At 42.4% G+C, this 72,089-nt stretch overlaps 1 protein-coding gene across 1 annotated transcript; it reads left to right on the top strand.

Annotated features, from left to right (window-relative positions):
- Positions 1-1,251: 1,251 nt before the first annotated feature.
- LOC133418890 (mucin-2-like) lies at positions 1,252-55,849 on the top strand. The gene is made up of 52 exons (XM_061707775.1): positions 1,252-1,336; positions 2,068-2,109; positions 2,195-2,453; positions 4,705-4,819; positions 5,305-5,389; positions 5,696-5,805; positions 8,320-8,530; positions 8,644-8,769; positions 9,766-9,883; positions 11,570-11,713; positions 12,857-12,962; positions 13,752-13,821; positions 14,927-15,064; positions 15,179-15,343; positions 17,708-17,802; positions 17,889-18,015; positions 18,197-18,452; positions 19,447-19,496; positions 19,675-19,784; positions 19,877-20,028; positions 21,012-21,150; positions 22,187-22,297; positions 24,242-24,418; positions 25,174-25,413; positions 26,574-26,730; positions 27,394-27,522; positions 28,688-28,835; positions 28,941-28,984; positions 29,109-29,294; positions 29,692-29,721; positions 30,340-31,035; positions 31,216-31,616; positions 32,049-38,793; positions 39,013-40,662; positions 41,332-41,612; positions 42,434-42,605; positions 44,012-44,256; positions 44,429-44,612; positions 45,983-46,199; positions 47,270-47,442; positions 47,527-47,596; positions 47,795-47,916; positions 49,170-49,201; positions 49,290-49,458; positions 49,843-49,938; positions 50,150-50,190; positions 51,142-51,363; positions 51,854-51,952; positions 52,971-53,099; positions 53,192-53,231; positions 53,302-53,422; positions 55,499-55,849. The coding sequence occupies exons 1-52, from the start codon at positions 1,261-1,263 to the stop codon at positions 55,695-55,697; spliced, it is 16,020 nt and encodes a 5,339-aa protein (XP_061563759.1). The 5' UTR covers positions 1,252-1,260; the 3' UTR covers positions 55,698-55,849.
- Positions 55,850-72,089: the final 16,240 nt, after the last annotated feature.

Below are 72,089 nucleotides of genomic sequence, written 5' to 3' on the forward strand. Positions count from 1 at the left end.
CCCACTTGGCTGCACGTATGTGCGTGCGTGCGCATGTTTTATGTGCATCAGATTTCTATTTTATTTATCAGGATGTTTAATTGTGCAGACATGCCTAAGGAAAGGAGGTGGAGAGAGAGGGAAGAGGAGTGGAGTGATGGTGCTAAAGGCCGTATCACCAGCTGGATAGAGAGCACAGCAGGAAGCACATGGACCAGTTATTTATGTTGATTCAGATCTGTAATGTTTATCTGTCATTACTTTAGTTTTGATTGGTGGGTATCCAGCGTTATTATAGTTTTGTATTTCTCCATTATTTTCAGAATTAGTTTTAGTTTGTTATTATAATAGGGGGTATTTGTCGTGGGTAAGGTTTAAGAAGTTCAGAGCAGGTATTGCAATACAAAACACAACAGTGTTTTGTATTGCAATGTAACAAAGTTATTGTCGGAAAGTGTTAAAGTCGCGTTCAATGTGTCCCTTTTTTAAGTTTTAGCATCTGCCCCTCATAAGGTCTCTGCACGTTCCTGCCGTCTACATTAAATGTATTGTATAAATTCTGGAATGATGGCAACATACATTTAAAAACATGTCATTCTCTTTGGGTTTTTAAGAAAATGGTTTGTAAAGCTATTTTAAGTGCGATTGACTATCTGTTAATGTTTCTTTGCTTTTCTGTTGTTTCTTTGCTTTTCTATTCTCTTTTTGGTTTTCTGGAGGTCGGTAGCCACAAAAAGAAAGTTGATAATGTAGGAAAGGCTTTTATAAGCCTTATCAGTCATTGTTCAACACATGATTATTGGTTTTGTGTGAAATGTTAATGCTGTGCACAATGTTTTTCGGTGTTGTGTTGTTTTTGTGTTGTCATGACTGAATAAACTTTATTCATTCATTCATTTTGGTTCATATGCACACCCACTGTATGTTAGCAGTGTGGTATTCCTTTATTTTACTGGGTTGTTAAAAGTGTTAAGTCATGTTTGAAATTCTGTTCAGTTTTCTTATTGTCAATTGCAGCTGTTTTCAGTAATACAATATGAAATTAATATCTAATTTCTATTATTCCATCTTAAAGTAGCATAAAATCGGTCCCATGACATTGCTTTTTTCTTCACTTGTAAGAGATCAAAGCGATGAAGAGAAAGTTGCTCAGGGCAGTTTCGGAGCTCACAAAGTATTTGCTGAGTAAGCAAACTGTAATCCTGTGTTTGGTGGAACCTTATAAAAGGACCGGTCCCTCAGGTGAGTCCTCTCATAGTGAGTCAAGTCCACTGGGCCAACATGGGTGTCCAAGCACTCCAACCAACGCTGGGGCTCGTGTACCTGTCACTGCTGGCCGGCTCGCTCGCTCAGACAGGTAATCCTCCACCTGGAAACTCTTCACAGCTCCACACTCACTCAGCCAGCGCTAGAAAACCCGAGAATCATACAGAGACCTTGTACAGGATTGTCTCAGAAAATTAGAATATTGTGATTTTCTCTAATGCAATTACAAAAACAAAAATGTCATACATTCTGGATTCATTACAAATCAACTGAAATATTGCAAGCCTTTTATTATTTTAATATTGCTGATCATGGCTTACAGTTTAAGAAAACTCAAATATCCTATCTCAAAAAATTAGAACATTCTGGGAATCTTAATCTTAAACTGTAAACCATAATCAGCAATATTAAAATAATAAAAGGCTTGCAATATTTCAGTTGATTTGTAATGAATCCAGAATGTATGACATTTTTGTTTTTGTAATTGCATTACAGAAAATAAAGAACTTTATCACAATATTCAAATTTTCTGAGACAGTCCTGTAGGTAGAGTTGTTTTTGTGATAAACGATTTGAGCTTAGTTATGATGTTTGAGTGCTTGTATAGACTTGTTTTATTTAGATTTAAATCAGCATTTCAATAAAGCTAATTGTTGGGGCTGCAGTTTGTACAAAACCATGTTGAAAATCATCAAAAGTCTTTTTTTAAGAATCCCATGGGAAAGTGTCCAAACTTTTGACTGGTAGCGTACATAAAGTACAGTAGGCCTACATAAAGTTGAGTTGAAATGAATACCTGAATATTTTCCCTCTTTGATGCAGTAAACATTATCCCTCCTCTGCACACATTAAACCTGGATTCAGGTGAGTAGGAAAATGCATAATTTCTTTTCTTTTTTTTGTCAGTTCAAAACAGTGTTTTAGGATTATTTTCTAACATTCTCTGCAGCTAATACGTCTCACATTGGGCGAGTGTGCACGACATGGGGCCACTATCACTTCAAGACCTTCGACGGAGACTTCTTCCAGCTGCCCTCCACCTGCAACCACGTCCTGGTCTCGCAGTGTAAGGGCGGCTACGAAAACTTCATAGTCCAGATGAGACGCAGCGTGACGGACAACATCCCGAGCATCAGCAGCATCGTCATGAAGCTGGACGGGTCTGTGGTGGAGCTCTCCAAAGACTCAGTGGCTGTCGACGGAGAAACGTGAGTTCAGTACAGACCACGGGCCGGATTCACCAATATGTTCTTAAGAACAATCTTAAGAAATGTCTCTCACCTGAAATGAGCTGGGATAGGCTCCAGCAGACCCCCGTGACCCTAAAAGCGGGGTATAGATAATGGATGGATGGATGGTCCCAGCTTTGTAGAAATACATCTATGAATTAATTAAGAACAGGAATGCCAACTATGCCCAGCTATACAGTGTAAAGGAAAGAGAAGGGTTTAAGGGCTTTTAATGCTCTGATAGCTGCACAAAGAGGATTTTTTTGTGTGAACTAGGTGCACAGTATACCCAACAGGTTTATTATTCATTGAATTCAATTAAATTCTATTTATATAGCATCTATTTCAACAGAAGTTGTCTCTAGTCATTTCCAGAGACCCAGAACATGGTTTGGACCATTGGTTTGTTTACCATTGAAACGTTGAGACACACAGGTAAACCCTGTAAACTCTTTTTAAAAGTGTTCAATGCCATTGGCCCCTGGGTTAATAAGCCGGTAAATATCTCACTGTCTTTTGGTGTTTTTCCCGGCTCCTTTAAACATGCCTTTGTGGAACCACTTCTCAAAAAACCCAGTCTGGATCCCACCGATCCAAGTAGTTTTAGGCCCATATCAAAGCTCCCATTCCTGTCTAAAGTCTTAGAGAAAGTGGTTTCTCAACAATTGACTTCCTTTTTGGAGAAGTGCAATATCTTTGACCCTTTTCATTGTGGTTTCCGTAAGCATCACTCTACAGAAACGGCCCTGCTCAAGGTATCTAGTGACATTATGAAGTCTGCAGACTCTGGGAAGTGCACTGGTCTGATCCTGTTGGATCTTTCCTCGGCATTTGACACGTTGATCATGAAATCTTGTTAACAAGACTGAGGGATTTGGTTAGAATGTCTGGACCGGTTCTATCCTGGTTCACTTCCTATTGGCAGGTAGGAGCCTTAGTGTTTCAGCAAACCAGTTATTGTCTGACTCTGGTAATTTGCTGTGCGGAGTACCTCAGGGTTCTGTTTTGGGTCCACTTTTGTTTATATTATATGTTACCCCCGTTGGGTAAGAAAATCCAGGAGTTTACTGATGTTTCATACCCTTTATTTGCAGACGATATCCAGCTGTACTGCTCTTTTAAGGCCTCTGAGATTCAGCAATTGAATTCCTTGCAGTGCCTTGTACAAATAAAACAGTGTCTCGAAGCAAATTCTCTGCAGTTGAACTCAGATAAAACTGAGGTGCTGGTGATCGGCTCTGATGGTGTCATTCCAGCTATGAACCAGTTTTTAGGTGATTTGATTGTCTCATTTAAGTCAAGCCTAAGAAATCGTGGTGTTGTCTTTGACAAAGAGGGAGAGGGTTGTTTTATGACCACCATGTTGATTTTATGTACTTTTATTCTAGAAGCTTTTATCGGTATTGTCTTGTTTTTATCGTATTTCTTCTTTTATTGTAGTGTTTTATTCGTGTTATTATTATTTTATTTTTTGTGAAGCACTTTGAGTTGAGTTGTTGAGTTATACTTTAATGTCCACTAGGGAAATTTGTTTTTGGCATCAAATACATGCATAGCGTATAAAACCACATACAATCAACACATACAGACAGCAACAGATATCAGACTCAATATCACAATAAAATTAGTAAGAAACCAAGCAGCAGTGAACGACATTGCACATTCCCTAGGCAAGAATTGCATCTATCCCGGAACCTCATTTCATTACATTTCATTATTGGAACAGTATGAAAAAAAGCAAGAGCAAAGAATAAAAACAAGCTTTTTCCTCATTTCCTCATTAGCAGCATGGTAGTAAAGATATAAAAACAAGGACTGACTACTTTGTGACATTCTGTTGTCTGTGAAAGGTGCTATAGAAATAAACTTTACTTACTTACACAGGACAGTCATCAAATGACAGGGACAACTGTATTTGCTCAGGCAGTGATGGAGATCTGATCTCATGGTGTCCACTTCAGTTACTGAAAGCATCAATCAGTAGTTATAGCTCAGTTGTATACTACAAGGAATGAAGATGATAATAAAACAGTAGCAGAAAAAGTCAACCAGAAACGGGGTCTATTTTTAGAAATGTTTTTTCACGACACCAGGACGATTCTGACTCTTCAGGTGAAACTAAATCCATAATAACTGAGCCTGTGCTGGAGTGTCCCCCTCGGTGGTTTTTCCTCTTCTGTGTCAGCTTCTACTTCCTGCCTCCTTTTCATTGTGACCGTCTCTGATTCAGGGTGTCTCTTCCACTCGTCTCCTTCGGAATGTCCATCAAAGGGACCCAATCAAGTGTTGTTGTTGAAGCGAAGCTTGGACTCAAGATGATCTGGAACCTGGACGACTCCTTGGACGTATGAAGCGCACGCGCACACACACACACACACACACACACACACACACACACACACACACACACACACACACACACACACGTGCACACACACACACACACACACGCGCACACACACACACACACACACACACACACACACACACACACACACACACACACACACACACACACACACACACACACACACACACACACACAAGTGCACACACACCCACTTATCTGTCCTCACTTATGTTTTCACATGTGTTTCTCAGGGTTTTTGACATACTGACAAAGTTGGAAATGATGAAGCTGCTTAGAAATCTGAAGTAATGCTTCGTAAAAATGTTCTTTTGGATGCTTACATTGAAAAAAATAAATTCACTGAGACTTGTGTTGGTATATGTAATGTGAATCTGAGAGTGTTTTCTGACTAGTTGTAGTGAACGTATGACGTCTCATGCTGGCTAAACACTAACGTGGCATGTTTGTGCTTTATTTCAGATTGAAATAGATAATAAATATTTAAACCAAACATGTGGACTGTGTGGAAACTTTGATGGAGAATCCAATGATTTCATGAAAGATGGTAAGGTTCTTTTCAATATTGAAGAGACTGAGAGAACAATATAGATGGAATGTTATCCAACCCTTATTCATGTGTTCACTGAACATCAGGAAGCTCGTCCTGATGGTAAATGTGTCCATGAGCTGCTTATTAAGTATGGTGTTACACTTGTCTCAATGTGACACAAATGACTTCTATCATTCTTGTGGACAATCGTATCACCTGCGGTTGCCACGGTGACCAACAGAACCCGTTAAGCACAAGAACCATCCAGAGAAGATGTAGCCGTCTAAAGAAAGCCTAACAACCGCTGTGCTTGTGCTGCAGGGGCCCTGCTGTCGGTGGTGGACTACGCCGACTCCTACAAGGTGACCGGGCCCACGGAGAGCTGTGACGAGCCTGAACCCACGCCCGTCCAGAGCTGTGGCCATGATGAGGTAACTCCTCAGCTCTTAAGCTTGAGTTATGGTTCTGCGTCAAAACGACGCCGTGCCTACGGCGTGTGCTGCGCGTCGACGCAGACCACACGCCATCACTGACGTCACCTCCCGAAAAAATTGGGTAACCCTTTCTTTTACAGTACAGTAATAACCAGGTAATACCATGGTAATTACACTGTAATTACCTAGTAGTACCTTGTATTTACAAGGTAATTACATGGTAACTACCGGGTAATTTACCCAGTAAGTACTAGGTAATTATTACGTATTTTCTTGTACCATGTAATTATGTGTATTTACCATGTAATAACATGGTAAATACCTGGTTGTTTAAACTAAACATTACTAGGTAATTACAAAGACATTAGATGGGAACTATGAGGGAAATGACAGGTATTTACTCGGTTAATATCGGTAACTACCAGTCAATTTACCATGTAATTACTCTGAAATTACATTAATTATTTCTAAGTAAGTACCAGGTAATTACTAAGTATTTTTCTGCAAACTACCAGTAAATTATAACCTATATTTGAGGTAGTTACCAGCTAATTACACTTCAATGACCATGTAGTTACTTTGTATTTACTAAACATTTCATGGATAACTACCGGGTATTTACCCATTCATTATTGATTTATGTATTATCAATGGATTGGTGCATGTACCCCCGAGAGGTGTAAATGACTCTATTGACCTTGTAATTAACCTGATAGTTACCATGTTTTACCTGGTAATTGGCAGGTACTTAATTCAATTCAATTCAATTTTATTTATATAGCGTCTAATACAACAGAGTTGTCTCTAGACGCTTTCCAGAGACCCATACCCAGAACATGACCCCCGAGCAGTTATTACATAAACAATGGCAGGTAAAAACTCCCCTAGTGGGAGAAAAACCTTAAGCCAAACAGTGGCAAGGAAAAACTCCCCTTTAGGAGGGAAGAAACCTTGAGCAGGACCAGGCTCATAAGGGGGGACCCTCCTGCCGAGGGCCAGACTGGTGGGTCAGGGACGGCAACAGCACAGCAGGCACGTGGAAGCAGCAACGGGATGACCAGGGGTGGGGACCGCAGGCCGGCACGCAGCTCCCGAAGCTCCGGCCCAATCAGCAAGTCCCAGGTTGGGGTGCAGGGTCGGGGAAAGACTTGTGCTCCGTAATGCAAGCTACAAGCCACCCACGACCACCTGCAGGACAAAAGAGAGAAAAGGGAGGAGAAGGGGGGGCCAGCAACGAGATGACCAGGGGTGGGGAACGCAGGCCAGCACGCAGCTCCCGAAGCTCCGGCCCAATCGGGGCCACTACTACTACTTACTACTACCCACTACTTACCTTGTAGTTACTTGCCCAGTAATTCTATTTCCTAAGTATTTACCCAATAAGTACAGACATTTCTACCTGGCTTTTATTCAGTAACTAAAGTGAAACTGGACTGTAAAAGAAAGCGTGTGTTGTTTCCATAATATTACCTGGTAATTGTAGATTATAATTATAAAGATTTGAACAATTGGCAAAACGTCTGATAATTACCTCCCCTTTACCCCGCAATTAGAAAGTTGGACCACACCCCCTCACACACCACCACCACCTTGTAACAAATACGCCAAAACAGGTGATCTGTCAAAGACCTTTTTTCTTCAAAAGGATAAAGAAAAAAATACAAAGTTCTGTATAAAAACATATTGTACAGTGTAAAACGTATTGCATAGTGTAAAACATAAAACTAGGCACAGTGTTGAAAATATAGGCACATTCAGTCAATCAATGCAACAAATAAAAAATACAGTGCATTCAATAACGATATAACAACATATTTAGATCTCAAACTGGCATCAAGGACCCCAGTATTATCTGCATTTGGCCATCACCCTTAATCAAAATGTTTTTTCCCAGAGACCCTCACAGAAGCAAAGATTTGAGACATGTAAACAACAAAAACACGAGGCGAACCACAATAAAATAACTTTTCATAAGTTTCAGCACAAAATATGACAAGTTAATCATTGGCTTGCATATTTTACCAACTCTGGAGCAGCGTTAGCATGCTGCTACGCTCGGGCGGGAACAGGAAGTTAAGCTTCGTCAATAACTGAAGTAACAGAGGAAGAACGGTGCTCTTCAAAATAAAACCATAAAAATAAAACGTAAAATGACAGAAGTGCTTAATTCACTCTGCACGTAATCTGCTGCCATTTACACGCACCACCAGCTGAAAAATAGCAGATCTACAAACTTATAGCGCAGCACTCTGCCCTGAGTGAAGCGATATGAGCTTGTAGATCTGCTATTTTTTAACAGCTACTTTACAATATTTAAAGTAGGCGTTAAAAAATAGCAGATCTACGAGCACCGTTCTACCCATCATACAAACATGTCATATCAGGTAAAGATTTTGAACGAGTTCTTATCATTATTCCTATTAATGGCAAGGTGTTCCATGTTGTGTTGTTTGTCTGAGTGAACATTTATATGAAGGAATGACGGCCCTCTCCTCTCCTCTCCTCTCCCAGGTCGTCTGTGACCAGACCTTCTCCAGCGATGCATTCAGCAGTTGCCAGGACCTTCTGGATATGGGATCCTTTAGTAAAGCCTGCACGGCAGATATTTGCAACTCGAAGAACAACCAGGACTTTGCCCTCTGCAGAACCATCTCCGAGTTCTCCAGACAGTGTGTCCATGCGGGGGGCCGGCCCCAACAGTGGAGGAATGAAACCTTCTGCTGTAAGACCACCACCCGGAAATAAATAGCTCTCAATCACTTGCTGTGTCAACCACTGCCTTCTTCTGGAAACAGTTTGTCAAAATGACACCATGAATGTAATGTTATTTCACAGACAAGGAATGTCCGTACAACATGGAGTTTCTTGAGTGCGGCAGCTCGTGTCCCGACAGCTGCTCCAACCCTCAGGCCAGCCAGACGTGTGACGGCCACTGCCAGGACGGCTGCAGCTGCCCCGCCGGTAGCCACACATTCGTTGTTTTTTAGGCGTGCACAAATTTACTACTGTGCTGGCTTTCCAAGGTGATATGGGTTGGGGGCGTCTTTAATCAAGCAGAAGGGGGAAATGCTTAGACTCTGGAATCGTATGTCTTCTATGCCAGAGGCTAGAATAGCCAAAACAGTTTTTAATTGGGATAAAACACATAACTATCCTTGGTGTCAGGGAATAAATGCTATTTTTAATGAAATCGATCTACAACATATTTTTATAAATGGTCAGTGGTGTAATATTCAGTATGTGAAGCATATGTTATTCTTTGATTATAAAAAAAAATGGACCAATGACATCTGGCATAAACCCAAACTTAGAACTTACCGGTGGATGAAGAATATTTATTGTCATGAACCTTATGCGACTTTACCCCTGGATAAATCAGAAAGATCATTATGTATCAATTGTGAACTGGGATTCTCCCTCTGGCCGTAGAAATAGGTATAACTCTGTTCCTGAAGAGGAAAGATCATGTAGTGTTTGTGACCTAAATGTTGTTGAGGATGAACTTCATTTTTTGTTTTATTGTCCATTACATGATGAAGCCAGAAAGCTTTTATTTCGGAAAATGTAAGATTGTAAACCTGAGTTGTTTTGCACTGAGGATGATGCTAGGTTGGAATGGTTTTTCAGAGAGGAGGTTTTCTCTATAGCTACCTTTATAAAGAGCCTGGAAACAGAGAAAGGACAAATGATATGGAAACTGAGAAAGGATCTGTAATTTGATCTGTAATGTATAAGTGGAATTTATAATGTTGTGTTTTTGTTTGTAGCAGCTGATGTTTGTTTGCTGGCGTACTGTATCTGTGTCTTGTAAGCCCTTATAGGCTGGAACCTTAGAGGTGTATGACACATTAATAAATAACAATTCATTCATTCATTCATAGCTCTGTGAAGGCATATACAATGGTATTCATGTCCCAGACATCAGAAATGTGATTGGTATTCTCTCATCCTCTTCAGGAACGGTCTTCGACGACATCGGGAACTCAGGCTGCGTGGACGTCGCTCAGTGTCCGTGTCAACACAACAACCACATCTACGTGTCAGGACAGTCTTACACTCACAACTGCAGATCCTGGTGAGACGGGAGCTATGGCAACTTTACACAAGTGTCAATAAGAGTATGGTAAATGTGGTAACCATATACCATATGTTTATGGTTGGTGTTAGTTGTTCTAACATCAACCTCCTCTGTAGCCTGTTAGTCCGCATTCAAACTGTGCTGTTTTTTGCCACCTTATAAGATCATTACATCTCAAACTGTACAACCTGAATCCGCTTAATCTTGGTAAGACGTGGCCGTGAGCGTGCTCAGACCGTACGACCATGACCCATGATCAGCATGCATCATCTGTAGGAACTTTTATACGTGCTGAAAAAGCTGGAAAGGCAAAGGAGAATGGGTTTGTGGTCCTGATTCAGAAACCGAAACCAGCTTTGGGTGTCAGTTTGGCAAAGGCTGCGCTGGTAGGCTGATACCAGGATGTGAGCCAGCGTGCAGAAACAGATCTTACGGGTGATAACCTGTAATGACGTGATAGTGTCGACTTCTGTTCCCACAACTCCACCAAATCTGATTCTTTCCCAGGGTATTATAATGATTGATTTCTTTTTAACTTCTTTTTCACTTATTTTTTCCTTTTGAAGGGGTTGGTGCTGGGTTACATTTAAACTGGTGAGTGATAAGAGTATACTGGTATCTGTTGCAGGACAGCTCTACAGGACTGTCTCAGAAAATTAGAATATTGTGATGAAGTTCTTTATTTTCTTTAATGCAATTAAAAAAACAAAAATGTCATACATTCTGGATTCATTACAAATCAACTGAAATATTGCAGGCCTTTTATTATTTTAATATTGCTGATTATGGGTTACAGTTTAAGATTAAGATTCCCAGAATATTCTAATTTTTTGAGATAGGATATTTGAGTTTTCTTAAACTGTAAGCCATGATCAGCAATATTAAAATAATAAAAGGTTTGCAATATTTCAGTTGATTTGTAATGAATCCAGAATTTTAGTTTTTTTAAATTGCATTACAGAAAATAAAGAACTTTATCACAATATTCTAATTTTCTGAGACAGTCCTGTATAGTGTGAATGCATCTTTGACTTAGCAGCCTTAGTCTAACTGCGTCTGAAAGTTTCTGCGCCTTTTACACCACAGACGGACAGCTACTTTCTCCATTGGGACAGGTGGAACTATTTTTACTTGGACGTAGTATTCTCAGATTATTTGGGTGCTTCTTCAAGAGCAGAAATTATAACCCAAGAGAGTGTTTCAGTTTTGGACCTTTTTGCTTCTTGCCAAGAGCAGAAATTCACCGAACCAACACTGTTGACATGCTATTTCTGTTAGGTCTAAATCAACATTACATAAGTTGGTAACGAGGAAAGACACAGAGACTGGCCTGGAATGGTCTTTTTACACACTTCTGCAGAAGGGGGAGAGCAACAGCAACAGGGACAGAGCCCCTGACAGCAAATGCTTCCCCTCTGCATGATGCTTTTATTGAGAAACTTGACAGGAACTGACCAAATATGGACAGTGAACAGTGAACAGTGGACAATGGGTGGAAGTGATAACGTGTGATTGAATACTGACACTACAGTAGACAGATGTCACCAGAACAGTCCAAGACCCTGAGTAGATCAGGAACTGGCTGGTGTAACATCTGTTAACAAAGCATGTGACAGTTTTGTAAGGACAAAACAAGTTTAAAGGTTAATTAACCTCACATTTTCCTGCACGTGTTCATGCTAGTGTCTGTGAGAGCGGTCACTGGACGTGTACGGAGGACGACTGCCCCGGGACCTGCTCCGTGGAGGGAGGAGCTCACGTCAACACCTTCGATGGAAAGGTCTACACCTTTCACGGCGATTGCTCTTACGTTCTGGCAAAGGTAGAGTAGAAACTATTGATTACTTAATGAATCAATTATGAACGTAGATATTTGGGTGTGCAAAACTCAAATCATATTTCCTCATAATCTTTTTTTTTTTTCTTTTCATTTTTTGTATATTGTTGAGACTGATGTATTAATTTATAAATGGGTATATTTATATCAGTGTATATAGGTGTCAGGATGTGTTATTATTGATATTCATATAACATTTGTGTATGTGTATATGTGTATGTGTATGTATGTGTCTGTGTACAGGACTGTCTCAGAAAATTAGAATATTGTGATAAAGTGCTTTATTTTTTCTGTAATACAATTGAAAAAACAAAAATGTCATATATTCTGGATTCATTACAAATCAACTGAAATATTGCAAGCCTTTTATTATTTTAATATTGCTGATTATGGTTTACAGTTTAAGATTAAGATGCCCAGAATATTCTAATTTTTTGAGATAGGATATTTGAGTTTTCTTAAGCTGTAAACCATGATCAGCAATATTAAAATAATAAAAGGCTTGCAATATTTCAGTTGATTTGTAATGAATCCAGAATGTATGACATTTTTGTTTTTGTAATTGTATTACAGAAAATCACAATATTCTAATTTTCTGAGACAGTCCTGTATGTATGTGTTTGTGTATATGTATATATATATATATATATATATATATATATATATATATATATATATATATATATATATATATATATATATATATATATATATATATATCGAAAAAGTGCATATGTATGTGTGTGTATGTGTGTATATATATATATATATATATATATATATATATATATATATGTGTGTGTGTGTGTGTTATACGTATATATAGATATCTCTTTTTTTTGTATAGAAATTAAATTAATTTTGATTATAATGAAATATAGTATAGGGGGTAGGATTTAATACGTTTTTACTTCATCCTTTTCCAGCATGTTCATTATGGTGGATGCATGTTTTTATTTATATTTTTGTTCTGTTTCCTTATTTACATTTATTTATGATTGATTATTATTGTTTTGTTTTGTATTCACTACTGTTTCATGTTTGAAATAAATTTCAATTCAATTCAATCCTAATCCATATAGTATTCTATGTGTATTTTCAGAGGTGTTTTCTTCCCCTTGTGTTGAACAGAGTAACAGCTCTACGTACACCGTGCTGGTGGAGCTGGTCCGGTGCGGTCTGGGAGACAGTCGGACCTGCGTCAGGGCCGTCACTCTGGCCTTGTACGGCGACTCTGTGGTAAGATTCACACATGGCTGGTGCTGCAGCAGCGCTCAGGCTGCACGTCCTCAAATACATGTCAATTAAAGCTGCAAGCAGCGATGATCGGGCCCTCCGCCCTCCTGGCCACCGCCCTCCCTCCAGGTCCCCACGAAAAGAGAATATTCAAAATACGATAAATGTAACAAAAAAACTTAAATAACTGGCTGCAAAGTTGGCTTAACATTGTTTGGTAGAACATTGTTAACCAAAATTGAATCATTATCCAGGTTAATCTATCCAGCGTACTTTCTTGCAATCCCATCAAGGATTATAAAAGAAATTAATAGAATAAATTGTAATTTCATATGGAAAAATAAACATCACTATTAGGGATGCACCGATCCGATATTTGGTATCTGTATCGGCATCGATATTGAAAAGAACTTTAGATCGGGTATCTGTAACAATGGGCCGATCCATAGGAACAAATCCCTTACGACAATAACATGTATGGATTTCATTGTGAGTGGATGAACGAAACAGTAATTACAGCACATTATTTGATGAAGAATGTATACCTGACCAAAAGGTGGCGCTATGGAGTTCATCCAAGATTGTCATATCCACTTGTTCAGAATGGAAGCATGATTAAATGCACAGATTTTGGGTCAAATTGGACAAAGTATGAGCAAGCGTGTAAATAAGCCATTGCTTACTCTTAAAGAAGCAGAACATTTTCCAATCAAATTCAAAGAGTTTTTCTTTTATCTTTGAAAGAAAAAATGTTTCATTCATGATTGATATATAAAATGCACGTTTCCACAGGTCCTTAAAGTTCAAGCATCTGGGCAGGTCCACATCAACCAGATTCCTTCTCAGCTTCCCTTGTTCACACGTGAGTCCGTCTGGTCATCTTCCACTTTAGGCTACATCAACATTCATGCACCTATCAGCTACCATCTGTATCTTTATCTCTTTATATTTATGAAGAGAGTCGTTCATAGTACACAGTACTCGAGTTGTAAAAGAAAATCAGGGGTGATGGTGGATTTTATCATATGGGGACAGATAATTTGTGCTGATTACAAATAATATAATATATTACAAATAATAGCAGTGACCAAAACAGCTGCAGAAATACTGCAGGAATGACATAGCAGCAGTTAAATGCAGCCTTCTGTAAGCTTTAAATATCCACTGGACTTACATCAAATACATCAAAACACAACAATAAAAAACACTTTTCTGAACTTATCAATATGACTCTGTCCTTCACAGGATAAGTAAAATGGATCACTGCAACAACTCTAAATCTTAACAAGAATATTTGTCTTATTTCTAGTTCAAATGTCTCATTTTAGTAAAAAAATCAACAATTTTCACCTGTTTCAAGTAGATTTTCACTTTTTTTGCTTGTAATAAGAAGATAAATCTTGTCCCACTGGCAGATTTTCCTACTTATTTCAAGTAAAAATTTACTTGAAACAGGTGAAAATTGTCAAATAAGTTATTTTTCTGGTGTTTTTTTTCTGGTGATGACTCTAAATGTTGAAATTGCAGTAAAACCACATTCATTGATGAAATTACATAAGGGATGGAAAGGAGGGATGGCAGTTTTACAGGGGGGATGATTTGGACCGTTTTTATTTCAGGGGGGATGCCATCCCCCCTCATCCCCTCTCACCCCCCCTCACCCCCCCTCATCCCCCCTCATCCCCTCTCACCCCCCCTCACCCCCCCTCATCCCCCCTCATCCCCTCTCACCCCCCCTCACCCCCCCTCATCCCCTCTCACCCCCCCTCACCCCCCCTCACCCCCCCTCATCCCCTCTCACCCCCCCTCACCCCCCCTCATCCCCCCTCATCCCCCCTCATCCCCCCTCATCCCCCCTCACCTCCAGTACTGATAGTACAACTCCTGGCTGTGTGTAAGCTGAGCTCTGTCACCTCCACCTGGGAAGTCTGGGGCATTAAATGTTCCTTGTCTTCTGCCCTCTGCAGCTCAGCTGAGTGTCTTCAGACCGTCTTCATTCTACATCTTCATCAGCACCCAGATGGGCATCCAGGTGATGGTGCAACTGTCCCCTATAATGCAGGTTTTCGTTACGGCTCATACGTCACTCAAGGGAACTACGTCTGGTATGCCCCCACTTTACCGTGAAGCTTTATTTACTGCTGATTGGCTTTTAAAGCTGAGGAAATGACACTTCACATGTGTTCAGTTGCTTGTATTTGTGTAACCACATGTGTCAGGTTTGTGTGGGAACTTCAACAACATCATGAGCGACGACTTTAAGGTGATTAGTGGGCTGGTGGAAGGAACCGCTGCAGTGTTTGCCAACACCTGGAAAACAGCAGCCAGCTGCCCGGACATCACCACACGCTTTGGACACCCCTGCAGCCAGGACATCAGCAGAGGTACGACACGCCGCCCCGGCGGGTCACACATCACACAATACTCTCACAAACCACTGAGGACATGCATCAGTTTCAGGGCGTGTGCTGTGTTCCTATGCCCTGATTTCAGAGGTGTCAAGTAACAAAGTACAAATACTTCATTACCTTACTTGAGTAGAAATTTTGGTTATCTATACTTCACTGGAGTAATTATTTTTCAGACCACTTTTTACTTTTACTCCTTACATTTTCACGCAATTATCTGTACTTTTTACTCCTTACATTTTAAAAACAGCCTCGTTGCTCTATTTCATTTGGGCCTTTAATAAAAACTATCCAGTTAAATTGCTCCATCCGGATAGAGTGAATTTGGTTGTGATTGTTTCAGATGTTCTTGTCCAGTTTTGTTCTTACATCCGTTCCCTCAGATTCCTGCAACTAAACTTGGATGTACATTCCAATAAAGGTTAGGATAAATGATAACATGCCTCTGAAGTTTGACTTTTTGCACCATTACAATACTTATAGGCAACTAGTCATCATATCTGCTGCTCTAGAAACACATGTTAATGCTCAATAGTACACATATATGCTTCTTTAATATATTTATATTAACACATGTTAATGCTCAATAGTACACATATATGGTTCTTTACAGTTTTTCTCTATTGCCAAAACACAAAACCCAGTACTCTAAACCAAATGACCAGTTGCCTAAACACATTTAGTAAAACTACCCCCCTTTTGCCACAACCACAAACACAATTCACCTGTAGACACTGTTCACAAAACCCATCCCCTTTTTCTCAAAACTCTAAACACATTTTACCGTGCTAAAACACATTTTGCATATAACTCTGCTCCAATATGCATTGTGAAGCTCATGTGATGCAAAATGGTACCCACAATCAGCAAAACTTGAACACAATGAACATACCTGGTTTCAATCAGTAAACACAACTACTCATAATTGAAAACACCTATTGCAAATGATGTGACCACACGTATATACAGTAAGTCAGTGCAGTTTGCTGAAGGCTCAAAAACAAAAATGGATGATCAAGACAGAAGAAGAGGAGTTCGTGTCAGAGGAGGGAGAGGAGCAGGTCAAGGAGGGAGAGGAGCAGGCCGAGGAGGGAGAGGAGAAGGATGTGTGTCTGCCACCCTACTCTCCGTTCCTAAACCCAATAGAGGAGTTCTTCTCATCATGGCGGTGGAAGGTCTATGACCGCCAACCTTACACCAGAGAGAACCTTCTCAGGGCTATGGACCTGGCCTGTGATGATGTGGCTGTGCAGGCGTTCCAAGGCTGGGTGTGGCATGCCAGGGCATTCTTCCCACGTTGTTTGGCTATGGACAATATTTCCTGTGACGTTGATGAGGTCCTGTGGCCCGACCCAGCCCGACGTGATGACGCCCCATGATTTCGGTGTCAACATACAACATACTCTGTCAATTTTCAAACGTACTGTAATAAAAGAAATCGCACCCTGAACATTGTGTTCTCAATTGTTACTGTACTGTATCTATTGTGTGTAATGGATCCTCTATGGAGTTTACAGTACTCATTTTTGCATTGAGTTGTGATATTACTGCATTTTCTGCATTATGTAACTATTCCCATGAAATGCACAAATCTATAGTAAATGCCCAAAACATATTTGAGAATAAATAAGGGTTGCTCAAATGCATCCTGGCAGTTGTGAAACTGTAAAAAGAACAGTCTCACACTGTGAAAATTGTGTTTTCAATTTTTTTGGTAATGTGGTTAATGATGCTCAGTAGTGTTTACATTTCTGCAAGCCTTGAGTGGTATTTTGGTGTCAGAGTTTGCTTTTGAGCATATGAGCAACTGTTTTGGTGTGATGGGTTGGTTTTTGAGCATGTGAGCATCTGTTTTGGTGTGATGGGTTGGTTTTTGAGCATATGAGCAGCTGTTTTGGTGTGATGGGTTGGTTTTTGAGCATATGAGCATCTGTTTTGGTGTGATGGGTTGGTTTTGAAAAGAAACTGTGAGGTTTAGTGTACGTAGCTTTAGAAAAGTGTTTTGTGTTTAGAGTTTTGTGAAAAGTGAGGGCAGTATCGTGAAATGTGTTTACGCAATAGAGAAAAACTGTAATATATTTGCATTATACTAAGATGCATTCATTTTTTAATGGCTTTTGTCCTTAATGGCTTTTTTCCCCCTTACATTACTTTTACTTTTATACTTAAATAGTTTTGAAACCAGTACTTTTATACTTTTACTTGAGTAAAAAACTTGAGTTGATACTTCAACTTCTACAGGAGTATTTTTAAACTCTAGTATCTATACTTCTACCTGAGTAATGAATGTGAATACTGAAGACACCTCTGCTTGATGTGTGTGTGTCTCCGTGTCTGCAGAGAGTTATGCTCAGTACTGGTGCTCCAAACTCACCGACCCCCAGGGACCGTTTGCCTCCTGCCACCACGTCGTCAGCCCCCTCACATTCAAAGATGTAGGTTTGCACAGAAAAACAAATGATAGCAAATAAAACCCTGTAATTGTTGTTCATCTGTCTTTGCCAACGTTGTGTCCTCACAGAACTGCATGTATGACAGCTGTAACTGTGAGAAGAGTGAGGACTGCATGTGTGCCGCGGTCTCCTCATACGTCTACGCCTGCTCGGCTGCAGGAGTCAGCATCGGCGGCTGGAGGGAAACCATCTGTGGTGAGTTAAGCATCAGTGATTCTAACAGACAACAATTCAAACCTTATATCACACCAAAATTCTACCAAACAACACCTCTATTCCCTGTTATCTGTTTGCAGTAACAATTTCCTGTCTCAAATTGAAATGTGGGGATCTTCCAGCGATTCTACTTCTCTGTTCTGTTGCGATCCCTTCTCAGGAAAGTTCAGTGAATCGTGCCCGGCGGGCACGGTGTACGACTACAACATGACCTGTTGTGGTCGCACGTGCCGCTCCCTCAGCCACGCTGACTACTCCTGCAAGGAAAGCCTGCCGGCGCTGGACGGGTGCGGCTGCGCTCAGGGAACCTACATGAACGAGGAGGGTCGGTGTGTGTCCGAGGCCAGCTGTCCTTGCTACGACAAAGACAACATCATTCCAGCTGGACAAGCTGTCGTCAGAGACGGCACCACATGGTAACTACTTACACATGCAGAGATCGGTGTGTTTGAGGACGATGATGACTGTGTGATGGGTCGGACACTGAAGTACACAAGTGGTGCTTTTAAACTAGTACCTACTCAGCAGGACTCGCCTCGCCTCCACTCACCTTGCCCTCGTTTGTTTTTAGACACCCAGATCAGAAGTAGGAGGTTGTAGAAGCTGCTGTGACGTATTTGATTGTGTATCTAAAGGAAGAAGACAACAACACTAAGATGTAGAACCTGGAGGAGATGATAGATGTGCTGCTGGGTCTGTGGCTTGTGTTTGATACCAAGTTAAAAAATGAGTGAGAGAAGCTTCAAGCGGCAAAGCTTTTTTTTTTGTTTGTTTGTCTCTGCGCTGCTGAAAAGTCAGCTGGAGCCGTGAGCAGCTATGAAGAGACAGATCTCCTGGTAGATCTGGTCGTTCTTTATCTCCGTCTAGATCCCTTTTTAATTCTCTCCTCAGTCACCAGGTTTATGAACATCTGACCCTCAGAGTTGGATCATGAAACAGACTTCTGCTGCCGTTGCTGGTTGAATAAAATGAACAAGAATCCATCAGAGTCTCTTTCTCTGATTTCCTCCTCCTGACTCAGACGTCTGACTCCAACCCCCCGACCAATCGGTGGCCTGTAGTGTGATGATGTCAGATACAGCCGACTCAGCAGCTTAGAACCTCGGCAGAATAGTTACAGAAAAGTATCTACTCGACACGTTAGACCCCTGGTGGAAAAGAACCAAACCGAGGCGAGTCAAGTCGGGCTGAGTAGGTACTAGTGGAAAAGCGCCAAAAGCGTACCATGGATTGTCAGGGTCTGGTTTGACTGTCATCAACATGGATTATGAGTGACAGTTCCCTGGTCAGGGGAGTTGTACACTGACGGTCAGATTGTTGGAGTACATTTGGTTCAAAGGCAAATTATAATGATAATGATAATTTCATATTCCTGTTTTGATTTGAACTCTCTCTCTCTTCGTCGTCCAGTGTCTGCAGGCGTGGAGCTCTGAGCTGCCATGGAGGAACCCAGCAACAAAGTGGGTTCTCATTCCTGCTTGCTTTATACTTCATACGCAGTTAGATGTCTCAGGGTCCAGTTTTGCTGAATTTCAAATCTGCAGTTACTGAAGAGGCCTGTTTAGTGGCCAGCTTCTTTTTTGACATCTCCCAGTTTGATGTAATCGTAATGAAAATGTGGAATTTGTCGTTCTTCAGCCTCCACGTCATGCGTTGCCCCTATGACCTACTTTGAATGCTCCACTGCTCAACTGGGGACCACTGGGACGGAGTGTCAGAAGAGCTGCAGCACTTTGGACATGCCTTGTGTAAATGTCTCACATCAGCTTCATCACGCACGTATAGATCTCCACGTCCCACGGCCTCGTTTGGCTCACTCCTTCCTTTCACCCGCTCACAGATCAGCACAGGCTGCACATCGGGCTGCGTCTGCCCAGACGGCCTGGTGTCGGACGGAGCAGGCGGCTGCATAAACGAGACGAGCTGTCCATGCGTGCACAACGGACAGGTGTACCAGCCGGGAGAGACGCTGACGGTGGACTGCAACACCTGGTTCGTACCGAGCTTTGTGAACACATAAAAAATGATCCCAGTGGCCCAGCATGGGCTTTTCTGCACGCATCCCTCCCGGATCCGTGCAGAAAAGCCCATGCTGGGCCACTGGTCAGAGGTGGGTAGTAACGAGTTACATTTACTCCGTTACATTTACTCGAGTACATTTTGGGAAATGTTGTACTTTTAGGAGTAGTTTTGAATCACTATACTTTTTACTTTTACTTGAGAAGATTTGTGAAGAAGAAACTGTTCCTCTTACTCCGCTACATTAGGCTACGTTGAGCTGTTACTTTTCTTTTATCCCTTTTATCCACGTACGCGTCAATCTCATGACATCACTGGGTGATTCTTTGGGAAAAAATGTTAGTTTTTGCATGTTTTGTCACATTTACACAGACTCAAACACACACAGAGTTTCTATGAGTTCATGTTTGTTCTAGTTCTGCTGGTTAAAAAAGAAAAGTACAAAGGCTGGAAATTTTGTGCTACTTGTGCTTAATTTATTTTTTTATTCTGTTATTATTTTATTTATTTTATTATTTATTAACGTACTTGAATTTACTTTAACATTATTTTAATTTAAGCTATTTTTTATTAATTTTAATTAATTTTATTGATTTAATTTGCCTGAAGATGATTATTTTGTACTTTTTTCTGTTTGAATGGTTGTGTCTACTTTAGTCATATTATTCTGAAGTAACAGTACTTTTACTTGAGTACAATTTTGGCTACTCTACCCACCTCTGCCACTGGGATCATTTTTTTCAAATTTTGAAAATCCAATTTCAAGACATGATTTGAAGCTCATTGCAGAGCCGACAGTCAGTGTCTTCAACATCCTCAGCCCACCAGTTACTGAAACCTGACTTCTGCCTTACCAGTCCCAAGAAAGAAAAAATGGCTTTAAAATGAAAAGTTTGAAGAGCAACAACATAGAGTTGTTTGTTGAATGTGTCTGGTGTGTGTGTGTGTCTCCACAGCTCATGCAGCGGGAGGAAGTTCACGTGCACCACCAATGTGTGTGATGGAGTGTGTGGCATCTATGGAGATGGTCACTACGTTACATTTGATGATAAGAGGTTTGACTTCAGCGGACAGTGTGAATATACACTCCTCCAGGTAAAGTGGCAGCAGCAGCAGAGATGTCTTCTCTGTTCTCTGTTTGCATTACACAGCAAAAAGCTGTGGCTCCAGAGCACAGACGGAGCTGAGACGACGTAATGACGTGTACCAGTCCAGCGTTAACACTCATGTTAAACTCATTTTTAACACTCATTTTTTAAACGTAGACTAAAAACTCATCTCTTTGGTCTGGCTTTTATGTAGCATCAAATTTGATAGTTTTATTCTGTTTAACATTTCTTAGAGGTATTTGTTTTACTTATTTATCTATTTCTTGTAATGTTTTTATTATTGTTATATTTTATTGTTGTGGACTGATTATTTTTAGCCTTAATTCTTGAACTTTTATAATTATTTCATTTTAATTAACTATATTGTTCAGGACTGTCTCAGAAAATTAGAATTTTTGAACAGATTTTCTGTAATGCAATTACAAAAACAAAACTTTCATACATTCTAGATTCATTACAAATCAACTGAAATATTGCAAGTCTTTTATTATTTTAATATTGCTGATCATGGCTTACAGCTTAAGAAAACTCAAATATCCTATCTCAAAAAATTTGAATATTCTGGGAATCTTAATCTTAAACTGTAAGCCATAATCAGCAATATTAAAATAATAAAAGGCTTGCAATATTTCAGTTGATTTGTAATGAATCCAGAATGTATGAAATTTTTGTTTTTTTAATTGCATTACAGAAAATAAAGAACTTTATCACAATATTCTAATTTTCTGAGACAGTCCTGTATGTCAGTGTGCATCGGTCTCCCAGTTTTTATTTTATTTTGATTTTTATAATGCCTATTTTTCAGTCAAAATGTTAAACACTTTGTATTTCATGTATTTGGATGAAAGGTTCTATATAAATAACATTTGATTGATTGGTTGATTGATTGATTGATTGATTGGTTGATTGATTGATTGATTGATTGATTGATTGATTGATTGATTGATTGATTGATTGATTGATTGATTGATTGATTGGTTGATTGATTGATTGATTGATTGATTGGTCTGCTCGTCCCCCAGGACTCCTGCGGTGCAGGTCTGGGCGAGGGAAGCTTCGCCATCATCAGTGAGAACGTCCCATGTGGAACCACAGGAACCACCTGCTCCAAAACCATCAAGATCTTCCTGGGGGTAAAAACTCTCACCACGTACACGTGCACTCTCGCTCTGAAAATCACATCAATGCTCATGTTGTCATGTTAAAGGGGACAGTTACAATTCTTTGCACAAGAGCGTTTATTTGACTCTTGGGATGTGAAGGATGTCGTGTTATTTACAGACTCAGATCAGAGCCTGCCGTTGCTCATTTATACCCAACTTAAACTTACCAGTACGGTGCATTTGTGTAGATAATGTTAAACTGTAATGGTGATGCACGCGGACTCCGCACACTAAAAGCTGCTCCTTTGAACATACGTAGCTGAAAAGGCGTGTTGTTTGTTGTCAGAAATGGGCCATACTTACAAACTTTTTACTCAGGAGTCAGGAAATGGTGGCAATTTTCTAAAAAAGGGTCATAATAAGTCTTCTTAAAGGTTGTAAAAGTATTTTGGTTATCAATTCAATTCAATTCAATTAAATTCAATTTTATTTATATAGCGTCTAATACAACAGAGTTGTCTCTAGACGCTTTCCAGAGATCCAGAACATGAACATAAACCCCGAGCAATTATTACATAAACAATGGCAGGTAAAAACTCCCCTAGTGGGAGAAAAACCTTAAGCCAAACAGTGGCAAGAAAAACCCCCCTTTAGGAGGGAAGAAACCTGGACCAGGACCTGGATCATAAGGGGGGACCCTCCTGCCGAAGGCCAGACTGGGGGAGTCGGGGATGTCAGCAGCACACAGCAGGCAGGTGGAAGCAGCAGCGGGATGACCAGAGGGGTGGGGGGGGGGTGTGCAGGCAGGCAGAAGCAGCAACAGCAGACATCCACGTAGGCAGGTGGAAGCAGCAACGGGATGACCGGGGATGGGGGGAGGGGTGCCGGGAACACAGGCCAGAACGCAGCTCCCGAGGCTCCAGCCTGCAAACATGCACAAAAGAGAAAAAAGGGAAAAAAGGGGGGACCGGCACAAGAAACTACAGGTACGATGGACAAAAACGATAGCTATGAGATATTTATAATAAATAAAAATGGTAATGGAGAAGAGAGGCAGGGAAAAGGAGAGGAGAAGAAGGGTGAGAGGCACCGCCCAGCGGATCATGTCGGTGCCCCCCTGCATAAGCCTATAGCAGCATATCTACCACCAAGCTATATTTGAGACTAACTATTATAGTCTTGTTCTATAGCTGCAACTATGACTACTGACTCTAACACACTAGAGTTTACACTAACTAGAGATTTACCAACACCAGCTAGAGGTTTACTAAACACTAACTATAGGCTTTACTAAACAGAAATGTTTTAAATCAAATCAATCAAATGGTATTAACTATTTCTGGGACAAATAGCTAAATCATAACTGTTATAACTGATACTATAGTTTTTCTACAAAGTAAAAAGGTTTACAGGACTGTCTCAGAAAATTAGAATATTGTGATAAAGTTCTTTATTTTCTGTAATGCAATTAAAAAAACTAAAATGTCATACATTCTGGATTCATTACAAATCAACTGAAATATTTTACAGTTTAAGAAACAGTTTAAGATTAAGATTCCCAGAATATTCTATTTTTTTTAGATAGGATATTTGAGTTTTCTTAAACTGTAAACCATGATCAGCAATATTAAAATAATAAAAGGCTTGCAATATTTCAGTTGATTTGTAATGAATCCAGAATGTATGACATTTTAGTTTTTTTAATTGCATTACAGAAAATAAAGAACTTTATCACAATATTCAAATTTTCTGAGACAGTCCTGTATAATCAAGATTGTCTGGAATTATGAAATGAATAAATATGTTCTATATATTTTGTGCAGTCGGCCTGTTTTTCCCTTTGTGAGAAATGAGTTGTGAGAAATGAGTTAATTCTGAGCTCATTCTCATTCTCTATTGAGCAAGAGTTTGCCTGTTAACCAAGCCTGAGTATTATAGAAATAAAACATGTTGCTTTGGTGTTGATATCCACAGGATAATGAGTTCCAGTTGAAAGAGGACCATTTCCATGTGATAAAGGGGAGCGTCCAGGTGCTTCCTTCTCAGATACAGAGAATGGGTATTTACTTGGTGGTGACGATCAAGCCGGGGCTGGTGCTCACGTGGGACCTGAAGACCAGCCTGTTCATCACACTCAGCGCACACTTCCAGGTAAATTACATGCATGAAGATATATTCTGCATGGTTTGATCCATACATGACTTCAGCATTCAATGAGTAAAGTTATATTTCAGTTCTCTTCATTCTGACTCAATTTCCTTACATGATGTTCCAGTAAGAAGCGTTCATTTCTTAGTGCTTTGGTCTGACATGTTGAATACCGTATTTTCTGGACTATAAGCCGCACCTGCATACAAGCCGCATCCGCTCTATTTAAAAAAAAAGATATTTAGCTGCAGATATTTCTGTTGTTAGATTAGATATTTACTACATGTACAGAAGGATTTTGAACTGTAAATGATGTACATGTTTGTACCTAAATAGATCTTTCCTAACAGTGTCTTTTAACACGGCAGCAACTTTGCTGATTAAAACGGAAAGAAGTAGCGTATTCTTCTTTGCATTTATTTTGTCTTAGTTTTGATTCTAATTCCGGTTAGAGCGCCCCCTAGCGGTGGAAGAAAAATCCACAGAATAGAACCTTTGTATAAGCCGCACGGTTCAAAACCTATGAAAAAAGTAGCGGCTTATAGTCCAAAAAAATTTTATCATGATAAAAGCTTACAATGTTGACGAATTTGACCTTTTTAAATCCTGATGATGTTTCTTTTTATTCATTCTCTCTGGCTCTCGTCACGCTAGAAATGTAGACGGCAGTGCACACGAAGCACAAAAGAATGAGTGTGTGACTTTTGTCAGCGTTGTTGAGGAACAGTAAGTATTGTTATTGCTGCCTCCCCCCTCAGGGTCAGGTGTGTGGTCTCTGCGGTAACTACGATGGAAACAGCAGGAATGATTTCACCACGCGCTCTCAGGAGACAGTGACAGATGTGCTTGAGTTCGGTCAGAGTTGGAAAGTGTCGTCCAGCTGCCCTGACGCGCAGCTGATCCAGGATCCCTGCGCTTCCAACCGCTACCGGGCCGCCTGGTCCCAGAAACAGTGCAGCATCATCACCAGCAGCACCTTCCAGAGCTGCCACTCCAAGGTACACAAGGGAAACACAAGCTGAGCCGGGCATAACAGTACTAAACTTAGTAGATTTGTAGATACAGTATATATATATATATATATATATATATATATATATATATATATATATATATATATATATATATATATATATATATATATATATATATATATATATATATATATATATATATATATATATATATATACACACACACAGGACTGTCTCAGAAAATTTGAATATTGTGATAAAGTCCTTTATTTTCTGTAATGCAAAAATGTCATACATTCTGGATTCATTACAAATCAACTGAAATATTGCAAGCCTTTTATTATTTTAATATTGCTGATCATGGCTTACAGTTTAAGATTAAGATTCCCAGAATATTCTAATTTTTTTAGATAGGATATTTACGTTTTCTTAAAAATATTTTATAATAATATATAATATAATATAATATAATATTTTATGATATACTAGTATAATAGTATACTAGTATAATATACTAGGATAATAATACTGGGATAATAATATACTAGGATTGAAGTAAACACTTATCCAGTCCTACCCCTGATTCTTACATATAACAAGACGAGTTTCAATAAGCTTACTTATCAAACACCCATCCCTACTTTAATAACTGTTCAATACAGTGATATAATACTCAATTATATGTATATATAAATATAGTCAAAATCAGACAAATCAAGGCAAACAAGAGAAAACAAAACAAAGGCCCAGCATTTATTTGTGCTACTATGTATGTATGTAATAATAGAAGTAATTATAATGCATAGTATTACATTATCATTACTTTACTATAATACTACAATATAATAGAGAACAATAGACAGCAATGGTAAAACAATACTTGAATAACTATATAAGAGTAGATATGCTATATATACACTAGTCATATATTTACCTCCAATTATATACATAACAATTACTATAAATCTATATATATCGACATATCTACATATAACTATAAATCAATATATATTAAGAGATATAGATACACAAATGCTGTACGTATAATACAACTCAATATATCCATATACATACCTACATATAACATATCTATAACATATCTATATATCACACTCATATGAGCAGCCTTCACTAGGTAATTCATTTGCTACTTGAGAGCTTTACTGTTTTGTTTTGTGCTCCAGGTCGACCCTGGTCCGTACTTTGACTCGTGTGTGAGAGACTCCTGTGCTTGTGACACCGGTGGGGACTGTGAGTGTCTCTGTACGGCCGTGGCCGCGTACGCTAAAGCCTGCAGCGCAGCCGGGACCTGCGTCAACTGGAGAACTCCAAATCTGTGCCGTAAGTCGTACGACCAAGAGTCTGAACTGCAGTTTCTGAGGATTTTAGGGAAAGCCTTGCGCAAATCAAACAGAATCAGAATTTTTGTTTGATTTATAAATCAATACAGTGCCAATTAATAACAATATCCTCAAAGCACTTTGGAAAGTAGGCACATAAATTAAATTAAAATCCAATTTACAAGCAAATTCGATCCAATTCCAGCTCACTTCCAATTTAACTCAATACTGCCCATTTTGATGAAATTGTGTCTATATAGTGCCAATTTTTAAAAGACAGGATAGCTAAAGAAGCCAGGGGTTTGCATGTTATCGTAACTGTTCGGAGTATGCAGAGTGGTGGCTGAGACTGGAGAGAAAAACTTCCTTTTAACTGGAAGAGATCTGTAGAAGAACCAGACCTGGGGAGGGAATCATCAGCAAACGTAAATGTAGTGGTACAGGCTATGAAAAAGAGAAACAAAGTTAGTAATGCAATAATGCTACATACATACTGGAGGGTAATGAAAACTAAGTAAGGAAAAGTGCCCGGCTTCAACATAAAGCAGCACAGGTAAAGGGAGGGCTCAGGGTCACACAAGTCAGTGCTAACTATGACGCTTATCACAAAGAAAGTGTTCACTTTTTTATATTATATGACACAGAATTGATTGGTCTCTTTTAGCTGTTTTCTGTGACTACTATAACTCACCCGGTGGCTGTGAATGGCACTACAAACCCTGTGGAGCAGACTGCATGAAGACGTGCAGAAATCCATCAGGAAACTGCTCCAAACTTATCACCAATATGGAAGGTGAGTATGTCATACAGTACATCTTATATTCTAGTAATTATCATGTGCTCTAAATGAGCAGCTCAAAGTTCAATTTTTCAATTCAATTCAATTCAATTTTATTTGTATAGCGTATAATACAACAGATGTTGTCTCTAGACGCTTTCCAGAGACTCAGAACATGAACATAAACCCCCGAGCAATTATTACATAAACAATGGCATGTAAAAACTCCCCTAGTGGGAGAAAAACCTTAAGCCAAACAGTGGCAAGAAAAACTCCCCTTTAGGAGGAAGAAACCTGGACCAGGACCTGGATCATAAGGGGGGACCCTCCTGCCGAAGGCCAGACTGGGGGGTCGGGGACATCAGCAGCACACAGCAAGCAGGTGGAAGCAGCAGCGGGATGACCAGAGGGGGGGAGGACTGCAGGCAGGTGGAAGCAGCAGCGGGATGACCAGAGGGGGGGAGGACTGCAGGCAGGTGGAAGCAGCAACGGGATGACCGGGGATAGGGGGGGGGGACCGGGGCCGCAGGCCAGCACGCAGCTCCCGAAGCTCTGGCCTGCAAACATGCACAAAAGAGAAAAAAGGGGGACCAGCTCAAGAAACTACAGGAGCGATGGACAAAAATGATGGCTATGAGATATTTATAATAAATAAAAATGGAAATGGAGAAGAGAAAAAGGGATATATTAGGGATATATAGGGCTATATTTGAGACTAACTATTATAGTCTTGTTCTATAGCTGCAACTATGACTACTGACTCTAACACACTAGAGTTTACACTACCTAGAGATTTACCAACACCAGCTAGAGGTTTACTAAACAGTCAATTCTATTCAGTTCAATTTTATTTATTTAGCGTCTATTACAACACAAGTTGTCTCTAAGCGCTTTCCAGAGACCCAGAACATAAACCCCCGAGTAATTATTACATAAACAATGGCAGGTAAAAACTCCCATAGTGGGAGAAAACCCTTAAGCCAAACAGTGGCAAGAAAAACCCCCCTTTAGGAGGGAAGTAACCTGGCTCATCAGGGGAGACCCTCCCTACACCACAAAGACCAAGACCACAAATAAGTGAAGACCGGTCTCGAGAACCACAAGCCTACAATAGCGTGAGGCTAACACTGACAAAAATGAGTTTATCATAAAGCCTTCTTTTCATATCACGGTATTGCAGGCTGCTATCCACAGTGTCCCCAAGCCCGACCTTTCTTTGATGAAGACTCTATGAAGTGTGTCGCCTGGGGCCAATGTGGATGTTATGATGACAAAGGCACCCATTACAGCCATGGACAACAGATTCCATCTGACAACTGTTACATTTGGTATGTTATTACAAGATTCACCCTGTTCATTGCTTTTCCAATTAATTAATTTGAAATGTGTTATCAAATGTCACAGAAATGATCATGATGTCCTTATTTCTAAAGCTCCTGTACATTATCTGGGATAAAGTGCAGCTACAACATCAGCTGTAAGTGCACACATACACACACACACACACACACACACGAAAAACAAAACAATGAAAACATTTACAAATTACGTTCAAAAAATTTTTTAAACTGAACTGACAATGCAATGCTCTTAAAATACAGCTTGTACGTGCATGATAAATGGAAAGAATTACAACTATGGAGAAACTATCTACGACACAACGGATGGACTTGGAAACTGCATAACAGCTGAGTGTGGGGGCAATGGAACCATAGAAAGAAGCATCTATACGTGTTTACCAACTACGACAGTTAGCCCAACAACATTCCCATTTACATTCAGCACAGGTGGAGAGACTGCAGGTAATTTCAAAAATGATATTATCACAGAATTAATATTTACAATGACAAGAATCAAAAAGTGTAAAACTGTTAAATTGCAGTTACATTTAAAAAATTTCTATCTCTTTGGCAGTTGTGAGCACTACAAGAACAATGAACGCGACATCTGGACCCATAGAAATAAAAACTACTGCATCCAAGGCTACAACAATAAGTGAAGGAACAACAAGGCCTCCAAAGACAGAAACCACTGGTCCAGTTACGTCCTCTACCACTTCAACTGTTGAGATTACACATTCAGTTCCAGATGTCAAGACAACCAGTCCTGAAACTCCATTTGTGACATCCAAGCCAACGGTTAGCACCACAATTAAGACACCTTCTTCAACCACAGAATCTTCAGGAACTACCACATCAAAAGCTACAACAATAAGTGAAGGAACAACAAGGCCTCCAAAGGCAGAAACCACTGGTCCAGTTACGTCCTCTACCACTTCAACTGTTGAGATCACAACTTCAGTTCCAGGTGTCAAAACAACCAGTCCTGAAACTCCATTTGTGACATCCAAGCCATCAGTTAGCACCACAATTAAAACACCTTCTTCAACCACAGAATCTTCAGGAACCACTACATCCAAGGCTTCAACAATAAATGAAGGAACAACAAGGCCTCCAAAGGCAGAAACCACTGGTCCAGTTACGTCCTCTACCACTTCAACTGTTGAGATCACAACTTCAGTTCCAGGTGTCAAGACAACCAGTCCTGAAACTCCATTTGTGACATCCAAGCCATCAGTTAGTACCACAATTAAAACACCTTCTTCAACCACAGAATCTTCAGGAACCACTACATCCAAGGCTTCAACAATAAGTGAAGGAACAACAAGGCCTCCAAAGGCAGAAACCACTGGTCCAGTTACGTCCTCTACCACTTCAACTGTTGAGATCACACATTCAGTTCCAGATGTCAAGACAACCAGTCCTGAAACTCCATTTGTGACATCCAAGCCAACTGTTAGCACCACAATTAAAACACCTTCTTCAACCACAGAATCTTCAGGAACTACCACATCAACAGCTACAACAATAAGTGAAGGAACAACAAGGCCACCAAAGGCAGAAACCACTGGTCCAGTTACGTCCTCTACCACTTCAGTTGTTGAGATCACAACTTCAGTTCCAGGTGTCAAGACAACCAGTCCTGAAACTCCATTAGTGACATCCAAGCCATCGGTTAGCACCACAATTAAAACACCTTCTTCAACCACAGGATCTTCAGGAACCACTACATCCAAGGCTACAACAATAAGTGAAGGAACAACAAGGCCTCCAAAGGCAGAAACCACTGGTCCAGTTACGTCCTCTACCACTTCAACTGTTGAGATCACAACTTCAGTTCCAGGTGTCAAAACAACCAGTCCTGAAACTCCATTTGTGACATCCAAGCCAACGGTTAGCACCACAATTAAGACACCTTCTTCAACCACAGAATCTTCAGAAACTACCACATCAAAAGCTACAACAATAAGTGAAGGAACAACAAGGCCACCAAAGGCAGAAACCACTGGTCCAGTTACGTCCTCTACCACTTCAACTGTTGAGATCACAACTTCAGTTCCAGGTGTCAAGACAACCAGTCCTGAAACTCCATTTGTGACATCCAAGCCATCGGTTAGTACCACAATTAAAACACCTTCTTCAACCACAGAATCTTCAGGAACCACTACATCCAAGGCTTCAACAATAAGTGAAGGAACAACAAGGCCTCCAAAGGCAGAAACCACTGGTCCAGTTACGTCCTCTACCACTTCAACTGTTGAGATTACACATTCAGTTCCAGATGTCAAGACAACCAGTCCTGAAACTCCATTTGTGACATCCAAGCCAACGGTTAGCACCACAATTAAAACACCTTCTTCAACCACAGAATCTTCAGGAACTACCACATCAAAAGCTACAACAATAAGTGAAGGAACAACAAGGCCACCAAAGGCAGAAACCACTGGTCCAGTTACGTCCTCTACCACTTCAGTTGTTGAGATCACAACTTCAGTTCCAGGTGTCAAGACAACCAGTCCTGAAACTCCATTTGTGACATCCAAGCCAACGGTTAGCACCACAATTAAAACACCTTCTTCAACCACAGAATCTTCAGGAACCACTACATCCAAGGCTTCAACAATAAGTGAAGGAACAACAAGGCCTCCAAAGGCAGAAACCACTGGTCCACTTACGTCCTCTACCACTTCAACTGTTGAGATCACAACTTCAGTTCCAGGTGTCAAGACAACCAGTCCTGAAACTCCATTTGTGACATCCAAGCCAACGGTTAGCACCACAATTAAGACACCTTCTTCAACCACAGAATCTTCAGGAACCACTACATCCAAGGCTTCAACAATAAGTGAAGGAACAACAAGGCCCCCAAAGGCAGAAACCACTGGTCCAGTTACGTCCTCTACCACTTCAACTGTTGAGATCACAACTTCAGTTCCAGGTGTCAAGACAACCAGTCCTGAAACTCCATTTGTGACATCCAAGCCATCGGTTAGTACCACAATTAAAACACCTTCTTCAACCACAGAATCTTCAGGAACCACTACATCCAAGGCTTCAACAATAAGTGAAGGAACAACAAGGCCTCCAAAGGCAGAAACCACTGGTCCAGTTACGTCCTCTACCACTTCAACTGTTGAGATTACACATTCAGTTCCAGATGTCAAGACAACCAGTCCTGAAACTCCATTTGTGACATCCAAGCCAACGGTTAGCACCACAATTAAAACACCTTCTTCAACCACAGAATCTTCAGGAACTACCACATCAAAAGCTACAACAATAAGTGAAGGAACAACAAGGCCACCAAAGGCAGAAACCACTGGTCCAGTTACGTCCTCTACCACTTCAGTTGTTGAGATCACAACTTCAGTTCCAGGTGTCAAGACAACCAGTCCTGAAACTCCATTTGTGACATCCAAGCCAACGGTTAGCACCACAATTAAGACACCTTCTTCAACCACAGAATCTTCAGGAACCACCACATCAAAAGCTACAACAATAAGTGAAGGAACAACAAGGCCACCAAAGGCAGAAACCACTGGTCCAGTTACGTCCTCTACCACTTCAGTTGTTGAGATCACAACTTCAGTTCCAGGTGTCAAGACAACCAGTCCTGAAACTCCATTTGTGACATCCAAGCCAACGGTTAGCACCACAATTAAGACACCTTCTTCAACCACAGAATCTTCAGGAACCACCACATCAAAAGCTACAACAATAAGTGAAGGAACAACAAGGCCTCCAAAGGCAGAAACCACTGGTCCAGTTACGTCCTCTACCACTTCAATTGTTGAGATCTCAACTTCAGTTCCAGGTGTCAAGACAACCAGTCCTGAAACTCCATTTGTGACATCCAAGCCAACGGTTAGCACCACAATTAAGACACCTTCTTCAACCACAGAATCTTCAGGAACCACTACATCCAAGGCTTCAACAATAAGTGAAGGAACAACAAGGCCTCCAAAGGCAGAAACCACTGGTCCAGTTACGTCCTCTACCACTTCAATTGTTGAGATCACAACTTCAGTTCCAGGTGTCAAAACAACCAGTCCTGAAACTCCATTTGTGACATCCAAGCCATCCGTTAGCACCACAATTAAAACACCTTCTTCAACCACAGAATCTTCAGGAACCACTACATCCAAGGCTTCAACAATAAGTGAAGGAACAACAAGGCCACCAAAGGCAGAAACCACTGGTCCAGTTACGTCCTCTACCACTTCAACTGTTGAGATCACAACTTCAGTTCCAGGTGTCAAGACAACCAGTCCTGAAACTCCATTTGTGACATCCAAGCCATCGGTTAGTACCACAATTAAAACACCTTCTTCAACCACAGAATCTTCAGGAACCACTACATCCAAGGCTTCAACAATAAGTGAAGGAACAACAAGGCCTCCAAAGGCAGAAACCACTGGTCCAGTTACGTCCTCTACCACTTCAACTGTTGAGATTACACATTCAGTTCCAGATGTCAAGACAACCAGTCCTGAAACTCCATTTGTGACATCCAAGCCAACGGTTAGCACCACAATTAAAACACCTTCTTCAACCACAGGATCTTCAGAAACTACCACATCAACAGCTTCAACAATAAGTGAAGGAACAACAAGGCCTCCAAAGGCAGAAACCACTGGTCCAGTTACGTCCTCTACCACTTCAACTGTTGAGATCACAACTTCAGTTCCAGGTGTCAAGACAACCAGTCCTGAAACTCCATTTGTGACATCCAAGCCAACGGTTAGCACCACAATTAAGACACCTTCTTCAACCACAGAATCTTCAGGAACCACCACATCAAAAGCTACAACAATAAGTGAAGGAACAACAAGGCCACCAAAGGCAGAAACCACTGGTCCAGTTACGTCCTCTACCACTTCAACTGTTGAGATTACACATTCAGTTCCAGATGTCAAGACAACCAGTCCTGAAACTCCATTTGTGACATCCAAGCCAACGGTTAGCACCACAATTAAAACACCTTCTTCAACCACAGAATCTTCAGGAACTACCACATCAAAAGCTACAACAATAAGTGAAGGAACAACCAGGCCTCCAAAGGCAGAAACCACTGGTCCAGTTACGTCCTCTACCACTTCAATTGTTGAGATCACAACTTCAGTTCCAGGTGTCAAGACAACCAGTCCTGAAACTCCATTTGTGACATCCAAGCCAACGGTTAGCACCACAATTAAGACACCTTCTTCAACCACAGAATCTTCAGGAACCACTACATCCAAGGCTTCAACAATAAGTGAAGGAACAACAAGGCCTCCAAAGGCAGAAACCACTGGTCCAGTTACGTCCTCTACCACTTCAATTGTTGAGATCACAACTTCAGTTCCAGGTGTCAAAACAACCAGTCCTGAAACTCCATTTGTGACATCCAAGCCATCCGTTAGCACCACAATTAAAACACCTTCTTCAACCACAGAATCTTCAGGAACCACTACATCCAAGGCTTCAACAATAAGTGAAGGAACAACAAGGCCTCCAAAGGCAGAAACCACTGGTCCAGTTACGTCCTCTACCACTTCAACTGTTGAGATCACAACTTCAGTTCCAGGTGTCAAGACAACCAGTCCTGAAACTCCATTTGTGACATCTAAGCCAACGGTTAGCACCACAATTAAAACACCTTCTTCAACCACAGGATCTTCAGAAACTACCACATCAACAGCTTCAACAATAAGTGAAGGAACAACAAGGCCTCCAAAGGCAGAAACCACTGGTCCAGTTACGTCCTCTACCACTTCAACTGTTGAGATCACAACTTCAGTTCCAGGTGTCAAGACAACCAGTCCTGAAACTCCATTTGTGACATCCAAGCCAACGGTTAGCACAACAATTAAGACACCTTCTTCAACCACAGAATCTTCAGGAACCACTACATCCAAGGCTTCAACAATAAGTGAAGGAACAACAAGGCCTCCAAAGGCAGAAACCACTGGTCCAGTTACGTCCTCTACCACTTCAACTGTTGAGATCACAACTTCAGTTCCAGGTGTCAAGACAACCAGTCCTGAAACTCCATTTGTGACATCCAAGCCAACTGTTAGCACCACAATTAAGACACCTTCTTCAACCACAGAATCTTCAGGAACTACCACATCAAAAGCTACAACAATAAGTGAAGGAACAACCAGGCCTCCAAAGGCAGAAACCACTGGTCCAGTTACGTCCTCTACCACTTCAATTGTTGAGATCTCAACTTCAGTTCCAGGTGTCAAGACAACCAGTCCTGAAACTCCATTTGTGACATCCAAGCCAACGGTTAGCACCACAATTAAGACACCTTCTTCAACCACAGAATCTTCAGGAACCACTACATCCAAGGCTTCAACAATAAGTGAAGGAACAACAAGGCCTCCAAAGGCAGAAACCACTGGTCCAGTTACGTCCTCTACCACTTCAATTGTTGAGATCACAACTTCAGTTCCAGGTGTCAAGACAACCAGTCCTGAAACTCCATTTGTGACATCCAAGCCAACTGTTAGCACCACAATTAAGACACCTTCTTCAACCACAGAATCTTCAGGAACCACCACATCAAAAGCTACAACAATAAGTGAAGGAACAACAAGGCCACCAAAGGCAGAAACCACTGGTCCAGTTACGTCCTCTACCACTTCAATTGTTGAGATCTCAACTTCAGTTCCAGGTGTCAAGACAACCAGTCCTGAAACTCCATTTGTGACATCCAAGCCATCCGTTAGCACCACAATTAAGACACCTTCTTCAACCACAGAATCTTCAGGAACCACTACATCCAAGGCTTCAACAATAAGTGAAGGAACAACAAGGCCTCCAAAGGCAGAAACCACTGGTCCAGTTACGTCCTCTACCACTTCAACTGTTGAGATCACAACTTCAGTTCCAGGTGTCAAGACAACCAGTCCTGAAACTCCATTTGTGACATCCAAGCCAACGGTTAGCACCACAATTAAGACACCTTCTTCAACCACAGAATCTTCAGGAACCACTACATCCAAGGCTTCAACAATAAGTGAAGGAACAACAAGGCCTCCAAAGGCAGAAACCACTGGTCCAGTTACGTCCTCTACCACTTCAACTGTTGAGATCACAACTTCAGTTCCAGGTGTCAAGACAACCAGTCCTGAAACTCCATTTGTGACATCCAAGCCATCGGTTAGTACCACAATTAAAACACCTTCTTCAACCACAGAATCTTCAGGAACCACTACATCCAAGGCTTCAACAATAAGTGAAGGAACAACAAGGCCTCCAAAGGCAGAAACCACTGGTCCAGTTACGTCCTCTACCACTTCAACTGTTGAGATTACACATTCAGTTCCAGATGTCAAGACAACCAGTCCTGAAACTCCATTTGTGACATCCAAGCCAACGGTTAGCACCACAATTAAAACACCTTCTTCAACCACAGAATCTTCAGGAACTACCACATCAAAAGCTACAACAATAAGTGAAGGAACAACAAGGCCACCAAAGGCAGAAACCACTGGTCCAGTTACGTCCTCTACCACTTCAACTGTTGAGATCACAACTTCAGTTCCAGGTGTCAAGACAACCAGTCCTGAAACTCCATTTGTGACATCTAAGCCAACGGTTAGCACCACAATTAAAACACCTTCTTCAACCACAGGATCTTCAGAAACTACCACATCAACAGCTTCAACAATAAGTGAAGGAACAACAAGGCCTCCAAAGGCAGAAACCACTGGTCCAGTTACGTCCTCTACCACTTCAACTGTTGAGATCACAACTTCAGTTCCAGGTGTCAAGACAACCAGTCCTGAAACTCCATTTGTGACATCCAAGCCAACGGTTAGCACCACAATTAAGACACCTTCTTCAACCACAGAATCTTCAGGAACCACTACATCCAAGGCTTCAACAATAAGTGAAGGAACAACAAGGCCTCCAAAGGCAGAAACCACTGGTCCAGTTACGTCGTCTACCACTTCAACTGTTGAGATCACAACTTCAGTTCCAGGTGTCAAGACAACCAGTCCTGAAACTCCATTTGTGACATCCAAGCCAACGGTTAGCACCACAATTAAGACACCTTCTTCAACCACAGAATCTTCAGGAACCACCACATCAAAAGCTACAACAATAAGTGAAGGAACAACAAGGCCACCAAAGGCAGAAACCACTGGTCCAGTTACGTCCTCTACCACTTCAATTGTTGAGATCTCAACTTCAGTTCCAGGTGTCAAGACAACCAGTCCTGAAACTCCATTTGTGACATCCAAGCCATCCGTTAGCACCACAATTAAGACACCTTCTTCAACCACAGAATCTTCAGGAACCACTACATCCAAGGCTTCAACAATAAGTGAAGGAACAACAAGGCCTCCAAAGGCAGAAACCACTGGTCCAGTTACGTCCTCTACCACTTCAACTGTTGAGATCACAACTTCAGTTCCAGGTGTCAAGACAACCAGTCCTGAAACTCCATTTGTGACATCCAAGCCAACGGTTAGCACCACAATTAAGACACCTTCTTCAACCACAGAATATTCAGGAACCACTACATCCAAGGCTTCAACAATAAGTGAAGGAACAACAAGGCCTCCAAAGGCAGAAACCACTGGTCCAGTTACGTCCTCTACCACTTCAACTGTTGAGATCACAACTTCAGTTCCAGGTGTCAAGACAACAAGTCCTGAAACTCCATTTGTGACATCCAAGCCATCGGTTAGTACCACAATTAAAACACCTTCTTCAACCACAGAATCTTCAGGAACCACTACATCCAAGGCTTCAACAATAAGTGAAGGAACAACAAGGCCTCCAAAGGCAGAAACCACTGGTCCAGTTACGTCCTCTACCACTTCAACTGTTGAGATTACACATTCAGTTCCAGATGTCAAGACAACCAGTCCTGAAACTCCATTTGTGACATCCAAGCCAACGGTTAGCACCACAATTAAAACACCTTCTTCAACCACAGAATCTTCAGGAACCACTACATCCAAGGCTTCAACAATAAGTGAAGGAACAACAAGGCCTCCAAAGGCAGAAACCACTGGTCCAGTTACGTCCTCTACCACTTCAACTGTTGAGATCACAACTTCAGTTCCAGGTGTCAAGACAACCAGTCCTGAAACTCCATTTGTGACATCCAAGCCAACGGTTAGCACCACAATTAAGACACCTTCTTCAACCACAGAATCTTCAGGAACAACCACATCAAAAGCTACAACAATAAGTGAAGGAACAACAAGGCCACCAAAGGCAGAAACCACTGGTCCAGTTACGTCCTCTACCACTTCAATTGTTGAGATCTCAACTTCAGTTCCAGGTGTCAAGACAACCAGTCCTGAAACTCCATTTGTGACATCCAAGCCATCCGTTAGCACCACAATTAAGACACCTTCTTCAACCACAGAATCTTCAGGAACCACTACATCCAAGGCTTCAACAATAAGTGAAGGAACAACAAGGCCTCCAAAGGCAGAAACCACTGGTCCAGTTACGTCCTCTACCACTTCAACTGTTGAGATCACAACTTCAGTTCCAGGTGTCAAGACAACCAGTCCTGAAACTCCATTTGTGACATCCAAGCCATCGGTTAGTACCACAATTAAAACACCTTCTTCAACCACAGAATCTTCAGGAACCACTACATCCAAGGCTTCAACAATAAGTGAAGGAACAACAAGGCCTCCAAAGGCAGAAACCACTGGTCCAGTTACGTCCTCTACCACTTCAACTGTTGAGATTACACATTCAGTTCCAGATGTCAAGACAACCAGTCCTGAAACTCCATTTGTGACATCCAAGCCAACGGTTAGCACCACAATTAAAACACCTTCTTCAACCACAGAATCTTCAGGAACTACCACATCAAAAGCTACAACAATAAGTGAAGGAACAACAAGGCCACCAAAGGCAGAAACCACTGGTCCAGTTACGTCCTCTACCACTTCAGTTGTTGAGATCACAACTTCAGTTCCAGGTGTCAAGACAACCAGTCCTGAAACTCAATTTGTGACATCCAAGCCAACGGTTAGCACCACAATTAAAACACCTTCTTCAACCACAGGATCTTCAGAAACTACCACATCAACAGCTTCAACAATAAGTGAAGGAACAACAAGGCCTCCAAAGGCAGAAACCACTGGTCCAGTTACGTCCTCTACCACTTCAACTGTTGAGATCACAACTTCAGTTCCAGGTGTCAAGACAACCAGTCCTGAAACTCCATTTGTGACATCCAAGCCAACGGTTAGCACCACAATTAAGACACCTTCTTCAACCACAGAATCTTCAGGAACCACCACATCAAAAGCTACAACAATAAGTGAAGGAACAACAAGGCCACCAAAGGCAGAAACCACTGGTCCAGTTACGTCCTCTACCACTTCAATTGTTGAGATCTCAACTTCAGTTCCAGGTGTCAAGACAACCAGTCCTGAAACTCCATTTGTGACATCCAAGCCATCCGTTAGCACCACAATTAAGACACCTTCTTCAACCACAGAATCTTCAGGAACCACTACATCCAAGGCTTCAACAATAAGTGAAGGAACAACAAGGCCTCCAAAGGCAGAAACCACTGGTCCAGTTACGTCCTCTACCACTTCAACTGTTGAGATCACAACTTCAGTTCCAGGTGTCAAGACAACCAGTCCTGAAACTCCATTTGTGACATCCAAGCCATCCGTTAGCACCACAATTAAAACACCTTCTTCAACCACAGAATCTTCAGGAACCACTACATCCAAGGCTTCAACAATAAGTGAAGGAACAACAAGGCCACCAAAGGCAGAAACCACTGGTCCAGTTACGTCCTCTACCACTTCAACTGTTGAGATCACAACTTCAGTTCCAGGTGTCAAAACAACCAGCCCTGAAACTCCATTTGTGACATCCAAGCCAACGGTTAGCACCACAATTAAAACACCTTCTTCAACCACAGAATCTTCAGGAACCACTACATCCAAGGCTTCAACAATAAGTGAAGGAACAACAAGGCCACCAAAGGCAGAAACCACTGGTCCAGTTACGTCCTCTACCACTTCAACTGTTGAGATCACAACTTCAGTTCCAGGTGTCAAAACAACCAGCCCTGAAACTCCATTTGTGACATCCAAGCCAACGGTTAGCACCACAATTAAAACACCTTCTTCAACCACAGAATCTTCAGGAACCACTACATCCAAGGCTTCAACAATAAGTGAAGGAACAACAAGGCCACCAAAGGCAGAAACCACTGGTCCAGTTACGTCCTCTACCACTTCAACTGTTGAGATCACAACTTCAGTTCCAGGTGTCAAAACAACCAGCCCTGAAACTCCATTTGTGACATCCAAGCCATCTGTTAGTACCACAGTCAAAGCAACAAGTTTGAGTTCCCATAGTACCATATCAACGACAGTACTTCCCACTACCAGGGAGGAACTCCTAACATCTACTTTAGAAACTACACCAAAAATAACAATAGTAAGCACAGAAACAACAATTCAACCCAAGAATGTTTCAACAATTTATACCACAGTAGTTCTTCAAACTTCAACTTCAGTTCCAGTGGTCTCAACCAAAAGCTTGGAAACAACTGTTCCCGTTTTCACTGGATCTTCCTTTTCATCATCTCCAATCACAAAGCCTTCTATTTTGAACACAACACGCGTTTTGGTTTCAACTTTTACCACAACAAAGTCTCCCGGAGGTACAACTATCATTGGGCCTATAACGAAGACACTTCCAGGCACAACAAAAATTGACACAACCATCCAACCAACAGGATCTACTGTCCTTTCGTCAACACAGTACACCACCAGTCCACCGTGTCTGTGTGTTGTGGATGGTACTCCCTATCATTCTGGTAAGTATTATTTAATTTTGACTAATATCTTTTTCCTTCTTTTTATTGTGAATTTAATAAGCTCATTCATTATTTCTTCATGTCATCTAAAGTTTTATTTTATTTTTTTATGATAGCTTAAAAAATATTCAAAAATACAGGCATAGCTCACGATCAGGATTGCCCCATAAACCTCCCAGGGCCTTCTAAGCCTTCCAGGACCTTTGTATAGCATATGAAATCTGAAAAAGTGCACATGATCACTTTCATTTCCAAAAGTTGTTTCAGGAAGTTGGATAAACTCAATAATTAACAACTTGACAAGCAATAGCTTGACAAGCTGTAATGACCTATAATACTTCCTTCACTCTCATCAAATAAACAGTCCTCGTGAATTTAACTTGATAGAAACGCTTTCATTGTTAGTAGCGTTTTCATTGTGAAATACCATATTTAATGGTCAGATTTCCTGAAGTGGTTCTGAGTGAATAACACAAGTAGCTCAATTACAACAACAAAACATCACTCTGACAAATACTTATTCAAGAACATCATAGCATGCACAGCATGATTTTATCATTTTATTTATTTGATAAAAGTAATTAATAATACAAAATATACATCTTTGACAAGTTGTATTATATATATATATATATTTTTTTTTTAATGTCAAATATCTGTCTTCCACAGGGGACGTTTTGTACAACGTTACTGATGGCTTAGGGTGGTGTTATGTTGCATTTTGCAATGCACACTGTAAAGTTGAGACACAATCAATCCCATGCCCTACTACACCACCAGTTACTAGCACCGTTCCACCGTCTACCACCCCAGTGTCTGGGACAACGACAAAGGCCACAATTTCAAGCTCAGCTACCTCAACCACAACAGCTCCTACCTTTACATCTACCACAGCAAACACTCCAACTACAGCTTCCCTGGACTGCGATTATGTATCTCCACCAAAAAAGGTATTATATGAAAACACACTTTATTATATGCATTTTGTGAGCAAAAACGATTCTAAATGCTTTGTAAAACATACAGGACTGTCTCAGAAAATTAGAATATTGTGATTTTCTGTAATGCAATTACAAAAACAAAAAAGTCATACATTCTGGATTCATTACAAATCAACTGAAATATTGCAAGCCTTTTATTATTTTAATATTGCTGTTCATGGCTTACAGCTTAAGAAAACTCAAATATCCTATCTCAAAAAATTAGAAGATTCTGGGAATCTTAATCTTAAACTGTAAGCCATAATTGGCAATATTAAAATAATAAAAGGCTTGCAATATTTCAGTTGATTTGTAATGAATCCAGAATGTATGACTTTTTTGTTTTTTTAATTGCATTACAGAAAATAAAGAACTTTATCACAATATTCAAATTTTCTGAGACAGTCCTGTAGACAGTGTTTAAAAAAAGGCTTTATTAGCAGTCGTAAAAGAGTACTTAATCTTTCATTACTTCTGCTGTTTGGTTTAGGTTTTGATCAGTAAATGATCAAAGTGTAACGTCCCTGTGTTCTAGTGTAATTATCTAATTTCAAGACCGGATAAGCACCTAATAAGAGGATGTACTTTATTTTCGCATCATTGTACATTTCTACAGTCATGCTCTTAGCTACACTAAATACCATGTGTGTTTAAAGTATGAAATGCTTTCAAAAGTATGCTTGCTACGGTTATGATAATGTAAACCACATGGGGAAGTTTGGCCCCTGAGTTAAAAACAGTCCGAAACTTTGAGTAAAATATTAAGTTACTGCTTCTCCATATCCATTCAGAACGGAGAGTCCTGGAAGGTTGACCAATGCACCACAGCTACTTGTATTGATGGCAAGATCACAGAGTTACCCGCCACCTGTCCTCCAGTACAACAACCCATCTGCACCAACGGACGCCAAGTTGTCGCCGTCTCTGATGAGAGCGGCTGTTGCTTTCACTATGAATGTGAATGTAAGTTAGATATATCAAACTTCCATAACATATTCAATAACTGACTGTTATATGTTTGAAAGAATCTTGTAAAAATGTGCTAAGACTATGCAGGCTTGCAGTTGGTTGCAGTCAGTACTCGGGTTGTAAAAAACAATCAGGGGGGATGGTGGATTTTATCATATGGGGACAGATAATTTGTGCTGATTACAAATAATATAATATATTACAAATAATAGCAGTGACCAAAACACCTGCAGAAATACTGCAGGAATGACATAGCAGCAGTTAAATGCAGCCTTCTGTAAGCTTTAAATATCCACTGGGCTTACATCAAATACATCAAAACACAACAATAAAAAACACTTTTCTGAACTTATCAATATGACTCTGTCCTTCACAGGATAAGTAAAATGGATCACTGCAAAAACTCACAATCTTAACAAGAATATTGGTCTTATTTCTAGTTAAAATGTCTCATTTTAGTAAAAAAAATCTCATTACACTTAAAACAAGACTCATCACTGGAAAAAACAACAATTTTCACCTGTTTCAAGTATATTTTCACTTGAAATAAGTAGAAAAATCTGCCAGTGGAACAAGATTTTTTTGCTTGTAATAAGAAGATAAATCTTGTCCCACTGGCAGATTTTTCTACTTATTTCAAGTGAAAATTTACTTGAAACAGGTGAAAATTGTCAAATAAGTTATTTTTCTGGTGTTATTTTTCTGGTGATGACTCTAAATGTTGAAATAGCAGTAAAACCACATTCATTGATGAAATGACATAAGGGATGGAAAGGAGGGATGGCAGTTTTACAGGGGGGATGATTTGGACCGTTTTTATTTCAGGGGGGGTGATTTGGACCGTTTTTATTTCAGGGGGATGATTTGGACCGTTTTTATTTCAGGGGGATGATTTGGACCGTTTTTATTTCAGGGGGGGATGATTTGGACCGTTTGTATTTCAGGGGGGATGATTTGGACCGTTTTTATTTCAGGGGGGATGATTTGGACCGTTTGTATTTCAGGGGGGATGCCATCCCCCCTCATCCCCCCTCAACTCCAGTACTGGTTGCAGTTAAATGTTATGTACAATAATTTGGGTATTTAATAACTTTTTTTTTTGTCAGAATAGCCTGCATAAAACAACACAAGTTCATGCAACTACTTGTAAATTTAGCACGTAAAATGGTTCAAACTGGAATAAACAGGAATAAACAGGAAGGAAAAGTGGCTAAAGCATGTTCTCAATAGCACTTACAGTATGTAAGATTTATGTCCCACTGATGTGACTGAATTCAGCAGTTTCTAATTCATTTCTTGGGCAGATACTTAACCATAAAAAGCATTCATGTCGTGGTAATTACAGTCTTTCCTATTATACCTATATTATTGTACTTGCTCATACTTATTCTCATTTGCAGGTGTGTGCAGTGTTTGGACTGGAGCCCACTTCATTACATTTGATGGAAAATCGTACAATTTCAACGAGAACTGTTCTTACTATCTGGTTAAAGAGATCATCTCTAAATATAATCTAACTATTACAAGAAGTCATGACTGCTATCCTTCAGACAGTCTATTCTGTCCTGTGGCTCTCACCGTGACATATAAATCCACCCAGGTAGTTTTAACTCAGGTGAAGACTTCAGGAACTACAGTTAACGCGGTAAGCAGCAGTCCCAACTGACAAGAGTGTTGGTGTCTCACTTCAACAATCAGTTTGGCAACACATACTGGCTAATTCCTTAATCGTAGATTTATTATACATGGGGAAAATTGTTATCGTACATAGTTCATAGTAATCTAGCATGTATTTTTTCTCTTTCTCCTGCTAACAGGTATTTATAAACCAGAAACGTATCTATCCAGCGTTTGGCAATTCTGTTGTAGTCCTCACTAGCACAGATATGGTGACCACGTTGCTGATACCGGAGATCAACGCTAAAATAATCTACAGAAGCTCCTCATTCAACATTGACCTGCCCTTTTCCCTGTTTGGAGGAAACACAGAGGGACAGTGTGGTGAGTTAACACCACACTCTGTTATTATCAAAACACTGTTCACTCATTATTTTAAGGCATGAGAAATGTGGGCGGTACAGTAACAGACAACTTTGGGATGCTGTGTAAAACGTAAATAAAAACAGACTTGATGAGACTTGACAATGATTTGCAAATCTCCCAAATCTGTGTTTATTCCCAATAGAATATAAACAACATATCAGTTGTTTCTATTCAATTCAATTCTATTCAATTTTATTTTTATAGCGTCTAATACAACAGATGTTATCTCTAGACGCTTTCCAGAGATCCAGAACAAGAACATAAACATGAACATAAACATAAACCCCCGAGCAATTATTACATAAACAATGGCAGGTAAAAACTCCCCTAGTGGGAGAAAAGCCTTAAACCAAACAGTGGCAAGAAAAACTCCCCTTTAGGAGGGAAGAAACCTGGACCAGGACCTGGATCATAAGGGGGGACCCTCCTGCCGAAGGCCAGACTGGGGGGTCGGGGACGTCAGCAGCACATAGCAGTCATGTGGAAGCAGCAGCGGGATGACCAGAGGGGGGGGAGGGGGGTTTCCGGGACCGCAGGCCAGCACGCAGCTCCTGAGGCTCCGGCCTGCAAACATGCACAAAAGAGAAAAAAGGGGGCCAGCTCAAGAAACTACAGGAACGATGGACAAAAATGATAGCTATGAGATACTTATAATAAATAAAAATGGAAATGGAGAAGAGAGGAAGGGAAGAGGAGAGGAGAAGAAGGGTGGGAGGCACCGCCCAGTGGATCATGTCGGTGCCCCCCTGCAGCATAAGCCTATAGCAGCATATCTACCACCAAGCTATATTTGAGACTAACTATTATAGTCTTGTTCTATAGCTGCAACTATGACTACTGACTCTAACACACTAGAGTTTACACTAACTAGAGATTTACCAACACCAGCTAGAGGTTTACTAAACACTAACTATAGGCTTTACTAAACAGAAAGGTTTTCAACTGACATTTTGCCACTACATGGAAAATATTAGCTCGATCAGTTATCAGCGACCGTTCAGCAATCTCCTCAGTTTTGTTTGCTTGATGTAGACTCATGATCTGAGCTTCTGAAGCATAACATATTTTCCACAAACACAGGAGGCATTTTTCTCACAAGGGCGTTAAAAGAATACAAAGCTATTCATGGTATCAGTTATGGTTAAATAACTATTTTTTGGCAGGCTGTGGTTGATTGTTAGAGTTGATCAGTATGGTAAAACACAGCAAATTTTATATTTACATTTTTCAATATTACATTTGATAAATTACAGCAGTAAACAATTGATATTATTCTAAATAATTACGTGTGTAACATAAACATTACATCACTCATTTTCATTTCACAGGTACCTGTGACAACTCCCAGGCCAATGACTGCCGTTCTCCAAATGGTCAGGTGGAAAGTTGCTCAGATTCTGCAGGCCAGTGGGAAGTCCCCGGTACCCCCTGTGTTACCCCATCACCCGCCCCGGTTTCTACAGCAACACCTACAACCTCAACAAAGTCCCCGGGATCAACAACTCCAGCCTGCAAACCTGCCATCTGTGATCTCCTCACCAGCAGGTATGGGAACGCCTGCATATGCATGTGTATGTGTGTGTCTAGTTCTCTGTTCATTTATAGTTTTATCACAAAGTAACAAACAAACATTGTCAAATCTTCATTATTTGGGTGTTGTAGACATGCTGTAGATCAGGCGTGGGCAACCCAAAATGTTGAAAGAGCAATAATGGACCAAAAACACAAAAAAGAAATATGTCTGGAGCCGCAAAAAATGAAAAGTGTTGTATAAGCCTTGGAATGAAGGCAAATGGTGAAATGCGAAATGTCGTGAAAAAAGTCGAAATGTTCGAGAAAAAAGTCGAAATGTTGAGGAAAAAAGTCAAAATGTCGCGAAAAAAGGCGAAATTTCGAGAGAAAAGTCAAAATTTTGAGAAATAGTCGAAATGTTGAGATTAATGTTGAAGTACAATTTCGAGAAAAAATTTGAAATGTCGAGAAAAAAGTCAAAATGTCCGGATTAAAAAGGAAAACGAAAAAGGAAGAAAAAAAAAGGAAAAAAAGGAAAAAAAGAAGAAAAAAAGAAAAAAAAGAGAAAAGAAAAAGAAAAAAAAAGGAAAAAAGGTCAAACATTTGTGAAAAAGCTCCAGGGAGCCACTAGGGCGGCGCTAGAGCCGCGGGTTGACGACCCCTGCTGTAGATGAGTAAACATGTTTAAGAAATGTATACAAATAAATTGCTCGATCATACTGCATGATGATGAATAATCTAAACAGATCAAAGTCCCTAGAACTTTTTTTTTTATGTACTATGGTTTTAGGGAGAGTTTAAAAAGAGAGAAAAGATCTGACCAAGAAATCTACAAGAGCAAAAATTAATAAACATGTACAGTATATTGCATATTTTTTTTTTCGATTTTTGTTGGGCTCTAGTGGCCCTTTATTCAAGTTGTAGACAGGAAGGGGGTAGAGAGAGAGAATGGGGATGACATGCAGCAAAGGTGTGCAGGCCGGGATTGGAACAGGAGGGCAGTAGTCTCAGTATATGAGCCGCTTCCTTAACCCACTGCGCCACCGAGCGGCCCATTTTCTGAACTTTTCTAATGTGCTAACTTGATGTACTATCCTCTCTAGTGTATTTGGACCTTGTCACACGGCCATACCCCCTGGACCATTTGCGACGTCATGTGCTTATGAAGTCTGCAACGGTGGCAATAACTCCTGCAGCAGTTTGGAGGCCTACGCCACCGAGTGTGCAAATGCAGGAGTCTGTATTGACTGGAGGAATTCTACCAATGGGCTGTGTGGTAATATATACTGATATTAGCATGTGATACTTGATGTGTTAGAGGTTTTAAAAATGTGTCAATAAACATATTTCTACCTTACAGAGCACACGTGTCCAGGCAACAAAGTGTACATGCCCTGTGGTACGTCAGTAGAATTGACATGCAATGAAAGGTAAGGTCTATTGTAAATTAGGACGTTGCTGGTAAATTTTTAGATTCAAAAGTTTCATAAGACACGGTGAATATCACGTGAATTTGATATTATGGACCATTAACACGATGGACCAATGGCAATCGTTTCCACTCTTAGAGCCTTGCTCTCAGAAAACAACTGAAGTGTAATAATCGAAAATGTAATTTGTCATATCAGATACAACAAAAAGTTCCAGGCGGACAGCGATACATCCACAAACTACAACAAGGAAGGTTGCTTTTGCCCTCAAGGAACTACCTTGTTTAACACAGTGTATGACACTTGTGTTGCCTCTTGTGGTAAGAAAATGTTCTAATAAAAAAATAAATAAAAAATTCTGCACCAGTTTTCTGGGAAATAACTTTGGCTCACAGAAGCAGAAAAGCACACATTGTTCATATGTTGCTGACTGACTGATAGAGGTGTGTCTGACCGACAAACAACGTAGGTTAGTTCATTGTACAATGGGTAGTATACTCTTCCTTTTTTGTTTGTTGTTAAACGATGTATAAAATTGACTGATTTTTTGGGTTTTAAATCTTTGTCCGTATGATTGATGTGGGGCAGCACAGTTGCTGAAAGATGGTTCCTGGTTTGTATCCCAACCGGAGTCTATGTGGGGTCTGCATGTGTCTTGTTTGCATGGGTTATCGCTGGCCTCCCCTCCTTCCTCCCTCAGTCCAAACACATGAATGCTGACTCTAAGCATGCAGCTCCCGAAGCTCCGGCCCAATCAGCAAGCCCCAGGTTAGGTTCAGGGTCGGGGAAAGGTTGAGAAGAGGCAGGGCTAGGGAGAGGAGTCTTTTTGGACAAATCTCTCCCCCGCCTGACCGGGCCGTTACCCTGCCCCTCTCACTCCCACGCTGCAGGTTCCGGTGTTGTGCATTCAGAGATGCTCTTCGCCACCGGCAGAGGATGCTGCAACATGTACAAAAGAGAAAAAACGCCCGCCCTCCAAATCTACATTTAGATACTCTAGGAACTACGAGTAAACCTGCACTCCGAGAACGGAGAGCTCTGCCAGGAACATAAGGCACTATCAGGTCTTGCAAATAATGCGGAGCTAAGCCATTTTGGGCTTTATACGCAAGTAATACAATTTTAAATTGGATTCTGAATTTTATGGGTAACCAATGGAGCGACGCTAACACTGGAGAGACGTGGTCTCTCCCGCTGATTCCTGTCAGCACTTTGCTGCTGCATTTTGGATCAGCTGGAGCCTATTCAGCAAATTACTTGGACATCCTGCTAATAAAACATTATAGTAATCTAGTCTAGAAGATACAAATGCATGAACTAGTTTTTCTGCATCACTCTGCGAGAGGATTTTCTTAATCTTTGCAATATTACGGAGATGGAAAAATGCTATTTTACAAACCTGATTGACATATGGTTTAAACGACAAATCCTGATCAAAAACAACGGCAAGGTGTAAGTGCTGTTTTCGGATTTTTTTTTACCTGATTAGTTCATAAACTACACCTGCTCCTCAATGTAATGTAATGGATAATCTGAATTTGTAACATCGTATTTGTCTGTGTTTGTATTTCAGATTGTGTTGGACCTGATGGAAAACCCAAACAGGTGAAAACTTCCCCGCACACACATGTTCACACATGCAGCCTAACTGTGGCCTCACCTGTTTCTAAACTGGTTTGTTTCTCATAAACAGCCAGGTGACACGTGGTTAAGTGAATGCAACATCTGCGAGTGTGACGAGGACTCGATGAGCGTCCATTGTCAGCCTGTTGAGTGTCCACCAGTGCAGAGTCCCAACTGTAGCGAGCCAGGCCAGCAGCTGTCCAACAAAACAGAGGGCTGCTGCACAACACAGACATGTGGTCAGTTATGTTGTTACACACACTTATTTACCACAAAGCTACGAACGATGGCAGTAACAGAAACTCATGTACAGCATTGTTCTTTCTGGGATTATTTCGGGTATTTGGGAAAAAAAAAAAACAGTTTACTGCAGGTTAACATTCATAAATCAATGTACTCAAAAGTAGCTCAAAAATATTTTTGTTTTAGATTTTGTGTTTTGTCTTTGACAGACACAGGTAAGATGTCAAGTTCCACCCTGCCCATTATAAATGCTCAACTCAGATGACAATATACCTTTTAAATAGTCTAACATGCAGAACCAGGTGTTATTGAAATTATTGTTATAAAAATTATGTAATGTGTCACTTCCACATTCTAAGAATGACATTTCTGCCTTCCAGAATGCGTTGCAAACTTGTGTCCAACGCCAGTTACCTGCCCACTGGGATTCCAGCTCAGCGTCACCAGTGGCACCTGCTGCCAGTCCTACAAGTGTGGTACGTGCCTTTCCTGTCTATATATGTGCAATTTTATTTAAAGGTTGATAGTGCTGAAAAATAAGTGAAACAAAAGTAGAAAAATCAGTTATAGTTGAAACAAACAGGATTTTCTCAGAACTCATACTGCTGTAAGACAATTCAATTTCAAGTAGTTTTTCCAAATAAATCTGTCATAGTTAACGTTACACACATCTGTTTATCTTTGCAGTGCCTAAAGGTGTATGTGTCTATAACATGACGGAGTTCCAGGTAAGTAAAATTGTCAAAAATGACTCAAGTGGTCACGTGTTCATCACGGTAACCTGCACTTGTGTCTGAATGAGATTTTCGATTGTTTTCCTGAAATCCTGTTGGAGTCCCAAATCAACATAACATAAACAAGCAAAGACACAGAGGCTGTTAGAATGATTTTTAATGCTTCCTGCAGAAATATGGGGAGGAGAGCAGAGGAGTGCAGGGCCCGCTGGCCCTCACAGAGAACTCCCAAGCTCTTCTCCCAAGATCTTCTTGCAGCATCAGCTTTTTATTGAGAATTTGTGACAGGAACATGACCATTTTAAGACAGCCAATAGTAGACAGTGGATGGACAATGGGAGGAAACAGACGGAGAAACAGACATCGGGGTTAAAAGGTCACACGTGATATTTCCAGTTAAAGAGGAACTAATCTTGGTATGAAGAAACAAACAGACATCTTTAGCTTAAAGTCTTTAAAAGCAACGGGTCACATAGGTCAAATGCCTTCCTGACTAAAACAGGAACTTCATGGGGGTCTTTAACAGATGGTCCCGGCTAACCTCCAGTTAACCTCAAAGACAATGAGACAGTTGTTAACAAAAATGTGACAAGCATGTGGAAAACAGGAAGTTTTCCAAGCTGACCTAATAAACCTGATTCTGATTCTGATTCTGATAGTTTCATAAGGACAAGACTAATTCAAAAGTTTGATTAATCCCACAATCCATCCGTCAGTCTTTTCTCTTTGCAAGATCAGAAAATTACATAAAAATATAAGAAACCGTTAATCATTCAACTGCTGGGTTTGTAAATGATGTCCCAGTTTACATGGACAAACATCTTCCACAACCCCAACTAGTTAACTAGTCACACTGCATTTGTTGTTATTGTTTTAAAAAATAAAAATGAAAACAGATAAATGCATTAAGGTGCAAATGTGAACATGTAATACATGATTTTACAGCCTGGTGCAAAGATACCAACCCCAGACTCACCAATAGAATCAGTTCTGGAAGCACCGTCGAGAACAACCCTCTCATTAGAAACGACACCAGAAACTGTATCAGAGGAGTCGCTCAAACCCGGGCCCTGCCAGGAATGTTACTGTGGCCCCAAAATGGATCCCATCACTCAGCTGCACATCATTACTTGCAAACCTCTGGTCTGCAACACAAGCTGCCCCGAGGTGAGTCCCAGTAACCCTCTTTTGCTGTCACGGTTCACCTGGACCTCAGAGATACAGTTGCTTAGTTGGAAACTGGTCCAGTCTGACCCCTCACTTGAGCGTATGCATGTAAATGTATGAGACTAATAAAGCCCACAATATAAAGCTTTTATCTTGAAAGAGTTCTACAGGACTGTCTCAGAAAATTAGAATATTGTGATAAAGTCCATTATTTTCTGTAATGCAAAAATGTCATACATTCTGGATTCATTACAAATCAACTGAAATATTGCAAGCCTTTTATTATTTTAATATTGCTGATCATGGCTTACAGCTTAAGAAAACTCAAATATCCTATCTCAAAAAATTAGAATGTTTTGGGAATCTTAATCTTAAACTGTAAGCCATGATCAGCAATATTAATCAATATCCAACAGCCAAAATGTATAGTTTCCTTCCAGAGTCCAGTACTGTATTGTTTTTCACTGTCCCTCTCTCTCTTGTCCTGCAGGGTTCTGAGTACGAGAGCAGCCCGGTCTCGTGCTGTGGGAAGTGTGTCCAGAGGAGCTGTATTCTCACCACGCCAAACAATCTAACAGTAGAAATTGAGGTTAGTATTGTTTTATTTATAAGTGTTTACTAATTAAAACATACAAACTGTAATTGTACATCATTTCAGACAACTCTAGTGAGGGTGGTTTACATTTTACAACATAGTTAAAAAAAAGGTTGTCTGTTTAACCCTTTTGCTATCTTCGGATCAATGAAGGAGGAGGGAGGAAGGGAAGAAGGAAGGAAGAAAATAAGCAAGGAAGGAAGAAAGAAAAGAAGGAAGGAATGGAGGAAAGAAGGAAGGAAGGGAGGAAAAAAGGAAGGAAGGAAAGAAGGAAGGAAGGGAGAAAAGAAGGAAGGAAGGAAGGAAGGAAGGAAGGAAGGAAGGAAGGAAGGAAGGAAGGAAGGAAGGAAGGAAGGAAGGAAGGAAGGAAGGAAGGAAGGAAGGAAGGAAGGAAGGGAGGAAAGAAGGGAGAAAAGGAGGGAGAAAAGAATGAAGGAAGGAAGGAAAGAAGGGAGGAAAGAAGGAAGGAAGGGAAAAAATAAGGAAGGAAGGAAGGAAGGAAGGAAGGAAGGAAGGAAGGGAGGAAAGAAGGAAGGGAGAAGGAAGGAAAGAAGGAAGGAAGGGATAAAAGAAGGAAGAAAAGAAGGAAGGGAGGGAGGAAAGAAGGGAGGAAAGAAGGGAAGAAGGAAGGAAGGAAGGAAGGAAGGAAGGAAGGAAGGAAGGAAGGAAGGAAGGAAGGAAGGAAGGAAGGAAGGAAGGAAGGGAAAAAAGAATGAAGGAAGGAAAGGAGAAAACAAGGAAAGAATGTACAAGGGGAGGAAAGAAGGATGGAAGGGAGGAAAGAAGGAAGGAAAGGAGTAAAGAAGGAAAGGAGTAAAGAAGGAAGGAAGGAAGAAAAGAGGAAGGGAGAAGGAAGGAGAGAGCAGGAGGAAAGAAGGACAGGAGAATTAGGTCATTTTGACCCAAAGACAGTACAAGGGTTAAAAATAAATATCTGAATTCCCGTCAATCAGCCGGTCTGCAGGAACTCTGCAGCAGCTACTAATTTAACTGTGCTCTTCATTTTCACAAGGTGGATGGCACTTATGTACCACCTGATGACAAGTGTGTACAGTATACCTGTGAAAAGGTAAACGACCAGATCACCACGAAGGAAACCAGAACCACCTGTCCTCCCTTTAACCCGTCGGACTGTGAACCTGTGAGTCAAAGAAAAACTCCTTGTCCCTTTCTGCACCTTCAACACATGCTGCCCCTTTCTTTCTTGCAAAGTTAAGTGTTTGTGTTCTCCAGGGTACCGAGACAACCGATGCCGCGGGCTGCTGCAAAAGCTGTGAGTCAGAGCATTTTTAGTGATGCATTAGAAATGGAAGCCATCGTGTAACTGAGGTTTTGCGTTCCAGGCAAACTGCGAACCGTCTGTGAAGTTCACAGTAGCCAGACGACCGTGGAGGTGAACGGCTGCGTCAGCGCAGAGCTGGTCAACGTAACGTCCTGCGTCGGAACCTGCGGAAGCTCTTCCATGTGAGTGTAACCTTTCTGAAGGTGCCGAGTACGCGGGGGCTCCGATGAAGAGGCCGCAACAGCCAGTGACTACGTTTACATGCAGTCAAAATTGGGGTTATTGCTAATATTCCGGTTACTGAAACATTCAGAATATTCTGTTTACATGGTAATTAATCATTCAGGATATCTGGATCAAACCAGCGACGCGCGGAGAACGTGATGACGCAATTCCCGTCATTTCCACTTCTTCTTCCTGTATCCAAATTCAAAACAAATGCTGCTTCGCGCAACTTTTCTCTCATCTTCGTGTAAATCTTCTATCCCGGTACTTTCTAGCGTCTACAAATGCAGAAATGTTCATATCCTTCATTACATTTATGAAGTGATTAGTCTCCTCCTGGTCTTGGTTTCTCCGTGTTTAGAAGAACTTCCTGGACTCAAAAGACCAGGATTCCTTGTGAACAGAACATGTGCAGAAAACAAATTCCTGTTCCGTTTGATGGGGATATTCTGTTTGGCGTTTAAATGACCCAATATTCAGGTTTTAAAAGGAGTAACCCAGGGCTCATATTGGGGTTTTTAAAAACCGGAATATGAGTAAATTCTGGTTATTCAAAGGGGTTATTGGTGTTTACATGGCCGTGCAAATTCCGGTTATTGCCAATATTCGGGTTTTAAAAGGGTTATTGTCACTGTGGCTCATACATTCCATTTATTTTATTACAACTCAAACTCTAAGAAGAAACAAGGACAGTCATACTACGGCTAGGACACGTTCAAAAGAAATCTAAACCCAACATACTTCAAATAAAGCACCACATAACGATGTACAACAACCAACCATGTCACCATCAAAGTGAACTCCCAGCATGCACCACAACGGTGGACGGAGGACTTCGCCAGCATCCTTCTTTTATCAGAACTTAGACAATCTGATAAGATTATTCATTTAATTATATGACTAGTTATCTAAAAAAAGTCATTTTCAAAAGGGGATTTCTTGTTCCTCAGAGTTCAAGGTGCCCAGTTTTCTTTTCTTTTTGCTTATAAAAAAAAGCTAAATGAAGTTTGGAGAACAGGCTTACTGAACAGATCAGACCAGCAGGACCAACGTGTCCAGGTAGTTCATCTGGTCTGAACCAGGAGATGCCTAGATTATTGACATATCCCGGCTTAATCCTTTACCTTGGTTTCGTTTAACATCCCTCGGGTTTGAAAGATCCTCCTGTTCGTTTGTCTGGTGCACCCTAAGGAAACCAGTGAAATAGAATCAAAGTTTGTACAAGCTTTTATTATGTCATGCAGAAGGTTTTCCGGGTGAAGGTTCACTTCTCTCAAACCACATAGGCAGGAGAGAAAATGCACAAGGTGGTCATGGATCCAGTCATATTTATACTAAAAAAGGAGGTGTTCTTTGTACGTAAACCCCATCTGCCAAACATATCAGACCTTCAGTCCTTCCTATTTAAAGCAGCACAATGCAACTTTTCCACCTTAATATAATATTTCCAGAGTCATTGTGATGGTACATCAACTTACAACAGGTTTAATGAACCTCTGTCATGGTCTGAGGGGTCACTATGTAACTTGGAGGAGCATGGTAGGAACCCTTCCACACTACTGGTAAAGCACTACCGCTTTTGTCCAAAGGAGCTGCCAAACTCAACCAAAGCTGAAAGTTACATTGTGCTGCTTTAAGATGTCAACCCAGATAACGGATAAGAACCATCAGTGTTAAAATATCTGTTTTTTCTTCATTATCTTCACTTAACGAAGAGTAAATATCTGAACTATTTTAACAGCCTAGTCATAAAACAGCAGTTGACCCTGCAACTAGAGAAAACAGCCTAAACTACAGCTGAACTCCTGGACAGGCAAACAGAGAAAAAACACCAGTGTAGAATCTTATAGAAAAACCCTTCAAACTCTTAAACAATTTCATAAACTCCTAACAGGTCTTAAAATAAGGTAAGCATACAACCTTAAATGAACACAAGAATCATAATTATTTATTGAACCAAACTAAGAGAACGTGCAGCAAACACTTAAATCCCCACCCTGGTTCCCGAACTGACAGCGTGTTTGTGTTGGCAGGTACTCTTGGGCCGCCAACACCATGGAGCACCGGTGTCAGTGCTGCCGGGAGGCCACCAGCAGCCAGCGGCAGGTGACGCTCACCTGCACCGACGGCTCCAAGCTCCAGCACAGCTACACCCAGGTGGAAACGTGTCACTGCACCAAAGCGTGTGCAGCCGACACGACGCCCAAACCGCAGCGCCGCAGAAGACGCTGAGCTCAGCTCACAGCTTCAGCCACCAGAGCTTACTCTGCTCAGGCTGTGTAATTTATAACATGTTCTTTTTCAGTGTCACAATATGCATGTGTGACAGAAACTTCCTTCAAGCTTACTCTGTCATTATTAAAATATTTCTGCAACTAACGTTTCCCTGAGTATTCTTTGCTGGCATCATGAAGCTCCTGGGGCGTGTGGTGGCAAAAATTGTTGTTCGTTCAATAAAGTGTTCAAAAAAGAATGTCAGGACACATCAGCTGTCTTTCTGGAGTTTTAATAAAAGAAAAACCATTCATGAATGGAGGATCACACAGTGCAGACCTGATCAGACGAGCAGTCATCCTGTAATTCCCTGGAGATGTTTAGGCACACGCTATCTTATACTTTCAGCCAGGCTGGGAACAAAAGACAAAACATGTCACCCTGACCACCATGCCAGGCACTGTGTCAAAAGGAGCTTGACCTCGGCCCTCGGCAGCATAGGAATGTTCACAACAAAACAGGATTGTGAAAGCATACAAGACCAAAATTTCTCATTACATTCCACCTTTTTTAGCATTTTTATGCTAAACCATAATAAAATAGGACATTTTGTAATGACCTACCCCGTGACCCCAGTGCTCTGCCCTGCACCAGCCAAACGCTAGCACACCCAGTCTCCAACTTGGGAGTTAAAAGACCTCAGGCAGAGGATCACAGGTCACGGGTACAGAAGAGCCAAAACCCCTCCTCTCACTTGACAAGAAGAGGGTAAAAGACTCATCCGTCTAGCTACACTTAACCTAAAAATAAAAGGGAAAAACCCCAATATGATGAGGAAAAAAGTCCCATAATGAAATATAAACTAATCTACATTAAACAATCACATTTAGCACATGAAGGAAAAAGGAAAAACAATCAAAAGCACTGTGTGACCAAGCAGTAAGGATAAAATGTGAGAAAAAAAGGTAAAATCATAAAAAAAGAAGTGATAAAATATCACACATGCTATGCCTCAGCTTGAGGAAGGATTAATGCAGAATATAAAGTTAAAGTAACTCTTCTTCCTCTACGAAAGGAGGAACCCACTCATCCTCCCGGTCCATCTCCTGGGCAAACTGCCCAGCAGCGGTGGAGATGGCAGAAGCCACTAGTTTCTTCACCAATGGCAAACTACAACACAGAAAAACACACAAACCCAAAAGAATAGTCAGGAGTGGGGTACAGAGGTGGAACAGCGCAGTCTGCCACCCTGAAATGGAAAACCAGGACCACAAACCATCACCTCCGCCACCTGTGGAATCCCGGCTCTTCTGCAAATGCAACAAGTTATTCAGGTGTGCAACAACATGTGTCATATTGATCTCGTTGGTCAGCTTCCTCGTCACAGTGGCCATGGCACAGTACCACATGTTGTCCTCTAGCTGCGCCGTCGTGTTGGTCGTGTAAACAGCACCCCTCCTCACCAGCCGGTGAGGTGTAGTTGCCGCATCAGAATCGTGTTCAGGAGGAGGTGAGATTGTCGTGCTGTTGGCCTGTGTGGCCTGTGTGTGGTCGTGCAGCCTTTCCAACAGCAGCAGAACCAGTCCCGCCCCTATGGAGATGACCAGCAGGACGCTGGTCGCCACCCTTAGGCCGCATCCGAGCTGCCTAAGGGGATGGTACGGCCGTGGCCTCTCGATCAGGTACATGGCGTGCGTGTGGATCAGGAACCCGTCGGCAGTGGCTGGCGTGAATCCACGTGGCTCTCTCTGCAACCTTGACTGCTGTCTCCGTCACCAGAAGCACTTGGAACGGTCCGTTCCACCTCCGAGCTTTCCAGTGTTTACATCTGAAGTCTTTCACAACAATGTAGTCTCCACTCCGAGGTCATGGAGTTTTGTCTCTGCCGGTTTGGGGAGGGCAGCCTTAACCTGTTTGTGAATATCAGACAAAACAGACGACAAGGTTGCACAATACAATACAACATTTCATCTTCACAATGGCCTGTCTCTTGCAGCTGCCTTTTAACGGGCCCAATTCCTGTGTTTAGAGGTCTCCCAAACAGGATTTCAAAAGGGCTCAGGCCATTTCTGCTTCACTGGCACACCCCCATGTGCATCAGCAGAATGGGGAGGGCCTTGGTCCAGGACAGTTTTGTAGACTCACACACTTTAGCAAGTTTGTTTTTCAAAGTGCCATTTTCCCTTTCACATGCGCCACAGGAGGCTGGGTGGTAGGAGCAATGTTGTCTCATGTCAATGCCCATATACTCACCAACCAGCTTCAGTGCAGCACTCTCAAAAGGAGTGCCATTGTCAGTGCTGATTTGTGCGGGAACTCCCCATCTGGGAATTATCAGGTGCATCAAAGCCTTTGCCACTGCAGTGGAGTCCTGTTTTGTTGTGGGGAAAGATTAATCCATTTAGAAAACATGCAAACGATAACCAAAACAAACTTTTTGCCTTCACTGGGTGTAAGTTCAATGAAATCCATCTGCAAATGCTGAAACGGTCTGTCTGGTGGAGGGTGAGCCGCCTGTGGTACCTTTAACCCCCTCCCCACATTGTTTGTTGAACAGATCACCTCGTGAACCAGTGTCTTCGTATTTCACTCACCATACCCCCCCTTTGACGCATGGTCCAATCCGTGTGTCAATCTAGCATAGTGAGGGAAAAGAAAGAAAAGTCCTGGGTAGACACACACCGTCAATTACCCTGCAGTCTGCATTTTTCCAGGACTGTTTTTTACATGATGCGCTATGGGTCTACCTGTGGAAGTCAAAAAGTCTCTGTTACGCCAAATTTGGCCAAAATCATGAACAAACCTCAGGCGTATCTGCTGTCAGTGTAAATGTTTTTCCTTCAGCAAACTTGCATGTCTCTGTCAGCACCACCAGCTCAGCTGCCTGAGCTGAGTGTTTTGGGGACAAAGGCCAACCCACACAGTGTCATGCAGCGTGGTGACAGCGAAACCTGCAAAGTTATTGCTCGTAGCAAGATCCCTGGAAGCAGAACCATCAACAAAAAGATCAAAGTCAGCATTGTCCATTGCAACATCCCTCCAATCAGGTCTTGGGGAACAAATAGATGTTATCGTTGCCACACAGTTGTGTGGTTCTCCGTCCTCAGCTGTTGGCAAAAGGGTAAGGGTTAAGAACTTGTGGTAGCACTGAAGGGTGAAAGGTCGTGAACAGTCAGGCAGTCCAAGTGTCGGAGGCGTCTGTAATGTCAGTTTCAGGTCAGTGAAGGCTTTGTCAGCCTCGTCAGTCCCGGTAACAGTGTCTGATGCTTTTAGGCCTTTTCCATGGACAATTTCTGCCAATGGTGCCTCAATTTCAGCATAATGCGGGACCCACTGACGACAGTAACTGGTGACGCCCAGAAATGACATCACTTGTTTCTTAGTGATCGGTTTTGGCATTTTCTGAATAGCCTCAATTCTGCTTGGTGAGAGGGATTTGCCCTCCCCCGAAATGACATGACCCAGAAACGTAACCTCTGTGCAGTTTGGACAGGCTGGCTTTATGCCCCTGTTCAGCCAAATGGGTCAAAAGAGCAAGAATAGCTTTAACGCATTCGTCTCTGGTGATAGTACGTGACTTCACGACAGACAAAATAAAGAAAAATGATTGATATGTTTCACGCTTGTGTCACAATCAACCCAATCATACACAGCTCATACTCGTAATGGCAAGAATCCCATTTCCATACAATCCGGGTCAAATACAGTATCACAAAAGTAATATGAAACCATTTGAATGGTGAATCAACCCAATTTGACAATTCAACGTCACCATGCCTCCATTCAGGGCTTAGAAAAAAAATCTCCCTCGTCAGACACAGACCACACCACATCAAGAAGCCAGTTATTTGTATCATTTTAACAAAAATGTCAACAGAAAGGAAAATGAGATAACACCTCCCTCTCAGGATTCACCAAGCCTCTCATCCACGCAGCTTCACGTGAACGCGCAGCCAGACAAGCAACATGGAGCTCACACACACACACACACACACACACACACACACACACACACACACACACACACACACACACACACACACACACACACACACACACACACACACACACACACACACACACACACACACACACACACACACAGCAGCCCCCTTTTCTCCTATTTTTCTCCTATTTGCAATCTCCCATAAAAAACCCATATTTCTTACGCCATTATCTGGAACCTCCCATTTTGAACATGCTTTCAGCCTTAAATTAGTTGTTTTCGTAGGTTTTAAGTTCCGTATATTATTTTGCACAAAATATATATTTTTTTCCACAATCTTTATTTCCTAGTTTAAGGGATGTCTCCCGTCGACTAAGAGTCTTTTAGAAATTATTTTAGGAATAAGTTTCAGCTTAGCCATTTGTCTGCTATTTTAGCCAGCTATTTCAGCCATCCTAAGTTTCTTTGAGCTCATAAGTTTCCTTTTCGACAGTTTGGTTTTAGCGCTGATCTTGAGTGAACAATCAAAACTTTACTTCACAATGTTGGAAACCCGCAACATTGTCAATAAACAGTTTCAGTCATGAACATTAGACAAAAACATTAGACAAGACAAAAAACCCATTCCCCTTGAAACCTCCTCACGTATTACTTTTAGTGGGTCCCAGACCGCAGGCTAACCCCAGGCTAGCATCTATTAAAGTAACACATGTAATACCCCAGGTATTTATCGAGCTCCTAGCTCCCTCCTGAATTGAGAAGATCTTTTTCACTTTCTCCTCCGACTCCGTCCAAGTTTCTCCTGATGTCTCTACGATGCCATCTATTACCAGGTTGTTTCTTCTTGATTGCCCTTCTAGGTACTCTAATTTATCTGAGAGTACTAGAAGACTGTCACAAATTTTCATTATGTCAGCTTGGAGGGCTTTGCTGTGATCAGCTAGATTTGCATTGCTGCCTTTAATTTCGTCTACCTCCTTCTGGGTAAACTGCGGGCTATTTTAATGTCCTGCACTTCTCTAGTTAATGAGTCCATTCTCAAGTTAGTCGAGTCCATAATCATTTTCACAAAGCATTGAAGATTGTCTTGTTGCTGTTGAAGCAGAACTGTGAACATTTCTTTCTGCTTAGAAAGCAGATCATTTACCTGCTCCAGTGAGACTTGCTCATCCTCATGTTTAGTCTCAGCCTTTTTGGGCCCCATTGTCTTCCAAATGCTAAGCTTTGCTTTGTGTATTTCCACGGCGTAGAAATTAAGTACATATAAATATCAGGAAACTGGATTCGTGGCCAAAAATTAATGTCCATGGACCACTGGTTCTTGGGGTAACTGTACCAAATATTAATGTCCATGGACCACTGCTTCTTGGTAACTGTACCAAATATTAATATCCATGGACCACTGGTTCTTGGGGTAACTGTACCAAATATTAATGTCCATGGACCACTGGTTCTTGGGGTAACTGTACCAAATATTAATGTCCATGGACCGCTGGTTCTTGGTAACTGTACCAAATTTTAATGTCTCATGGACCACTGGTTCTTGGTAACTGTACCAAATATTAATGTCTATGGACCACTGGTTCTTGGCGTAACTGTACGGGTCACTGTCAAGTCCAACTGCCTTTAATTTAAGCCAATAATCAGCTGTTATCCCGTCTTCTCCACATTTTTTGAGTCTATAATTAACAGTCCTGCCATGACTTGAGACAAATAGGGGACACAAACAACAAACCTAAAACCCCTCCCCTCCCACCCTTTGATTTCACAAAATTTTGGGGAGGAGCCTACTCTTAATCATAGATCATAGACATAGAGTCATGACGGCACTGAGCCTGAAAGACCTTTCACAATGGATGTGTTGCTCCACCCTGGAACCCATTTTTTTCTATGCCTTGCTCAGTGTTACATGTGATCTAAATGGAGAAGACAACAACACCAAAGATGTAGAACCTGGAGGAGATGATAAATGTGCTGCCGGGTCTGTGGCTTGTGTTCCATAGCAAGTTAAAAAATGAAAAGTCAGCTGAGAGCCACGAGCAGCTATGAAGTTTTAATTCTCTCCTCAGCACCAGGTTTATGAACATCTGCACTTCAGAGTTGGATCATGAAACAGACTTTTGCTGCCATTGCTGGTCCAATAAAATGAAGGCGCGAGTCGCTCTTTCGCTGATTTCCGCGTCGGACTAAAACGTCTGACTCCAACCCCCCGACCAACCGATGATGTCAGATACAGCCGACTCAACCGCTTAGAACCTCGGCAGAGTAGTTACAGAAAAAGTATAAACTCGGCACGCCTTGATCCACCTCCACCCCTAGTGGAGAAGGGCAAAACCGGGGCGAGTGGGGTCGGGCTGAGTAGGTACTAGTGGAAAAGCGCCTCTGGCGAGGACGCAAGTGGGCTGAGGTTGGACTTGTGTACTTGGTAATTCCTACTCAGCCAGCAGGACTCAGGAGGAGCAGCAGTGGACTCCATAACCTGATGGAAGACACCTCAGCTGTCAGTCTTGCATGGATTCAGAAACCGAGCAGGAAGTAACAGTCATATTAAGAACATTAATTCAATTCAATTCAATTTTATTTGTATAGCGTCTAATACAACAAAAGTTGTCTCTAGACGCTTTCCAGAGACCAGAACATAAACCCCCGAGCAATTATTACATAAACAATGGCAGGTAAAAACTCCCATAGTGGGAGAAAAGCCTTAAGCCAAACAGTGGCAAGAAAAACTCCCCAGGGACCGCAGGCAGGTGGAAGCAGCAACGGGATGACCGGAGGTGGGGACCGCAAGCAGGTGGAAGCAGCAACGGGATGAGCGGGGGTGGGGACCTCAGGCAGGTGGAAGCAGCAACGGGATGACCGGGGGTGGGGACCGCAGGCCAGCACGCAGCTCCCGAAGCTCCGGCCCAATCAGCAAGTCCCAGGTTAGGTTCAGGGTTGGGGAAAGGTTGAGAAGGGGCAGGGCCAGGGAGAGGACTCTTGACGGCCAAATCTCTCCCCCGCCTGACCGGGCTGTTACCCTGCCCCTCTCACTCCCACGCTGCAGGTTCCGGTGTTGAAGAGAAAAAAGAGAAGGGGGGGCCAGCACAAGAAACTACAGGAGCGACTTTAACACACTAGAGATTACACTACCTAGAGATTTACCAACACCAGCTAGAGGTTTACTAAACATTAACTATAGGCTTTACTAAACAGAAAGGTTTTAAGTTTAGTTTTAAAGGTGGTGTCAGCCTCCTTAACCCAAATTGGAAGTTGGTTCAATAGTAATGGTGCCTGATAGCAGAACGCCCACCCTCCAAATCTACATTTGGATACTCTAGGAACTACGAGTAAACCTGCACTCCGAGAACGGAGAGCTCTGCCAGGAACATAAGGCACTATCAGGTCTTGCAAATAAGGCGGCGCTAAGCCGTTTTGGGCTTTATACGCAAGTAATACAATTTTTAATTGGATTCTGAATTGGATTCTGAAAAGAAAGTCTATGACTCCTCTGGCAAAAGTCTTTTTTGTAAATAGAATTTTATGCTTTTGTGTTTCAGCGGTGTTTGCAAATAGTTGGAGCTGAAAAGAAGAAAAACCAGAAGTTTGAAGTCTGCATTTTGAGAAACAGCTAAGGACATGTGCACCTGTGCATCTGTAGTTAGTGTTTGACATCCTGGGACCGTGAGGGACCTCGGCACAGCCGATTACAGATAATCTGGCAGAGCAGGACGACATTGAAGGGGAAGATGTTTGAGGCGATGTCCAGTAGCGGAGCCAAAGGAGGGGCAAGGGGACGTCGCCACGGGGCCCAGAAGCTCATAGGGCCCAATGATAGGGCTCCATTTTGTGTGATACGTTCATCTATAATCGTAAATTGTAGGCTATGATTACGATAAAATGTGCATTGTGCAGCCACTCACTCATCACTCACTCACTCATCGTACCGGGAACAAGTCTGATCTACTGCCGGCAATGCGAACCAGACTCCTGCTCTGATCATACAGAGACTGGACAGCCCTTAATAGAGGGCCCCGGACTCCATACTCACTGAGCCCCCCCCCACAGAATGGCACGAGGGACACGGTCAAATGCCTTCTCCAGATCCACAAAGCACATGTAGACTGGTTGGGCAAATTCCCATGAACCCTCGAGCACCCTGCGGAGGGTATAGAGCTGGTCCAGTGTTCTGCGACCGGGACGAAAACCGCATCGTTCCTCCTGAATCCGAGGTTCAACTATCGGCCGTAATCTCCTCTCCAGTACCCTGGCGTAGACTTTCCCGGGGAAGCTGAGAAGTGTGATCCCCCTATAGTTGGAACACACTCTCCGGTCCCCCTTTTTAAACAGAGGGACCACCACCCCGGTTTGACACTCCAGCGGTACTGTCCGCTTCCTCCATGCAATGTCGCAGAGGCGTGTAAACCCGCGCTCCGCCAATGGAGATGTCCCACCTCCCTGAGCTGGACAGTGTCAACACATACCGACAAAGGAACCTCCAACAACTCTGGCTGAAAAAGGTGTATTACAGAGTGTTTTCACACAGCAGGGGCGTGAACAGCCGTCCCCGAACCCCCTCTGAGTGGTCTCGGTACCGTGGGCTCTGATGGAGTCACGGTTCACCAGGAGCTGCTCTGCATGTCTGAACCTGAAAGGATTCTGTTAAACACAGTTGGGTAAAGGTGCGTTGAAAAGGTTTACAGAAACATCCGTGGTCAAAGACAGTAGCACGTATAGTTGAAGGTAAACGCTTTCAGCCGCAGTCATTTACAAAGTGTATAGTTTTTCTAAGGCAGGGGTCTTCAACCGAGGGTCTGCGACCCCTCTGTACCAACCCTCACGGACCCTGAGGTCCTCTGGCACCGGCCTTTTAACCATTCACCGAACCGCGACCAAAACCCACGGTGAGGCTGCATTCAGCCATTATGGCCCCTCTTTATGGAACAGCCTGCCAGAGAACCTCAGGGCCGCAGAGAATGTTGATATTTTTAGAAGGAGGCTCAAGACACACCTTTTTAGTTTGGCTTTTATCTGATCTCATTTACCTAGTGTTTTTAGCTATGTATTGTGTGTACTTCTTTAGCTCTTTTATCATCTCTAAAACTTTAATCCATTTTAGTGACTTTTTACTTTATGTTATTTATTATTCATCTTAAGTTTTATATATATTTCTCTAAAATTTTACACTTTTAGGCATTTCTTACTTTCTTTTAATCTTTTAGTTTTTAGCTCCAGTGTTTCCTCAGGGGGGTCGTTCACACTGGGAGGTGTGCCTGCTCCGCCCCATGGGGGTGTCGTCATGGGGATCCCTCAGGCCTGGGTAGCTGGGGGGGGGCTCCACCTTCTGTGTGGGGTCTGCCCCGGTCTGTCCGGGTTGGGGGGGTCTCTGTGGGGATGCTTCTGGTGGTCGTGGTCGGTGATGCCTCTCGGTGTGGACGGCCACCCATAGGTAGTGTTTTCCTCACCTGGATCGTTAGTGCTAAGCCATGTCACCAGTCCACTTATTGTGTGTGTGTGTGTGTGGGTGTGGGTGTGGGCGTGTGAGTGTGTGCACATGTATATGAGTGTGAGTGAGTGTGTGTGTACGCGTGGGGGGTGGGGTCGTATGGAATGTTTTAAATTGCGTTTTTTATTGTTATTTTATTCTGCATGTAAAGCACCATGTGTTGCATTTTATATTGTATGATTTGGCGCTATACAAATAAATAAAGTTTAAGTTTAAGTTTAAGTTCTAGGAGGGCTCCGGAGGGACTGCAGGGGTCCTCCAACTTAAGAAATAATGGCAATTTTAACCAAAATAATTTGTGAGTCTACAACTCTACATAAATGATTCCCATGACGTGAGTCATGTGACTAATGTCAACTTTAGAGCAGAAAAACAAGCTAGCTAGCTGTTTAAGAAAAGAAAATAAGTTGCAAAATTGACTTGGCTATTTCCTATTTAACGCTTGTTAGACCTGATGGATAAATTAGTGACAATAACGAAGCCTAAAGCTGGAGATTATAACGTTCCAGCTCGGCCTAACGTTACTCCTTCCACGTCTGACGCGGCCAAAGTTTCATCAACCATGAACACATGTAGCTAATAACCCAGTCAGGAACTGGTTAATAAGGTGATATCTACGGTGGCCGACAAGGGCCAAACGCAATGCAAAGGCCTAATGCGTCTCAGTTAAGGAAAACGGCTTCAAGTACAGAAACGATTCAAATTCACAAACTCAAAACGAGGTACAAAAAGAGGAACGTGGTGCAAATGAAAAACCGTGCTGCAAAAAACAAAGACAAATGCAGCATCATCAAATGCTGCAAATAGAGAAACGATGCAAAGCACAAAACGATATAAAACAAGAAACCATCTTCAAAAGAAAAACGCTTCATAACCGGTCACTGCAACCGGAAGTGCTCCAAACCTGCAGGGGGCGCAGCTGACTGAACCACAGTGTTTACATCCATGGTTTAAACATACAGCGGGAACGGTAATGTGACTCTTATCTGACTATATTTATATACAATGTTTGTATTACTGTACAACGCTGTACATTACGAGACGTTTCTTTATTGTATTTTAACGTTACAGTCAGCTGTTCTCTCTCTACATCCCGTGTGTCTGTCCATTGAGCTGTTACGCTGAGAGCGCCCCTTGCAGGAATTGGATAAAGCCGATCAAACGTGTTTTCCATGTAAACCTCAATTCGGAATGACTATTTCCATGTAAACTCGAAGGAAAATAGTAGCAGGCTGATGATGCTAAACAGATGGGTCAAAGATGCATGTGCTGCTCAATTAATTAACTTCATTGACAATTTCAACATCTTCTAGGGTCGCAGGCATCTTTTCAAGGCAGGGGATCCCGTCTGAACAAGGCTGGTGGACGGTTGCTAAGCAGTAACATTTTTTATCATCTACGTCACAAACAGGCCCCCATTAAGAACAAGATGCAGGACGTTCCAAAACAACCGATAAGGTGGCGCTGTGATGAGAACACTGAGACAAGGACTGACCATGGAAAACAGAGTCAGATACCCCTTTTACACCAAGCTGGTTCCAGGGCTGGTGCTAGTGCTGGTGCTAGAGCCGGTTCGCGGTTGGTTCTAAGTAAGAACCGTTTGCTTTTACACAAGCCAGCAGCTGGCCAGAGAGCCACGTCATCACGTTACTGTATACGTCACCACCACGCCCCCTCATTTTCATCCCTACCCTGATCAGGAAGCTGAGAGCCAAAAGCTGTTTTAATTTCAGCTGTAGCGCTGTTAATATGGCACTTCAAGGCCTAAACCATGGGGTCAACATTGGGGGGGACCAAATTTCTCTCTTATAAATATATACATTTCTCTCATATACATATATATACATACACACACACACACACACACACACACACACACACACACACACACACCGTTTTTACATTTTCATAACACTTAACAAAGATTATAATCAACAACTTTAATATAGTCGATGTAACATTCATATTACATTTTGTTTTTTCCACTTTTAAATATGTTCGAAAGTAATGAAAAACAGAGAGAGGGTTTGACATACCCACAGCAGTCGAGCAATCAATTCTGCTAGATGGGGTGGTGTGTCAACATGGTATTGTACGGCAACACCATCTGGACAAACCACGCATAACTGCAATCCTACAACCGGTAGTAACTATATCAAAAATGTCTTATGTTTAGCTTGATAATGATTTTGTTTCATTCCCTCCTGACTGCCAGTGGCAGTAAACAGAGTGGATATGTCTCCTCGCGCTCCGCGCAGGTCGAGATTTGATAACAACAAAGTCACGTGGGTGACGTGTAGGCTACCTGTGCGTCTATAAATATCGCCCGGTAGCCTACATCCGGCCTCTTTTATCTTCTTGCCGTTAATCTGACGTACTTCGCGGGTTAATCGCGTTAAACCGTGTTTCGGATCTATATTTTTTTCTGTTTGCAGGTTCGGGGAGGTAAGCTCAACTCTGGGTTGGTGGTGTTTGAAAGCCTGCCTGTGACTCTTGGTCTTTTTTGATGGCTCTGATGACAGTGACCAAGAGGAGGATGAAGAGGACGAGGCCTAAGAAAGTGATGACGAAGAGGAAAAAGCCATCACAAGAGTTCACCCACGCACACAGAGCAGTGGGTTTTACTCAACATACTTCCTCATTCCGAAGAAAGACACTTCTCTTCGGCCTGTACTGGACCTTCGGGGTCTGAACCAGTACCAGTGGTTCAACTCCATAGACCTCAAGGATGCCTACTTTCACGTTCCAATACACCCAGACCACAGACAGTTTCTCCATTTTGCCTTTCAAGGCCACGCCTACCAGTTCGCCGTCCTGCCTTTCGGCCTGTCCCAGGCTCCTCGCATCTTCACCAGATGCATGAGGGGCGGCCTTGGCATCGCTATGCCTGTCGAGGGTGAAGATTATCCCATATCTGGATGACTGGCTTATATGCGCCCCCTCATTCCAGGAGATGGAGCTGACGACATCCAGGGTCTTTGCACATATCGAGGCTCTGGGCATGTTGGTGAATTGGGAGAAGAGCTTGTTGCGTCCTACACAGCGGACCACCTTCATCGGCCTGTCCCTCGATTCTTTATCGATGCAGGCACGCCTTACTGCAGAGCGGGCGGAGCGGATTCAAGGCCTGCTACGGTCTTTCCGCCTCGGGATGAGGTTGCCCGTCCACACATGGCTCCGACTGCTGGGGATGCTGTCGGCGGCCTCGGCTGTGACACCTCTGGGGCTGCTGCACCTGCGCCCCCTGCAGATGTGGTTCAACAGCCTCCAGATGGACCCTCGCCTTCACAGGTGGGTCAAGGTCAAAGTTACACGCCAGTGCCTTATTCATCTCCACCGGTGGCGGGACAGCACCTTTGTTTTGCGTTTTGTGTTCCTCTCGGCTCGGCCCCATCGAGGCGAGAGGTGGTGACAACAGATGCCTCACCTCAGGGTTGGGGTGCGGTATGGCAGAAGAGGTCAGTCCAGGGGGTTTGGGGCCCTCTGTGGCGGGGGAGGCACATCAATATCCTAGAACTCCGGACTGTCTACTTGGCGCTGAGGCACTTCTTGCCCTTTCTCAGGGGCAAGCATGTCCTCGTCTGGACAGACAATACTTCGACAGTGTTTCATGTCAACCACCAGGGGGAAACCAGGTCGCTGGACTCCTTGAACGAGGCCCGTAGATTGTGGATGTGGGCTCATCCTCAATTAGCCTCCTTGAGGGCAATGCACCTCCCTGGCAGAGTCAACATGGTGGCGGATTCCCTCTCACGCCGGCAGCTGCCCCGGGGGACTGGCGGTTGCACCCCCAGGTGGTGCGGATGATTTGGGATCGATACGGGGAAGCCTGTGTGGATCTGTTCGCCTCGGAGTGTACGACTCATTGTCCACTGTGGTTCTCTTTGGCGGAGACCAGTGCCCCGCTCGGGATGGACGTTCTCGCCAACACTTGGCCGAGAGGCCTCCTTTATGCGTTCCCTCTGATTCCCCTGGTGATGTCCACGCTTCACAGGGTGAGATTATCAGGTCACAGGGTCCTCCTGGTGGCGCCCAAGTGGCCCTCAAGGATTTGGTTCTCCACGCTCCTCAGCCTGTTGGACGGGGAGCCTTGGCAGCTCCCAGTACGGTCGGACCTCCTGTCCCAGCTGGACGGGGAGGTGTTGCATCCCTCTCCGAGCCTCCTTCAACTCTGGGCCTGGCCGTTGAGGGGGGAGGGTCATTCTTGACAGACCTTGAGCCCTCAGTTTGTGAGACCTTGCAGAATGGTAGAGCTCCTTCCACAAGAAGGGTGTATTCGCATTGTTGGGCCGCTTTCTCCTCCTGGTGCAGGGACCTGGGGTTTTGACCCGGTCTCCTGCCCATTGCAAGTTGTACTGCGCTACCTGCAGTATTTGTTTGATGCTTGCCGGGCGGCCTCGACCTTGAAGGTGCACGTAGCGGTTATTTCTGTCCACCATGGCCACATCGATGGTAGGCCAGTCGGTGCGCATTACTGGGTGGCACAGTTTCTGCGGGGTGCCAGGAGACTGCGCCCCCCCAGAGTGCAGCGGGCAGCGGCATGGGACCTGCCGCTGGTCCTGCAGGCCTTGGGTGTAGCGCCCTTTGAGCCTATGGCAGGGGTGTCCTTGGGAACCACGTCATGGAAGACCGCCTTTCTGCTGGCTATTACGTCGGTCAAGCGTGTGAGTGAGCTCCACGCCCTTTCGGTCAGTCCTACGTGCCTTCGGTGGAAGGCGGACAGCTCAGGAGTGACCCTGTGGCCAAATGTCGATTTCCTGCCAAAGGTGTTACCCCCTGACCGCATACCATCCATCCCCGTTTTAGTCCCGGCTGGAGGAGCGGGCTAATTTGCTGTGCCTAGTTCGGGCGTTGCGGCTGTACCTTCAGGCGACACAGAGCTTTCGACGCTCTGAGCAGTTGTTTGTGTGCTACAGGGGGGCGCACAAGGGCCGTGCCCTGTCGAAGCAACGGCTTTCCCACTGGATTGTTGACACAATCAAACAGGCTTATGACGTGGCAGGTAGACCTGCCCCTCCAGGCGTTGTCTGTCATTCCACCACTTCCTGGGCGGCGATGAAAGGGGTAGCATTGTCGGAGATCTTTGCAGCGGCATCCCGGACGGGGCCGTGCACCTTCTCCAGGTTCTATCGCCTTAACGTGGACCCTCTGGGTCCACGCTGGCATCGGCCGTTCTGCCTTTGGCTTCTGCGGCTGACCACTAGGTGGGTGTTGTTCCTCGTGACAGTGCTGGTATGAGTCATCCATTTACCACTGGCAGTCAGGAGGGAATGAAACAGAAAGGAAGTTACGGATGTAACTATGGTTCTGTCAATTCCTGGATGACTGCCAGTCACACCGGTCACTCCGAACTTCCTGCAAGAAGATTCTGGGAGGCCAAATGTAGGCTACCGGGCAATATTTATAGACGCACAGGTAGCCTACACGTCACTCACGTGACTTTGTTGTTATTAAATCTCGACCTGCGCGGAGCGCGAGGAGACATATCCACTCTGTTTACTGCCACTGGCAGTCATCCAGGAATTCACAGAACCATAGTTACATCCGTAACTTCCGTGATATTACTTTTTTGCTATTGATTATTTCGGACAGTGTATGTGGTTGCCTGACGTTTTTCTTTTTTTTTTTTTTTTTTTAAATCAGATAGCTATATATTGGGGGGGACATTTTGAGCATATCTGAATATTGGGGGGGACATGTCCCCCCCAATGTATATGGTGATTTCGGCCCTGTGGCACTTTATTAAGTTTTAATATTTTTTTCAGGCTTAAAAGTAACCATTAAGATCCCCTACCTGGGCTCAGTTTATCCAAATAACGCCTGTTAAGAAATTTGACTGGAGAGCCGGCAGCCCGGGGCACAGCAGCTCCTCAGCCGGCTCAACCTGCGCCGTCTTCCCGGGGGAGAAACCTGCAGCTCTGAGAATTACGCTGGATGAAATAAATCATTTAGGAAGATAAATATTGGTTGAATAGATGAAATCTATCAGTTGTAGCTACGCCTGTTAAGAAATTACGGCGTACGGCGCGCGTCGCCGCGTACATCGACGCAGAGCCTACGGCGTAGGTTACGTAACCTACGCCGTAGGCTCTGCGTTGGTGTAACGGGGAACCAGAACCGCACCCCCGCGGGCCAGGAATTTTTATTAAATAAATGGATCGAGCTGCGCTGCATTGGCGGGCACGGAGCCCGCCGATGCAGCGGCAGCCTCACGTCCAAGCGTCCCAGGGCTGGAACGCTCCCCCGCGGGCTCGGACGAGGCTGCCGCTCCGTGCGGGCTCCGTGCCCGCCGATGTTACTGTTGGTGGATTGTAACGTAGACCACTGCTGCTTCTGTTTTACATCCATTATTAAATAAATGGATGTAATAATAAAAGAGTCTGCTAACTTAACCGCCGTCTTCAACGCTCCGTTGTTTAAAAATGGCGCTCTTCGGTGTTTATTCTGCTTTGGTTGTTCAGGACTCCCCACTTATGGAATTCACTGACAGAATGAAAAGCCTTGTGAATATTGGATTACAACTAACACCATGCCAAAATCCTTTGTTTAACCCCCCACATCACCCAACCCCTCCCAAACCACCACCCCGGACACAGCGGCTAACCAAAAGTCACCGCCCCCCCCCCCACCTCCTCTGAACTACCGTATCAGTGATGTCTGATATGGGCCGGGTCCAGGCTGTGATGTCAATGTTAACATTGTTCTGTCCCAGGAAAAGTCTGGGCCCCATGCAGTTAAATCGGCTTTCGCTATCCCTGTGATGATAGGTAACAGAAAACGTATCAAACTGGTGAGAAATTAAAAAAGTTTAATTAAATCTGTTGAGTATAGCATGTCATCCTCGAATCTCACAAGTGTCTCCTGTTAAGAATTTACATTTACATTTAGCCCTTTTAAATATCAGGTCTCTGGTTGGCAAATCTTTCTTAATCAATGATTTTATTAACGAGCACAACCTTGATTTTATGTTTTTAACTGA

The sequence above is a fragment of the Cololabis saira genome, chromosome 2, assembly GCF_033807715.1.
Source record: "Cololabis saira isolate AMF1-May2022 chromosome 2, fColSai1.1, whole genome shotgun sequence".
In the NCBI taxonomy this organism is placed as follows: Eukaryota; Metazoa; Chordata; class Actinopteri; order Beloniformes; family Belonidae; genus Cololabis; species Cololabis saira.

What these genes read in the sequence shown, in the direction of transcription:
- LOC133418890 (XM_061707775.1), top strand. Translation starts at nt 1,261, where the DNA reads ATGGGTGTCCAAGCACTCCAACCAACGCTGGGGCTCGTGTACCTGTCA. An exon ending in GTGAATATACACTCCTCCAG is followed by an intron (nt 21,151 to 22,186) that starts GTAAAGTGGCAG and finishes CTCGTCCCCCAG; the next exon opens with GACTCCTGCGGTGCAGGTCT. An exon ending in AAACACAGAGGGACAGTGTG is followed by an intron (nt 44,613 to 45,982) that starts GTGAGTTAACAC and finishes TTCATTTCACAG; the next exon opens with GTACCTGTGACAACTCCCAG.